Source organism: Arvicola amphibius, chromosome 8 (genome assembly GCF_903992535.2).
Source record: "Arvicola amphibius chromosome 8, mArvAmp1.2, whole genome shotgun sequence".
Taxonomy (NCBI): domain Eukaryota; kingdom Metazoa; phylum Chordata; class Mammalia; order Rodentia; family Cricetidae; genus Arvicola; species Arvicola amphibius.
Genome location: NC_052054.1, coordinates 105,574,813 through 105,646,115, shown reverse-complemented (window position 1 = coordinate 105,646,115; position 71,303 = coordinate 105,574,813). Strand labels below are relative to the sequence as shown.

Here is a 71,303-nt window from a genome sequence, read left to right as displayed (position 1 = left end):
CCCTGCATCCCGAAGTCTGGGATAACAGACTTCTGCCACTACCTCAGTTTTTGTTTTGTTGTTTTTGTTTGAAACAAAGGTTTCTCTTTGTAACAGCCCTGGCTGTCCTGGAACTCACTTTATATAGCAGGCTGGCCTCGAACTCAGAGATCCGCCTACCTCTGCCCTTCTCACCCCCCCCCCCCACCCAGTTGTATTTTTAATTAAATGTTTTGAAGCCCGTGGGTTTCTGCTTCTTTATCCTCTGCCTCCCAGGAACTACCCCTTTCTCTACCCACTACCCGCATCAGCCGCTTCACACAGGAAGAGCCTGGGCTTCTCTGCTCTAGGCTACCATAGCCTTGCTCTGCGACCCTTTCTTCCCTCACCCCCACCCTGCACAGCGCACCGTCCTCAGACCCTCCGCCCCAACGCCGTAACAGGCAGCAGCACAAATAAACAAGAGGACGGACATATATGAACCGATATGAGTCTGTGCCACTTCCCACAACCGAGCTCAGTTCCTCCTTCACTTAAGGGGGAAAAAATTCAAACTAGTAAAGGTTCGGGAGTCAGTGGGTGCATCTTGCACCAACACTTTCCTTTTCTCCAGGGAAAAAGAAAATTAAAAAAAAAACGGTCGGGGTGCCGCCTCTCCAGATCTGCAGCCAAATTTACGAGACTAGACTAGGCTGGGCAGCGGCCGGCACGAGAGGGAAACTCTAGCCCGGAGGCGGGAACTGGGCACGTCCGGCCGTAGGAGGCCCGGAGCCAGCACCTGTAAAACGGGGGGCAGGCCTAAAAGTGGCTTCTTCAAAGTCTCCCCAACCCCCGCCTCTCGCTTCTCTGAGGTTCCAGTGTCTAGCCGTGGGGGCCCGCCCTAACGAGCCTCTATTTCATTTCCTCCCCTTTCTGTCCAACCGTTTCCTTCCTTCTGCCCTGGGAGTTGTAGGCAGCTCGCGTGTCTGGGCGCACGTGCGTGTAGGTGATCATGTGCACACTGGAGCGTATGCGGTCTCGTCGCGCCAGTGTGGGGTCCGTGCGCCCCCACCCCACGTGGCCGCTGCGACCGGCTGCCGCACTTTCACCCGCCAGCCAAGGGGCCATGTGCAACACTCCGCATGTACCAGCCGGGTGCACGATCGCGAGCCCGCGGTGGTGCTTACGGGCACCCGGAGCGTGGTGACCCGTCCCGCATTTTTCCCGCTCCCGGGACCTCCCCTAGCTCGTGATGGTTCTGGCAGGGAGCGGCCCCGCCCGAACGGCCGGCTAGATGCTGCGGCTGCCAGGCGCGCCGCCCCCGCGCCGGCGCCCGGATGGGTTTTTCCATGACTGCATCCGGCCCCGGCCGCCTTTGTTCCCGCTGTCCCTGGCCTGCCCGCGCGCCGGGGTTTTTCCAGGGCTCAACTGGAGCGTGGAGGAGCCGCCTCCGAGCTCCAGCTCCGAACCCCCAGGTCCACTCTCCAAGAGCCGAGCGGATGCATAGCTTTGTACCCCCAACCCTGTCCCTGTCTCCTTAGAGCTTGTGGCCTCAGCCTCATGATTGAACACAAAGTTGGCGGTCACCATGACCCGCGCGCCTCAGTATTGCGCGACGTCGCTGGTCACGATAAAGTCCCTCGGGGAGGTGGCAAGGGCTCACAGAGGTTGGGGGGTGCACCTGCGTCCGGAATGGGAAGGGGAAGGGCAGCGTGTGACAGCCCGCAAGGAGGTTATGCCCAGCGACGGTGAAGGAATCCGCGTGCTCACAGGGCACGGCGGGGAGACCGAGGTGTGTCTGCGGCGTGGGCGCAGCTCGTGAGTGGAAAACTGAATTGGCACACTCAGGCTGGATGCAACATCTCGTGATCTCCGAGACCCTCGGTGTGTTAGGAAGAAGAGAGCTGACATGGAGCGATGGGGAGAAAGGCAGTGGACAGTAAAAGCAGACTCGGCTCATTACCTTAAGCAGGCATAAGGTCCTTGGGTCCCTACTGTACTCCGTGGGAATTTGATTCCTTGGCCCTACCCTGCCCACACTAAGGTTAATTCAGTGTGTATGCCCTGTGACCTAACCGCCCTTACTATTACCCTAGCTATGTTGGTGGATTTTTTTTTTTTTTTTTACCCTTTTTGTTTCCTAGGGAGGTTCACAGGACAGCCTCCAGGCTGGAGACCAGTGTGAGGATGGTGTCTTTGCATAAAAAAGAGCCCTGGATTAAGTGGGTGAGAGGTACAGTTCTGGGCGTAAGCCCTTCCAACAGCCTGCAGGAGGCTGCCTTCAGACGCGTCTGATTCGGGAGCCAGGACACTCAAATACAAGAAGTTCGGAGTTGTCCTGCTGTACAGGGTGGGAGGGGTGAGCCCCGCGGGTCCCGACTGGTCTCTGTACCACCCTCACTCTGTCAGGACCCCACGGGTTATTTTCTTTCGGAAACAGTAATGAGCGGGCGTGGTGGCCTTAATCCTAGCACTCAGCCGAGGCTGGAGGATCTCTGTAGGTTCAAGGCCAGACTTGGTCTACAGAGCTGTCCCAGGACAGCCAGAGGAGATACTTACTCAGGGAGTGACCCTGTCTCAAAAACAAATAAAAGGCGAACAAACAAAAACCCACAAGGGCTGGAGAGATGACTCAGAGCATTGGCTGCTCTTCCAGAGGACCCAGGTACAATTCCCAGCACCCCCATGGCATCTTACAACTTTCTGTAACTCCAGTTCCAGGGGATCGGATGCCCTCACACAGACATACATTCAGGGACAACATCTATGCACACGAAATAGAAACAAGTAAAATTAAAAAAAAAAAAAAAACAACAAAACACCAAACAGCCACCAGGGTATTATGAAAGATCACTTGGTCCAAGTTCCATCTTTCTCAGTTCTTTGGAGTGTCTGTATCTAGGGTCTCCTCCCTTCTGGATCCTTCTGTTTGCTCCCAGAGGCTAAAAACTCTCACCCACCCATCCTGGTGTGGGAAAGTCTTGTTCCCACACAGCTGGATTCCCTTCTGCCCACAGGCTAACTCCCACATCCTTTCCACTGAGGGCGGTCCCTAGCCCTGACCCTGAAGGGAACTGGAAATGAGACGTGAGCTGCCCTATGTCAGGCCCCACCACTGCACTCACCTTGTAGGAACTGGACAAGCAAGGCCTTCTTAGACACACCTAAGCAAGATCCAACCCAGTTTTCTCGTTTTCTCTACCCCATGGCATCTAGCTCCTTGCTTCCTTCAGCACCCCGCACTGAAGTGGTTTCTTCCGTTCTGCCTAGAGACTGACTGCCTTGGTTGGAAGAGGACAACACACGCTGGATTCTGATAAGGAAGTGAGCATCTCAGATTATCCGCGAGATGACGCACCTGTACCACTGGCATCCTGTTTGCTGTCCTTTGTCCTTAGTTCTGTTCTTACCTCTTATTTCCGACGAAGATTTTGTCATTCGTTGGTTTGGGGTTTGTGCTAGGGTCTCCTGGAGCCCAGGCAGCTCTTACCAGTCTCATCTCCATGAGAGATGAGAACAATGAGTCATGAGATGTTAGGCAACTTGGCTGCACAGGCCTAACCACCTGAAGTCATAGGGCCTGAGCCCGCGTCCTGAGAGCTGTCTTCTGACTACCACTGTGGTAAGCGTGCACACACACTCAGTATATAAAGAAGGTTGTTTGTTGTTGTTTTATTTTATCTTTCTTGCTTTTTTGTTTTGTTTGTTTTTCAAGAGTGGCTTTCTCTAAGTGGCTGTCCTGGAACTCGTAACTCGGTCTGTAGACCATGCTGGCCTTGAACAACTCACACACATCCACCTGCCTCTGCCACCCTAGTGTTGGGACCAACCACCTGGCTCATAAATTCCCCTCCCCCCTGAAAGAGGGTTTCTCCTGGCTGTCCTGAAACTATCTTTGTAGACCAGGCTGGCCTCAAACTCAGAGATCCGCCTGCCTCTGCCTCCCAAATGCTGTCATAAATGTTCTTAAAGCACACACATACACTGAATAAACTAGAGAAATAATAACATTTTAAAGGAAGGGTTTCTGTGTTTCCTGGCTGTCCTGGAACTCAGCCTGTAGACCACGCTGGCCTTGAACTCACAGAGATCTGCCTCCTCAGTGTTGGGATTAAAGGGGTGTGGTCAACAGTCTGGCTCATAAATGTTTTTAAAGCACACACATATACTGAATAAACTATAAACATATAAATAACTTTTTTGTATTTTTTTCAAGACACGGTTTCTTCATGTAGTTTTGGAACCTGTCCTGGAACTCTGTAGACCAGGCTGGTCTCGAACTCTGGTCTCGAACTCACAAGGATCCACCTGCTTTGGCTTCAGGAGTGTTGGGATTAAAGACATGCACCACCACCGCCTAGCCATAACTTTTTTTTTTTTTTTTTTTTTTTCGAGACAGGGTTTCCCTGTAGTTTCTAGAGCCTGTCCTGGAACTAGCTTTTGTAGACCAGACTGGCCTCGAACTCAGAGATCCACCTGCCTCTGCCTCCCGAGTGCTAGGATTAAAGGCGTGCGCCACCACCGCCCGGCTTAAATAACTTTTTTAAAAAGGAGCTAAACCTGACGTGGTTCAAGCAGCCTGGCTGCAGAGCCCATTCTCCGATCCCAAGCTTGTGAATGTGTGTACTCATGAAGACAGCAGGGCATTAATAGCCATCTCTCATGCGCAAATCAGGAGGAAGGATTCTGAAAACGGAAGTACCTTCATAATGGTGCTGTCCTACCCAGTTCCCACTCTGCAGCCATTAATTTGCTTTATGAGTTTTTATTTTAATTACAACTATCAAATCAGAAATTTATGAGATTCAAATAGTTGTTAATGGAAATCCACTCCAAGTCCCTTCAGTCATAAGATGCCATTTCTTTCTTTTTTCTTTTTGTTTTTTCCAGACAGGGTTTCCCAGCAGCTATCGAGTCAGTCCTGGAACTTGTTCTCTATACCAGGCTGGCTTCGAACTGGCAAAGATCCATCTGCCTTTTCCTTCTGAGTGCTAGGATTAAAGGCGTGCGCCACCACAGCCCTGCGCCATTTCTTTTTATATTTGTTGACCTTACCTCACTGGGGACAACATGTACATCCATGTAATGGGGATTCTTTCAACTTCAGGAAGGAATATTTCAGTTCCCCATCATCTAATATCTAATGAGGACCTTTGAGGACACCAACTCTAATCCTTTTGGTCTCTTCAGGCTTCTGTATAGTCCCCTCCCACGTGTGGGCGGGGCCTGGACTGGCTAAGAAGAATACAGCAAAGGTCCTTGTGTACCTCGTTAGACTGTAAAGCTCATTTTGCTCGGCTATCTCCATCCCTGCTGGCTTTACAAACACAAGCTGCTGGCGTGTGAAGAAAGCCCGGGGGCAAGACACTAGAACACCAGCTAGAGTCAGTGTGGCAAACACTAGGAATCCCAGCACTTGGGAAGACAAGGCAAATTCAGGAGTTCAGGGCCATCCTTGCCTACACAGTGAACTTCAGGACAGCGACGTGAGACCGACCCTGTCTTAAAACAAACGTGGTTAAAGTTCCAGCGAACACCAGACAGGAAACAGGCCCAGGGTGCAGGGTTTAGAAAAAGAAGGCTAAGAGGAGCGGAGCGTGATGGCGCAGCGCTCAGCAGGCGGAGTCAGGGAGGCGGAGTCAGGTGGCCCTCCGTGAGTCTGAAGCCAGGCTGGTCTACACCTGAGTTCCAGGACGGCCAGAGCAATGTATACCTATCTCAAAGGAACCAAGGGGGAGGTGGGCGGGGCGGCGGGGGCGTTAGGTAAAAAGAAGCCTAAAAGCTTGTACTGAGTTCTGTCTGTGCTCCCCTGAACTTAAAACTTCTCTTTCCCAGGAAAGAGAAACTTCTCTTGACCCAGGAGCTCAAGGGGAGCATTGTTTAACTATCAGACCTGGAAAATTCACATTTCTGAAGAGGAACCAGCTCTTCCTAGGAAAGGGAAAGTGTATGGATTAGCATCAAAGGATCAAACGGAAGGGAGAGCTACAGATCTATATCCACGACACCGTAAGATCTCTCCTTTCCCAGGCTTCTTCCTCTTTGGTGTTTGGTTTGGTTTGGTTTGATTATTTGTTTTGTTTCTAGAGATGGGGTTTCTCTGTGTAGCCCTGGCTGTTCTGGAATTCGCTCTGAAGACCAGGCTGGCCTCAGACTCTCAGAGATCTGCCTGCCTGTCACCGAGTGCTGAAATTAATGGCGTGCACACCACTCACAACCAGGCTCCAGTCTTCTTGGCCTGCCTGCCTGCCTGCAAGCCATGTCTTCCCCCGAGCTCCTCTCCACTGCCATTGATTCCTACATTCCAAAGACCTGTTTCCTCTTCTCTGGATTCCTAAGCAAAGCTAACTACTTCCTCCTTGATTTCCCAAATAGCTATCATAAGGCTAGCCATTTTTGCTATGTTCCTACTGAGCTCCTACTAAGTGCCGTGTCTCTGTGTGGTGTAAAGATACAGATATAACAGGGCAGTGGTGGCGCACATGCCTTTAATCCCAGCACTCGGGAGGCAGAGGCAGGCGGATCTTTGTGATTTCGAGACCAGCCTGGTCTACAAGAGCTAGTTCCAGGACAGGCTCCAAAGCTACAGAGAAACCCCGTCTCGGGAAAAAAAAAAAAAAAAAAAAAAAAAAAAAAAAAAAAAAAAAAAAAAAAAAAAAAAAAGATACAGACATAACATTGAAGAACATACTTCTTGGAGGCCAACAGTCTAGTGGTGATTCCAAAGGTAGGGCCCTATCCTCTTCACACAGGGCCCGGCCTCCTCGTCCTCATTTTTCAACAGGACACATAACAGCCATGAATGTTTTTTATGTGTTTATGAAATGAACACCTGAGGTGAGTTCCTGGCTGCCTGGGAGATCTTTGGTGTGTGCCACCACTGCCCGGTGGTGGCAGCACACTTGGGAGGCAGAGGCAGGCAGATCTCTGTTTCTCTTCGAGGCCAGCCTCACCTACAGGCTAGTACCAGGTCAGGCTCCAAAGCTACACAGAGAAACCCTGTCTCGAAAAGCCAAAAAAAAAAAAAAAAAAAAAAAGCAAAAACGTAGCCCCTCAGTCCAATACTACAAAAAAGCATATAAGCAAACACTGCTAAATTGTTGGGGTGTCTGATTTAATGATGCCCACTGGAACTCAATGTTCATGTCTAAACGGCAGCTGACTGGCTTCGTTTACCTGTGCTGAGGTGAAGGTTTGGGGGCCACTGGGACATGAGGATTGGTGTTGGCTTAAGGAGTCAAGTCTCTGAAGTGAGGCAGAGAAGAGAACATCCTGTACCAGTGACGGCAGGTCTCAGCATCTAATTTATCTGACCTTTGGAGGACTTTTGCAACAAGTTACGAAGCAAGTGACCCAAGGCACACCCACTGGGCTTTATTGCCCAGAACTGTGCTGTCTGTCCCCATTGCCTGGGCCTATCACATACACGAGTGGCTGTTTTGGTCCCAACCAGCAGGACCTCAGGAGTGCTACCCAGGTTGCAGGAGCTTGCCATTGTGCAAGGGCCTGAACTGGCTTCCCTCTATCGCCATGGGAAACAGCCCACTCACCCTCCACCGCCACCTTCTGCCCATCATAGGCAGACGTGGCCCCTGTGTTCAGGGCGGTGGTTTCTCTTCCCAAGAAAGGTGTGTAACTCTCGCCCAGCACCCTCGTCCGTGGGGTCTGGCGCCTTTCCAGGGCTGCACTGTGCTTCCTCATTGGCTGCATCTCCTTAGGTTTTTCTGCTCAGCCGCATCCCCGCACCTGGGGCCTCCACTATCTCTGCTCAGAAATTCCAGGGCTCTCAAAATCCTCCGTTGGAAAGCCTCCGCCCAGCAGCTAGGCAGGAAGAAGGCCTCCAGGCACCCCTCACATCTGACACGCTTCCAGAAATCCGGCCTGGAGTTTTGCCTTTCTCCGGAGCTTGTTTACTTGGGTTTACTGCCTCTCCCCTGGGGCTGATGGGAGCCTGCTCCCCAGGGTAGGGGAGCTGGTGCGTGTTTGTTGCTTCACCAGTTTGCCTTCCCCTTTTTTTCTGAGCAGAGTTGACGGTCTCTTTTCATTTACATTTCAGGGAAGGTATCTCAGAATGTACGCGGTGGGGGTGAGGGCGCATGACCAAGTGCCCTCCTCAGTCTAGAATCTATAATGTCCCAGATTTGGTGAAACCCCCATACACTCACTTTTCTGTTTGATTCTTGAGATGTGGTGACTGCAACTTTGACCTGGCCGCTAGACCTCTCAGACTTGGCGGCACATTCTAGAAGGACTGCTGGGGTTACACTCTGTTTCCTAGGGGCCCTTAGCGCCAGCGCAGGACACAGCTCATCCCTCCTCTCCAGGGTCAGCCCCCATTCTAGCTGATGGGGGTGATTAACAATAGCGAATGCCAAGAAGGGAGGGAAGAAAGAGAAGGAAAGAAAAAGGAGGGAAGGAGGGAGGGAGGGAGGAAGAGGAAGGGAAGGAGGGAGGGAGAGAGGGAAGAAGGGAGGGAGGGAGGGAAGGAGGGAGGAAGGGAGGGAGGGAAAGGAAAAAGAAGAGAAAGAAAAAACTTTTTTTCTCAGTGCTGGGGATTGAGCCCAGAATTTTCAGGCTTGCTAGGTGAGTACCCTGCTGAGTTACATACATGTCAGACTCTCTTTTTATCTTTTTTTCTAAATTTATCTTTTTTTAAATTTTATCTGTATGGATATTTTGCCTTAATGTATGTCGAGGTACTGATGGATACCTTGGGACTAGAGAAAGTCACCATGTGGATGCTAAGAATTAAATCCAGGTCCCTTGGAAGAGCAGCAGGTACTCCTAACCAATGAGTCATCTCTTTTTCTTTTTACTTTCTCTGTAGCTTTGGAGCCTGTCTTGGAACTCACTTTGTAGACCAGGCTGGCCTCGACCTCACGGAGATCCGCCTGCCTCTGCCTCCCGAGTCCTGGGATTAAAGGCGAGCGTCACCACCGCCCAGCTACCTTTTACTTGTATACAGAGTCGTATTAACTTAAAGGTGACCAGGCTCAGCTTGTGATCAACCAGGTTGCTTGTGATTCTCCTGCCTCAGCCCACCAAGCAGGCTGGGTTGATGGACCTCTGCCATCAGGCCCAGTTGAAAATCTTTTCTTTTTCTTTTGTGACAGGGTCTTAGTGTAGCTCTGACTAGCCTTGAGTTCTCAGTGTAGACCAGGACTGTCTCTGCCTCCTAAGCGCTAGAAGATTAAATACGTGTGCCACCATGCCCAGAAAATCTTTTGGAAAAATTATGATTAAAAAAATTAAAACTTAAAAAAAATTAAAACTTGGGGCTGGAGAGATAGCTCAGAGGTTAAGAGCATTGCCTGCTCTTCCAAAGGTCCTGAGTTCAATTCCCAGCAACCACATGGTGGCTCACAACCATCTGTAATGGGGTCTGGTGCCCTCTTCTGGCCTGCAGGCATACACACAGACAGAATATTGTATACATAATAAATAAATAAATATTTTTTAAAAAATTAAAACTTAAACAACTAACAGAATAGTCCTGCCGGGCGGTGGTGGCACACGCCTTTAATCCCAGCACTCGGGAGGCAGAGGCAGGCGGATCTCTGTGAGTTCGAGGCCAGCGTGGTCTACAAGAGCTAGTTCCAGGACAGGCTCTAAAAAAAAGCTGCAGAGAAACCCTGTCTCGAAAAAACAAAAAACAAAAAACAAAAAAAAAAAACAAAAAAAACAGAATAGTCCAGCAAACTGTAAGACACCCTCACACTCTTCGGTTCCCCTCTGCACAGGTAACTATTTTTGGTGTTGTTTTGCCAGTTTTCCTGGCATTGTTAGAATAGAAAAAGCTCCTGGTCACAAAAATAGAATCTCTGGCCAGGGACATTCCAGATGGGCTGGTTCAGTCACTGGGCCAAGGGACCACCTCTAGAAAGGCTGGCTCACCTCAAGCCAGGCTACAGCGGCAGGTGGAATAATGAATGACCTCCATAATGAGACACTGTGGTCCTTTTCCTTCCAGAATCCCGCCTCTAGAGAGGACTCGTACAGGCCACGCCCACATAGGGCTGTGGGGTAGCCTGTAGAAATTTCCCTTCTTTTCTCTGTAACTCTTTTCTAACACTTTGGCTCCTCCTCCCCCCACCCCATGCACTCCCCAGGATTTCAGGCTTCCTTACTTCCCTCCCTGCCAGGTGGTTCCTTGTCCATGTGTCTACCCTCCGTGCCTGCCTCAATGCCATAACTTTTTCCTCCTTCTCTTGTCTATTCTCCTCCCTGGGGGTTTTCTTAAAAGCTCTGATAAAATTGCCCTTGTGCTTCCTTCCATTTGGAGTCCATTCTTAAATGACCTTATTAATAGGACCAAGAACGCCAAAGTGCACCCAGGACTTCCCCTTTATCCACAGAACTACTCCCACCAAAACTAAATGGCTATGGAGTTGTGGGAGGTGCACCAGGTGGCTAGGAGGTGAGACTCCACGGCCACCATGATATCGTTCACAGATCAGTAAGCACAGCCAGACACAGAGAACAAAGACACTTGTGTCTTGTCGCTGAAGCTGTGCTTGCCCTGACCTCTTGGGCCAAAGAGCTAGTATAATGAAATTTTTATTAATTAATTAATTATGTATACAGTGTTCTGTCTGCATGTATGCCACCAGACCAGAAGAGGACATCAGGTCTCATTATAGGTGGTTGTGAGCCACCATGTGGTTGCTGGGAATTGAACTCAGGACCTCTGGAAGAGCAGGCAGTGCTCTTAACCTCTGAGCCATCTCTCCAGCCCCAGAGCTAGTATAATGAAAGGTAGGTACCAAACCCACCTTTTCCTCATGGAGATGCTACACAGGACCAGGCACACAAGTGCTGCTCAGACATACATACAAATATCCACACACATTTAATAAAAAACTAATAATAAATAAAAGAGCTTGCCAGGTGGCTCACGCCTTTAATCCCAGCACTCGGGAGGCAGAGGCAGGCGGATCTCTGTGAGTTCGAGACCAGCCTGGTCTACAAGAGCTAGTTCCAGGACAGGCTCTAAAGACACAGAGAAACCCTGTCTCGAAAAACCAAAAAAAAAAAAAAAAAAGAGCTTGCCAGGTGGTGGTGGTGCATGTCTTTAATCCCAACACTCCAGAGGCAAAGGCAGGCAGATCTCTGAGTTCAAGGCCAGACTGGTCTAAAGAGAGAGTTTCAGAACAGCCAGGGCTACACCCAAATAAATAAACAAATAAAAAATAATAAATAGATAGATAGATAGATAGATAGATAGATAGATAGATAGATAGATAGATAAACAAGTGTAATGAACTGAACATAGGGGTGCATGCCTGTGATCCCAGCACTTGGGGGGCAGATGCAGGAGAATTAGGAGATCAAAGCAGTTCCTAGGTGAACAGGGCTGCATGAGACATTATTAAAACAAAACAAAAACAAACAAACAGAAGCCCAGGAAGGAACAAACCTAATGGAAACTATGGTTCAAGTACATCTTTTTCTGTTTGGTGTTTTTGTGTGTGAGAGAGAGACAAAGAAGAAGGAGAGAGGGAGAGAGAGACAGGTTTCAGTGCCTGCAAGGCCAGAAGAGGACATTGGATACCCCGGAGCTGGAGTTAACAAAATCCTGGGCTGCCCAAAGTAGGTGCTGGGAACCGAACTTGGGTCCCCCTGGAAGACTGACCCTGCACGCTTGACTGTTAAGTCTTTTCTTCAGACCCTTTTCAAAAGACAGGACCTCCTGTAGTCCCAGGCTAGCCTCAAACTATTGTAGTTGAAGATGACTCTGAATTCCTGACTCTCCTCTGGTGAGGGGGACTGAACCCATGAACTCGTGAATGCTAAGGAAGGACTCTCTACCTAGTGAGTCACATCCCTAACGTGCATAAATTCTGATGAAACCATGTTCTGAGCCGGGCAGTGGTGGCGCACACCTTTAATCCCAGCACCTGGGAGGCAGAGGCAGGTGGATCTCCGTGAGTTCGAGGCCAGCCTGGTCTACAGCCAGGACAGGCTCAAAGCTATAGCAAAACCTTGTCTTGAAAAACCAAAGGGGGGAAAAAAAAGAAACCGTGTTCTGGTTTCAGATACAGTAATTACTAAGAGTTGGGTGAGCCCTTAATTCTGGATAGGGTTGTGGGGTTGGTGAAGTGTTTATTTGTTTGGTGGGGTTGGGGGATCTTGTCATATAGCTCAGGCTGGCCTCAGATTTGTGAACCTTCTGCCTAGTTTTCCTAGTTTCCCTGGGATTACAGGGCTTTCTTTGCTCCTTGGCCTGGCCAGGATGGAATTTAAAACATTCTGCCAGGAAGGAAAGAGCTCATCAAATAAGGTAGTACACCCCAGAATCCCAGCTGATGGAGGAGTGTCTATGTGTTACTTTCATTATTAATAAACTGCCTTGACCCTTTAAGAGACAGGAAATTAGGTAAGCGGAGTAGACAGAACAGAATTGTGGGAAGAAGGAGTTGGGCAGATGCTTCAGGCAGTCGCCATATGCAGTAGCCATGCCTCTCCTCTCCGAGATGGATGCAGGTTAAGATCTCTCCTGGTAAGCGATCTACCTTGTGGTGCTACACGGATTACTAAATATGGGTTAATCAAGATGTGAGTAAGAGGCTGAAATTAATGGGCCAGGCAGTATTTAAAAGAATACAGTTTCCGTGTAATTATTTTGGCCACCGTTCCATCTACACCCAGCCCTTGGGAGGTGGAGGCAAGAAGACCTGAAGTTCAAAGCCTACCAAGTTCAAGGCCGGCCCAGGCCTCTAGAGACCCAGTCTCAACAAATAAGCCAACCATGGGGTTCAGTGGTTCACGCCTGTAACCACCGCACTCCAGAGATAGAGGTGATCTCAGTGAGGTTAAGATCAGCTTGCTCTACATAGTGAGTCCCAGGTCAGATAGCGCTGTCTCAAGAAACAAAAACAAGACAACACAAAAAGCTGGAGAGATGGCTCAGCAGTTAAGAGCACAGTCTGCTCAATGAAAGGACCCAGGTTCGATTCCCAGCACCTATATACCAGTTTACAATCATCTGTAATTCCAGTTCCAGGGAATCTGATTCCAATTTACTTGGGTACCAGGCACAGTACATAGATACATATGAAGGCAAAACATCCATATACATTAAAAATAAAGATAAAAATATTTTTAAAGAAAATGAATTTTTAAAAGAAAAAGCTTTTTGCTTCATACTGACCATTGCTAAGGTGACAGGAACTTTTTGTGGGTGACTCCACCACCAGTATCCCCCCTTCCCTTGTAGTGACCCCAGAAGAAATGAGTCCCCAGGCTTTATCTCTTCCAGGAATACCCCCTGGGAAAACATCCATAGCGAGCACCTAGAAATACACAAACTACTTAGCTAAAGAAAGGGGCTGGAGAGGTGGCTCAGATATTAAGAATAACCTCTGTTATTCCAGAGGTCCTGAGTTCAATTCCCAGCAACCACATGGTGGCTCACAAACATCTGTAATGAGATCTCATGCCCTCTTCTGGCCTGCAGGCAAACGTGCAGCAGGCAGAACACTGTATATGTAATAATAAATAAATTTTTTAAAAAAGATAAACAAAAAGTTTAAGGGACTCTCTCACCAGAAACAGATAGCTAGGAAATCTGCTTGGAGCCAGATGTGGTAACACATTCTTGTATTCCCAGAATTCACTTCTGTAGACCCAGGATTTGGGGACAGAGGCAGGAGAACCAAGAGTTCAAGGTCAGCATGGGCTACTTGAGACCTTGTCTCAAAACAAAAATGGTCTGAGCAGGCATCAGAGGCTCACTGGAAATAAAGCAAGCTGGCTCTGGGAAGAAAGAGAAGTCTGTTGACTTGTTCTTTTCGCCCCAAGATAAGGCTTTGAACTTATTGACAGGAAGACTCCAGACCACTTCCGGGGCCAGCTGTGTTTGGACTTATGCCATCGGGGAGACTTGCTGAATATATTTAAGCTAAAGGGCAGTTACTCAGAATATGTTGCTGCTCCCATGGGGAAAACCACAGCCTGTTCCAAGGCATTCTGTGCAGGGATAGAGGGCTTCAGTCCCAAGAGTCTGGGGACAGCGAAACAGAGTAGGCACAGGGCAGTGTAGGGTCAGTAAGGGACCTATGACCTAGGGGTGAGATGGGCTTGGCTTTCAGCATTAAGATGGAGGAAAGATCCCCATGGTATAAATATGTAGTGAAACCTAAGAACACTCTTCTAAAATAATAAATTTCAACTTCGACTCTGTGAGGTCCTTCTGCAATGCCAGGACAAGAAGGCTGAAGGAGGATTGAGAGCTCAAGACTGTCATGGACTACATAGTAAGATTCTGTGTCAAAAAAGCTAAAAATAGCTGGGCGCTGGTGGCGCACACCTTTAATCTCAGCACTCAGAAGGCAGAGGAAGGCGGATCTCTGAGTTCAAGGCCAGCCTGTTCTACAGAGCAAGTTCCAGGATAGCCAGGGCTACACAGAGAAACCCTGTTTAAGAGAGAGAGAGAGAGAGAGAGAGAGAGAGAGAGAGAGAGAGAGAGAGAGAGGAAGAAGAAGGAGGAGGAGGAGGAGGAGGTAGTACTGGATGCTTGTGAGGATGCCCAGAAATGGGGAAGAAGTCCAATTCTGTTGGCTGCTTTGTTTTTTTTTTTAATAGGAATACATATGTGTTCATTGTTTTTTGACATATTTATTCATGTACATGTGTGCTCTGTCTTCAGACATAGAATAAATAAGAAGCAGTCAGATCTATTATAGATGGCTGTGAGCCACTATGTAGTTGCTGGGAATTGAACTCGACCTCTGGAAAGGCAGTCCATGCTCTTAACCAGTGAGCCATCTCTCTAGGCCCCTCTTTGTTTGTTATTTGAGATTAGGTTGTATCCCAGTCTGGCCTCAAACTTGGTAGAGCTGAAGCTGGCTTTGAACTCCTGATCTTCCTGCCTCTACCTGCCTGTGCTACCACGCCCAGCAAAGAGTCCTCTCAAATGTGGTTGCTGGGAGGAGGCATCTTGGCAGGACTTAGCACAACCTCACAAGAATGCAGGTCTGCACATGTCGTTCCTCCATGTTACCAAGGCTGTGGACCAGCGTTCAAGGGAGCAAGCACCAGGATATTTACTGAGACACTTCTTCTTTCTGTAGGAAAAGGGGAGGGGGCAGTTGGGAAACCACCTGTGTCCGCAAACTACAGGACAAAATGAACTCTAGTGGCTGCTGGAGGTGCTCTGTTCTGCCTCGAGCGTGAACAAACAGGATCTTCATGTCTCAGCATGGGTAATTGCAAACACCCAGGTTTGTTAAAGAACAGGTTGGAGAAGGGCGGACAGTGTGGTTCTGTTCATGTAGAGTTTCAAAACAAAACTATGAAGTGTATAGGATGGATGGAGAGGTGGTTTGGGGGTTAAGAACACCTGGCACCCATGCAGAGGACCCACACTCAGGCCTCAGCTCTCATGCTGGATGACTCACAACTACCTGTAGCTCCAGCTCCAGAGCAGCATCTCTCCTCTCCTCTCTCTCTCTCTCTCTCCCTCCCTCCCTCCCTCCCTCCCTCCCTCCCTCCCTCCCTCCCTCCCTCCCTCCTGCTTTTTTGAGATATAATCTCTCTATGTAACTCTGGCTGGCCTTGAATTTACTATGTTGACCAAGCTGGCCCAGAACTCATAGAAATCTGCCTGTCTCTACCTCCCAAGCGCTGAGATTAAAGCATTCACCACTATACCTGCTTCTCTGTCTCTTTAAATTAATAAAGTGGCCAGGTGGTGGTGGCACACACCTTTAATCCCAGCACTCAGTTAGGCGGGACAATGAGACTAAGGACTCAGATGAAAAAAGGCAGAGTCTAGAGAGGTGAGCCAGACAGAAGCAAGATGAGAGAGGACAGGTAAAGCCATGAGCTATGTGGCAATACATACATTAATAAAAAAGGGGTTAATTTTTCTTTTCTTTTTCTTTTTTATTTTTATTATTATTATTTTTTGGTATTATTATTTTTTTGGAGCCTGTCCTAGAACTCGCTCTATAGACCAGGTTAGTCTTAAACTCACAGAGATCCACCTGCCTTTTTCTCCCTAGTGCTAGGCTGCCCAGCAATAATAGGTTAATTTTAATGTCAGAGCTAGTTAGCAATAAGCCTGAGCTATTGACAGAGCATTTATATCCATATATAAGCCTCTGTGTATTTATTTGGGAATGGGCAGTCGTGACAGGATAACATCCATTTACCATAAAATTTTAAAAATAATTAAAAAAATAAAATAAACTTTCCAATAGACATGTGTTTGTAATATACAGAAAAGGAACAGCAATGTACTGTAGGGCTGAATAACACTGACATCAGAATAGTGCTCACCTCTGTGAAACGACGGAAAAAAGCATCCAGGGCTCTAGCTAGTCTACAAAGCTTTATTTGTTTGTTGTATGTATGTATGTATGTTTGTATGCATGCAATATGTGTACAGGTACTCCTGAAGTCCAAAAGAGAACTTGAGATCTTTTGGAGCTGGAGTTACAGGTGATTGTGAGCCACCAGACGTGAGTGCTGGGATCTGAACTCAGGTCCTCTGAAAGAGCACTCTTAACCACTGAACCATCTCTCTAGATCCTCTTTCTCTAATTTTTAAGGGCTGTTGTGGTAGCCATGTATGGTTGCAATCCCAGTTTTCAAAGGGTGGTGCAAGAGAATCACCATGAGTTCAAAGCCAGTCTGTGTTACGGAGCAAGACTTCAATAAAGGTAAGACTCTCTCTCAGACAGGCAGATACATAAGTCAAGCATGCTTGTAATCTTTTTTGTTGTTGTTATCGTTTTTGTTTTTTGTTTTTTCAAGTCAGGGTTTCTCACTGTGGCTTTGGAGCCTGTCCTGGAACTCAATTTGCAGACCAGGCTGGCCTTGAACTAACAGAAATCCACCTACCTCTCTGCCTCTTGAGTGCTGGGATGAAAGGCATGCACCACCACCACCCGCTGCATGTTTATAATCTTAGCACTTGGGAGGTAGAGGTAGGAAGGTCAAGAGATCAATGTCATCCTTGATATTCTTAATAGAAAATTTAGGTCGGCCTGGACTACATGAGATTTGTCCTCAAACAAAACAGAAAAGGAAACAGCTCTTTGGAAGTAAAGGCAGGAGGATTGGGAATTCAAGGATAGCCTCTTCTAAAAAGAGTTCTAGGCCACCCTGGGCTACATGAGACCCTTATCATATGAAAGAAAGAAAAATTTAAAAGGCAGGGAGATGGTTCGGCAGCTAACAGACACCATGCCACCCTGGCAATCTGAGTTCGAGCCTTGAAAACCACGTAAAGGAGCAAACTGACTTCTGCAAGTTGTCTTCTGACCTCCACCTGTGTGTCTGCACACACATAAACACACACAGTCCAATAATAGACGGAAAAATACAAGCATCCATTGACTCCTAGTGGTGCAGGCTGGTTCAGGACCATAACTAGAGAGCTGTGGGAAGAGGGATGTACTCAGAAGACGTGCTGCTTGCTGCTTGGAAAAGAAAGAAAGAAAGAGAGAGAGAGAGAGAGAGAGAGAGAGAGAGAGAGAGAGAGGCAAAAAGGGAGTCAAGGGCATTAGAGACCAGAAATAGTTACTCTGTTTATCAGAGCACCTGTATAGGTGGTGGAGGCTGCCGATAAGAAAGTACTATGTTTATATAAGTGTGTCTGCCTCTGTGTGTGCACATGTGCTTGCATGGGCTTATTTATGACCACATGAATGTTGGTTAGCTTTCTGTTAACATAAACTAGTGTCATCTGAGAGAAGAGAGTGCAGTACTTTGAGTGTAATTGGCCCCATACTCCCATAAACCCATAATCTCATAGGGAATGACACTATGAGGAGGCGTGGCTTTGCTGGAGTGGGTGTGGCCTTGTTGGAGGAAGTGGAGTGCGGGCTTTGAGGTTTCCTATGCTCAGGATATTACTGAGTGTCTGTCTCAGTCAACTTCCTGTTATCTTTGAGCCAAGATGTAGCCAGCACATCTGCCTGCACACCCGCCATGCTCCCCACCATGATGATAATGGATCCTCTGAAACTGTGAGCCATCACTTCAATTAAGTGTTTTCTTTAGCCAGGTGGTACCCACCTTTAATCCCAGCACTTGGGAAGCAGAGGCAGGCGGTTCTCTGTGAGTCCAAGGCCAGCCTGGGCTACAGAGCAAGTTCCAGGACAGCTAGGGCTATTACATAGAAAAACTGTGTCTCAAAAAACAAACAAAAAAATATTTTCTTTGTAAGAGTTGCTGTCGTTCATGGTGCTCTTCGCAGCAATAAAAATCTTAGCTAAGGCAGGGAACCTCAGTTGAGAAAATGCCTCCATAAGATCCAGCTTCATGCAAGCCTGTAGGGCATTTTCTTAATTAGTGATTGATGGGGGAGCGCCCAGCCCCTTGTAGGAGGTGCCATCCCTGGGCTGGTGGGTCCTGGATTCTACAAGAAAGCAGGCTGAGCAAGCCATATGGAGCAGACGAGTAAGCAGTTCCTCTCCATGGCCTCTGCATCAGCTCCTGCCTCCAATTTCCTGGCCCGTATGAGTTCCTGTCCTGTCCTCCTTGGAAAAGAAACAGGGATGTGGAAGTGTGAGTCCAATAAACCGTTTTCCCCATGTTGGTTTGGCCATGCTGTTTGACTACAGAGGAGCCCCAGGTGACAGGCTATGGGAAGGAAGGAAAACTGGGGGATGGGGAAGGCAAGGCCACAGCTGGGATTGAGGGCTTGCAGGGCCTGTGTGACACAGAGCAAAGAATTTTAGGCCTGGGGGAAGATGGTTCTTTCCTTCCCAGATCTAGAAACTGACAGGAATGAAGTCCAGGGTCTGGGGAGATACCAAACCTGTTCAGGACTTGGTAATTTGCATGCAATTGGCTCCCATAAACTCAGGGAGTAGCACTATTAGGAGGTGTGGCTTTGTTGGAGCGGGAAGTGTGTCACTGTGGGGACAGTCAGTATCTCGGTCAACTTCCTGTTGCCTGCAAGACGTAACATCAGGTCTGCCTGCATGCTGCCATGCTCCCTGCCAAGATAATGGACTGAGCCTCTGAGACTGTAAGGGAGCCACGCCAATTAAATGTTTTCCTTATAAGAGTTGCCCTTCCCAGCACTCGGGAGGCAGAGGCAGGCAGATCTCTGAGTTCGAGGCCAGCCTGGTCTACAAGAGCTAGCTCTAGAAACTACAGGGAAACCCTGTCTCGAAAAACCAAAAAAAAAAAAAAAAAAAAAAAAAATTGCCCTGGCCGGACAATGGTGGCACACGCCTTTAATCCCAGCACTTGGGAGGCAGAGGCAGGCAGATCTTTGTGAGTTCGAGGCCAGCCTGGTCTACAAGAGCTAGCTCCAGGACAGACTCCAAAGCTACAGAGAAACTCAATCTTGAAAAAAACCAACCAACAAACAAACAAATAAATAAATAAGATTAAAAGCCAGGCTGTGGTGGTGCACACCTTTTGTTATGGTTTAAGTAAAATGCTGTAGTTCCTTGAGTGGCAGCAGGGGGCAGCGGGCCAGGAGGCCACGCCGCAGGTCCCCGAGCCGCAGCAGGCAACAGGTCCTGAGACCACAGGTGGATCACAAAGGCAGCTGGGTCCCTAGCAGGGAACCCCCCAGAGTGGCCCACAGGCCATGAGGGCCAGCGGGTCCTAGGCATGGAGCTGAGCCATATGGTGGGTGAGAGACTGAGACGGGTAGGCAGGCCATGCAGAGGAAGTGGGTATTTATTTAGTGGGTTATGGAGGGGTAAGGGAAAAGGGGAGATGGAGGAGGAGCAGAGAGGCAGGGAGAGTGGGGTAGAGGAGAGGAGCCAGGGCAGCAGCTACCTCTTTGGGAGAGAGAGAGAGAGAGAGAGAGAGAGAGAGAGAGAGAGAGAGAGAGAGAGAGAGAGAGAGAGAGAAAGAGAGAGAGAGAGAAAGTTCAGGCCAAAGCAGATCTGCCTGCCTTGGGGGAGCAGGAGGCTTGTCTCTTAAAGGAACAGGACAGACCATTACACCTTTAATCTCAGCAGAGGCAGGTGGATCTCTGAGTTCAAGGCCAGCGTGGTCTATAGAGCAAGTCCCAGGACAGCCTTCAAAGCTACAGAGAGGGCTGGAGAGATGGCTCAGAGGCTAAGAGCATTGTCTGCTCTTCCAATAAGCCCTGAGTTCAATTCCCAGCAACCACATGGTGGCTCACAACCATCTGTAATGGGGTCTGGTGCCCTCTTCTGGCCTGAAGGCATACACACAGAATATTGTATACGTAACAAATAAATAAATAAATAAATAAATAAATAAATAAATAAAGTTTTTTAAAAAAGCTACAGAGAAACCTTGCCTCAAAAAGTTTTAAAAAAATGTTGCTGTGGTCATGGTCTCTCTTCACAACAATAAAAACCCTGACTAAGACAAGGACTATGTGATATGGGACTGGGTTCTGAGAAGGGGAAGACAGAGCAGGTCTCACTCCACCTGGACAGCCTTTAATTACTGTTCAACAAAGATGTACTTACCCACTGCTTATAAAATTAAAGGAGTTGCCGGGCAATGGTGGCACATGCCTTTAATCCCAGCAATCGGGAGGCAGAGGCAGGTGGATCTCTGTGAGTTCGAGACCAGCCTGGTCTACAAGAGCTAGTTCCTCCAAAGCTACGGAGAAACCCTGTCTTGAAAAAACAACAAAGAAAAATAATTAAAGGAGTCAAGTATAGCAGCATCCATTTAAATACCAGTACTCAGTAGGCTGAGGCAGGAAAATTATTCTGAGTTCAAGTTCAAGACTAACCTGGATTACATATTTACATATCCTTTTTCTGTTTGTTTGTTTTTCGAGATAGGGTTTCCCTGTAGTTTCTAGAGCCTGTCCTGGAACTAGCTCTTGTAGACCAGGCTGGCCTCGAACTCAGAGATCCGCCTGCCTCTGCCTCCCGAGTGCTGGGATTAAAGGCATGTGCTACCACCGCCCGGCCCTGTTTTTTTTTTTTTTTTTTTTTTTTTTTTAGGCTAGGAAGATAGCTCAGTCAGTAAGGGATTCTGATAAAAGAACAGGACTTGATTTGGGCCCTAACACCCTAATAAATAGCTGAGTGTGGTGGCTCACATTTGTAATCCCTCCTCTGTGGTGGCAGAGGAAGAAAAGATCTCTGGGGTTCACTGGGCAACCACTCTAGCTGAGTCAGCAAACCCCAGGTTCTAGATCAGTGGTTCTCAACCTTCCTGATGCCTGTTCCCCTTTAATACCGTTCCTTGAGTTATGGTGACCCTCAACCATAAAATTATTTCATTGCAACTTCATAACTATAATTTTGCTACTGTTATAAATTGTACAGTTATGAATAAAATATGCAGAATATCTGATATGTGACCCTGTGAAAAGGTCATTTGACCCCCCACAGGTAAAGAGCCACTGCCCTAGTGAGAAACCCTGTCTCAAAAATTAAGGCCTCTGAGGAAAAGACTGACCTCTGCTGTGCACACACATGCACACAAACACACAATTTTTAAAATTATTCCTTGGGGATGTACCTCAGCTGGTGGAACACTTGTGTGGTAGCTATTCTTGATTGTCTACTTGACTACATCTGGAATTAACTAAAACTCAAAAACGGAGCACAAACTATGAGGGATTTTTGCTTAATTTGAAGTAGGAAGATCCACTTCTAATCCGGATACTTGAGGTAGGAAGACACACTTTTAATCCAGATCTTTTTTTGACCTGGGAAAACCCACCTCTAACTTGAGCCACATGTTCTGCTAAAGCCTATATAAGGACATGGAAGACAGAACGGAAGCGTTGGCTCTTTGCCTGCTTGCTCTCTTCTCACTAGCAAGTCCATTCCTTCACTGACATTAGAGCCTACTGTACAGGATTCCAGTGGATACTGAAGACCGGCTGAGACGTCCAGCCTCATGAGCTGAGGTTTGGACTTTCCAATGACAGCCAGCCATTGTTGGATTAGCTGGACCACAGCCTATAAATCCCCTCTCTCTCTCTCTCTGTCTCTCTCTCTCTCTGTCTCTCTCTCTCTGTCTCTCTCTCTCTGTCTCTCTGTCTCTCTCTCTCTCTGTCTCTCTCTCTCTGTCTCTCTCTCTCTGTCTCTCTGTCTCTCTCTCTGTCTCTCTCTCTCTGTTCTGTAAATTCTGTTACTGTAGAGAGCCCTAACTAATACAACATGTCTCATAGTGGTACATACTTGTATATCCCAGCATTCAGGAAGTAGAGGACCCCAGGTGGCACATGCCTTTAATCTGAGCACTTGGGAGACAGAGCCAGGTGGATCTTGTGAGTTCCTGGCCAGCCTGGTCTACAGAGCGAGTTCTAGGACAGGCTCCAAAGCTACAAATAAACCCTGTTTCGGGGGTGGGTGACAGGGAGTTCACTCTTAGAAAGGCTCGGGGCTACACTGGGATCCCAAACACCCAGGATACTCAGGTAGTCTCCGGCCGGCTAGTAAAGACTTTCTGTTGGTTTAAACCCATGTCTGAGGGCAGTCTCTTCTCGGGTGAATACCCCACAACACAGCTCCAGATGCTGGAACTCTGGAGCTCACTGCGGGCTTTGCATGAGGCAGAGCATCTATCTCTTCCAGGCAGCTCAGCGGATCTCTCTCTTCCAAGCAGCCTGGTTGATTCTCACTACTTATATGAGCTTCGTGGAGGAGGGGCTTGTGCATTTGATCACGTTCAGGGGCTCCTGAGTTGTTCACTTCTGATTCTTCCCTTGGAACCCCTGAGTCTTAAACTAGCTTGGGAGGAAATTTACACACCCCGTTAAGCCATCTTTCTAGCCCATAGTAATGTGGTGGTGGTTGTTGTTTCCATAGCAATGGTGTTAGGGGAACTCAGTGGGCTTGGAGGACACAGAGAATCACTCAGCCTTCTGGACCCCAGAGCAGCACTACAAGTGTGTGATTCTGCAGAGGACTCAAATAGAGGACAATGGTGTGCCCACGGCTGTAGTCCCTCTTCCTGCCATATGAGCTTAATTCATGGGAACTCAGAAAGGGTCCAAGGCAACTGTTTTCTTCCTTACGGAGTCTGACTCCAGGCAAACAGGGAACACTACAAAAAGCTTGTCCCAGTAATGGGGAGAGGGGGAAAAAGTTCCCTAAATCAGAGGGGCCTGGATAAGGTCTCACAACAGGTTAAAGTATATCTTTGGGATATCTGGGCTTGAACTGCCCAGACAAGGGTTAAGCAGGGTGCGGCCACTGCAGAGAAAGCAGGGGTAGAATTTCCCCGGGTAAGGGCATCTCTGAGAGATGTATGGAAGATGGGGTGCAGATGCTAGGCCAGGAGGCCTGGCAGGGTTTCTGCAGATGAGGGGTTACCTTGTGGAGAGTATGCCAGGCCACACCCCACCCCCACCAGGGTATCTCAGCATTCATGTTTTCAATAAAACTTACAGTGGACTATTGTTTGGAGCTAAGGGACTGCTGCACCTGATCCCAAGAAACAAGGCTGAAAAAGCAAAAAGAGAGGCCCAGTGTTGTGGGGATTTTCCTGTAATCCCAGTACTTAGGCAGAAGTAAGAAGGTCATCTCAAGTTTAAAACCAACCTACTCTATGCAGGGAGTTCCAGACTAGCCAAGCCTGCATAGCAAGATGCTGTCTGGGACTGGTAAAGATGGTAAAAGCCAAGCCAAATGGACTAAGTTGGATCCCCAAGACCCACACAGTGGGAAGAAAGAAAATATCCCCAACAGGTTGTCCTCTGACCTCCTTATCTACATATCACATTCACACACAAAAAATATTAAGACTTTTTTTGTTTGTTTGTTTGTTTTTTGAGACAGAGTTTCTCTGTAGCCTGTCCTGGAACTAGCTCTTGTAGACCAGGCTGGCCTCGAACTCACAGAGATCCTCCTACCTCTGCCTCCCAAGTGCTAGGATTAAAGATGTGCGCCACCACTGCCCAGCCTTTTTTATTTTATTTTGAGATAGGGTTTCTCTGGGGAGACTGACGGTTCTTGAACTTGCTCTGTAGACCAGGTTGGCCTCAAACTCAGAAATCCCCTGAGTTCTGGGAATAAAAGACGTGCATTACCATTTCCCAGGTTAGACAAATTTTTTTTAGAAAACAAACAAACAAAAAAAAACAAAAAAAAAAAGAGAACAAAGAAAAGAAAAAGAAACCCAAGTAAAAGAACCACACAACCACACAAAAATCAAAGGAAAGAAGGCGCTTGAGAGACAGCTCAGTAGTGGTTCCTGCTCTTCCTGAGAACCCAGGCTCAGTTCCCACCACCCACGTCAGGCAGCATACAACTGACTCCAGCTCCAAAGGATCCTACACCCTCTCCTGGTCTTCTCAGGTACCTGCACCCTTGTAGCTTACATTCACACAAAACTCACAAACATACAAATTAAAAAACAAACAAACGGGACCAAGGAGAGAGATGGCTCAGCTGTTAATAACACTGGATGCAGCCGCCTTTAATCCCAGCACTCGGGAGGCAGAGTCAGGTGGATTTCTGTGAGTTCGAGGCCAGCTTGGTCTACAGAGCAAGTTCCAGGTCAGCCAGGGCTATTTCACAGAGAAACCCTGTCTGGAAAAACAAAAACAAAAGAACAGTGGATGTTCTTTCATAGGGCCCAGGTTCAATTCCCAGCATCTACATGGCATCTTACAACATGAAACTCTAGTTCTAGGTAATCTGACACCCTCACACAGACATGCACGCAGGCAAAACCCCAATGCACATAAAATAAAATTCAAAACAAACAAGCCATCCAGGTAAGGTGGCACATGCCTTTAGTTCCAATGCTTGGAAGAACTTGCTGTGTAGATCAGGCTGGCCTGGAACTCACTGTCTCCCGAGTGCTACCACACCCTCTCAGCATGCTTTCTCTGGTACTGTATTAGCTACTTCTTTTTTTTTTAATTTATTTATTTATTATTTATACAACATTCTGCTGTGATGTATGCCCGCACTCCAGAGGAGGGCACCAGATCTCAGTACAGATGGCTGTGAGCCACCATGTGGTTGCTGAGAATTGAACTCAGGACCTCTGGAATAGCAGCCAGTGCTCTTAACCTCTGAGCCATCTCTCCAGCCCTGTATTAGCTACTTCTACTTCTTTGCTGCTGTAATAAAGTACCATGGCCAAGATAATTTATAGAAGGAAGGATTTGAAGCTGGGCGGTGATGGCGCATGCACGCCTTTAATCCTAGCGCTGGGGAGGCAGAGGCAGGCAGATCTCTGTGAGTTGGAGACCAGCCTGGTCTACAAGAACTAGTTCCAGGTCAGGCTCCAAAGCAACATGGAGAAACCTTGTTTCGAAAACCATAAAAAATAAATAAATAAAAAATAAAAATAAATAAATAAAAAAGAGGAGGAGGAAGGGTTTGTTTAGGCTTATGGTTCCAGAGGGACAAGAGTCCATCACGGTGGGGAAACATGATGGCATGGTGACTGGAAATGGAAACTGAGAGCTCTCATCCTCAACCAACTGGGGCCAAGTGTTCAAATATCTGAGTTAATAGATGGGGATATAAGAGGCAGGTGGATCTCTGTGAGCTCAAGGCCAGCCTGGTCTACAAGAGCTAGTTCCAGGACAGGCTCCAAAGCTACACAGAGAAACCCAGGCTTGAAAAACAAAACAACAGGGCTGGAGAGATGGCTCAGCGGTTAAGAGGACTGACTCTTCTTCCAGAGGTTCTGAGTTCAATTCCCAGCAACCACGTAGTGGCTCACAACCATCTATAATGAGATCTGGTGCCCTCTTCAGGGGTGCAGGTGCACATGCAGGCAGAGTATTGTATTCGTAATAATAAATAAATAAATCTTAAAAAAAAAAAAAAGAAAAGAGAAACAAAACAAAAATAGATAGGGGCTATATCCCCAGACCCCCACAGGTATTGTGGATGTCTTCACTTTTTCTCTAACATTCCCCCCTCCACCCTGCTCATCTGCCATATGGTTAATGGCCCTTCATGTTAACCTTAATCTTTCCTTCTCTCCCTTAGGCAGTTACAGGCTGTAAATGCCTGTCTAACTTGGGGCTTTTCTTTTAAACCCTAAAGAAATTGTTCCTAGGTTTTGTTTTATTTATTTTTTTTTAAAAATGAGCTAGCCTTTAATCCCAACACTCTGGAGGCAGAGGCATGTGAATCTCTGAGTTCCAGGCCAGCCTGCTCTACAAAGCTGGTTCAGGATGGTCAGGACTGTTTCACAGAGAAACCCTGTCTCGAAAATCAAAATAGCCGGGCGGCGGTGGCGCACGCCTTTAATCCCAGCACTCGGGAGGCAGAGGCAGGCGGATCTCTGTGAGTTCGAGACCAGCCTGGTCTACAAGAGCTAGCTCCAGGATAGGCTCCAAAGCTACAGAGAAACCCTGTCTCGAAAAACCAAAAAAAAAAAAAAAAAAAAAAAAAAAAAAAGAAAATCAAAATAAATAAATATAAATAATTAGGGCAGAATCAGGGAATAAATGCCAAGTACAGTGAGTTTAAGTGTTAACAGCATCGAGGGAAAAGATTTCCCCCAACACAAGTGTTGCGACTCTGAGGGGAAAGGTATCCTGGCAGTCAGGAGCCAAGGAATACCACAAAGTCACCCTGAACAACAAACCTCACAGAAGAGATTTATTGGGAGAGACACAAGAGAGTGGCTGCCTCTGCTTAGGGAAAAGCAGCAAAGAACTGAGTAGGAGGCAGGCTTATGCAGGGTCTCTTGAGGAAGGAGTTTTCCAGGATGGATATTTCCAGCCTGGGGATTGGTGGGGTTTCAAGTCCTGCCCCTTGGGGCAGGCTCAGGGATTGGTGGGTTTTCAAGCTCAGGAGGAGAGCTAGGACATTTTACTCTACACTGAGGGTTTCAAGAGAGCTCCTATGCCTTCCAGTCCAGAGCTGGTCGCAGAGGTTCCGCACAGTAAAGGCTGTTATGGGAGGGGGAAGGAAAGGGGGCAATTGGAACCCTCAGTCAGGGTCAGCTAGTCTAGGTCTGCTCTTGTGGCTCTCTGAGGACAAAGCCGTACACAGTGAAACCCTGTCTTTTTTTTTTTTTTTAAATTTATTTATTATGTATACAGTGTTCTGCCTGCATGTATGCTTGCGGACCAGAAGAAGGCACCAGATCTCATTATAGATGGTTGTGAGCCACCATGTGGCTGCTGGGAATTGAAATTAATACCTCTGGAACAGCAGTCAGTGCTCTAACCTCTGAGCCATCTCTCCAGCCCAAGACCCTGTCTTTTAAAAAAGGGAGGGTGGGCCAGGCGGTGGTGGTCCACCTCCTAGCACTTGGGAGGCAGAGATAGATGGATCTCTGTGAGTTTGAGGCCAACCTGGTCTACAGAGTGAGTTCCAAGCCAGCCAGAGCTTGCATACTGAAACCCTTCCTCAAAAAGTCAAAATAAAATGAGGATTGAGTGTGTATCTCAATTAGCAGAGTTCTAGTTTTGCACACACAGATTCCTGGGTTTGATGCCAAACACCACATAAAAACAGAGAAAGTAATGTACACGGACGAGACAAATAGCCAGACAGGCAGAACAACGGAGAGAGACCTTAAAACAAACAAGTAAAACCAAAATTGCCCGCTAAGCATTCACCCAGTGTATTCGGTGGTAGCATAGTAAAATTTTAGAGCAAAGGTCAGGGGTATTATTCGTTACTGACTGTGGGTATTTCAAAAGAACAATCTTTGGCTAACACTCAGAAGTGACAGAAATAGACTATTGTGTAAGGCCCCGATTAAAATGGAAAAGCTGAAGGTTTCCCAAAAGGAAACAAGAGGAGGCAAGGAGTCTAGACTGACCACTCAGAAGTGTGTGTGCACGCGCACGAGGCCGAGCATCGGTGGGTGGGGGCTTTGCATGGACAATGTCCATGTCTGGGTGTGCTAAGTGGGCTCTTTAGTAACCCAGCTGCTCGTGATGTGTGACTAGGAGGTTTTTCCCCATGGACAAGTGCACAGTCAGGGACTACATCCGGCAGCTGCCTCCCGTGACTCTGTCTGTGCCCAAACAGAGAATGTCATCCCCGATGCATTGCCAGGCAACGCAGTGTGTCTGGGCGTGTCCCCTGATGCTCTTTCCAGTTCAGCAGTCCATGCACTGCCTGCTCTGCCGGTGTCCCTAGCTGCCGATGTCCTCGTGAGATAGCACGCTCTCTCAGTCACTCCTCCCGTTCTCTCTTTTCTCTGTACTAAGAATGGAAGCCAAGGTCTTGTGCAGGCTAGGCAAGTACACTACCACAGAACCACGCCCCCAGCCTGTGAGACAGCTCGTGTCTCCTAGTCTTAGGATGCAGGGCTTGGATTTGGTCACACTGCTACCTCTGGAGGCTGTCAGTAGAACTGGAAGTTTCCATTTGACCTCCAGCGAGCCCTCCCTGAACTTGAGAGTTGAACTGTGGAGAACCCTAGTCAGTCTCTGCCTGCAACTGACTTTAGAGCGAAGAACTTATCCTCACAGGGACATCTGCGTGAGGGAGGGCAGGTCCAACTCTTCTTTTGAATTTGCCTGAGGAGGTTATTCTTTGCTTCGACACTATAGGTGATTCTTGTCCTGATTTTAGTAGTTTGAAAACTTTGGACAATGAAAGCGCCATCTGAAATCTCCGAGTTTTGTTCTCTGTTGATTTGTTGTTGTTTATTTGTGTATACCTTTATTTAATAAGTATGTTTGCTTGTGGTGCACAAGGAAACCAGAAGAGGGCGTCGTATCCCCTGGAACTGGAGTTAGATAATTGTGTGCTGTCATGTGGGTGCTAAGATTCGAACCTGGGTGCCCCAGGAGGAGCAGCAAGTGCTCTTAATCACTGAACCACCTCTCTAGACCAAAATTTTGATAGCCAGTTTGGAGCCAGAATGGGCCACACGAGATCCTGTCTCAAATAAATAATTTGGGGGTACAGTTCAGTGTTGGCGAATCTGTCGTCGGTTCGATATTCAGCGATGAGAAAAAAACTGGCTTCCAGCAAGATGGCTCAGCCAATTAAGGGATAAAGATGCTTACTTACCATCACGCCTGCCCACGTGTAAGTTCGATCCCTGGAACTGACAAGGTGGAAGGAGAGAAAAGCGCGCTGTGGCACTCACCTATCCCCCTTAAGTAAAATATATTTTTTTAAAAAAATATTTTTTCTCAACTTTAACGGTCAGATATGAAAACGGGTTCAGATAATGGGACCGGTTCTGGGTTTCGGGCATCTCCCCGGGCTGTGCTTCGGGCTGGATCCCTCCTGGTCCCTCCTAGCAGGGCGGGCGCTGTGGGGAAATTCCAGCCAGGAGCTCCTCCACCGCGGAGAGACCTCATTTCCAAGGGAGGAAACCAGCTCCGGGGCGGCCACCAGCGCCGCCTTCTTCCAGACCAGGCGGCCTGAGCTGCAGCCACGCCCTGGCTCCCAGGATAAATTTAGCTCTTCTATTCCGGTCTCTGCCTTGCCCTCGCCCTGGAGCCAACCAGTGGAAGTAGAAAGAAATGGAACAGGGAAGAGATCACAAACTGAAACCCCCATCATCTCCCCATGCTTCCAAGCCCGACTTCATCGCGTACACTACACTCTACTCACTCCAGGCGGACATTTGCAGGAAGTCAGTCATTAACAAAATGCAATGGGAGTCAGGCCCCTTCACTGTACGGGGGAAATCCAAAGAAGAAAAGCACGAAGTTTCACATCTAGAATTCCGGCACTGGGGAGACTTAAGTCGGAAGGAAGGACGGTGGCAAGGACATGGCCAGCCTGGCTTCCACAGGGAGAACGTCTCAGAAAATGAAAACCAAAGTGGGTGTGGTACCACGCACGCCTGGGAGAGCACAGAACTGCCTCCTACACTCAGTGTTTCCTAGGGACCTGCCTCTGCCAGGTCCAATGCGGAACTCAGCCCACACCTCTCCAGGCCTGCCTAGGCGGTTTCTATTAAATGTCGTCATTGCCCCTACTCCTCTTCCCCATCTCTCACTGAAGATTGGACCTAGAGCCTAAAGTAAGCTAGGCAAGCTATATCCCCAGTCCGGATCCAGAATACGTTATGATAAATCACTTCTCACCTGAGATCCCCCCCATCTAAAAGCAGAGCTTCTAAAAAGCCATTTAACTGTTGGACTGTGGATGAAGCTCAATGGTTTGCATGAGGCCTTAAGTTTGGACTCCTTTTCTTTCTCTCTTCCTTTCTTTTCTTTTCTTCTTTTTTTTTTTTTTTTAAACAAGGTTTCTCTGTATAGCCAGGGCTGTCCTGGAACTTGCTTGGTAGACCAGTCTGGGCTGGCCTTGAACCTGGGATCAGCTCGCCTCTACCTCCTGAGGGCTGGGATTAAATGTCTGCACCACCCCACCCTGCAGGACAATTCCTTTTCAATAGAATGGTTGGTGGGTGTCAAAAAGAAGGGGTGGTAGAGGAGGAGAGAGGAGGAAAATACAGTTAAAAAAGAAGGAAGCCACTCCTAAGTAGATAAGAGTAATTTACAAAAGTCAACATTGATGAATAAAATAAATTGAGCTGGGCGGTGGTGGCACACGCCTTTAATCCCAGCACTCTGTGAGGTTCATTACCATTGGTTTGAATGTAGAGTTGACCTAAGAAGAGGGTATGGGGGGGGGAGAAAAAGGGGAGGGGAGAAGGTGAGGGAGAGGAGAGAGGGAGGGAGAGAGAGAGAGAGAGAGAGAGAGAGAGGAGAGACAGAGACAGAGACAGACAGAGACAGAGACAGAGACAGACAGAGACAGAGACAGACAGACACCGGGAGTGGGCGGAGCTTCTCTTAAAGGGGCCTAGGCTACTCCTTGGGTTCATCCTGTCAGGTGACAGGGCAGGTCTCGTAATCCTAACAGTTCTAACATTTTCTTGGTGAATTTATAGTAACAAAACAAAAAATCTACATGGAAGAACTTCAAAAATACTTTGGAGGAGGGGCTGGAGAGATGAATCAGTGATTAAGAGCACTTATTGTTCATGCTGAGGACCCAGGTTCAATTCCCAGCACCCACATGGATGCCTACATTGTAAGGAAGTCCCAAGACCAAGTTCTCAGCATGAGAAGATTTATTTGCTCCAGGGGGACAAAGGGCAGGAAATAACAAGGATAGAAGATAGAAGATGAGGGAGATAGAGAGGGGAAGTGAGGGGGGGGGGGAAGGGATTTTTGTCCTGGAGGGGGGCACAAAGGATTGCTTCTGGAGAGAGGAGACAACCTGGCACATAGGAAAATAGTGGTTTATAAAAGTAGAAGAAGAACCCCATGTTAGGGTGAGGTGTTTAATTTTAAGGGCATGTTAATTAGGTGAGCCAAAGCGGGCTTCTGATGGCTGGACTTCAATGAGAACTGGACCTTGGTAGGCAGCCTCAGGAGGAGGAAGTGGCCAGATAAGGGAATAGACCTTGGGGGTTAGCTTTAGGAATGTAATCTTTTTTTTTTTTTAAAGATTTTTTAAAATTTATTATGTGTGCAGTGTTCTGCCTGCATGTATGCCTGCACTGCGGGCCAGAAGAGGGCACCGGAACACATTATAGAGATGGTTGTGAGCCACCATGTGGTTGCTGGGAATAGAACTCAGGACCTCTGGAAAAGCAGCCAGTGCTCTTAACCTGCGAGCTATCTCTCCAGCCTAGGAATGTAATCTAAACTTTCTTCTAGTTAAACCACAGGGAATGGGAGAGAAGGGCAAGGCCTGCCAGAGCCATGTTCACCATGCTGGAGCTGGCTAGAGTCCCGTCATACAACTGTTGGTAACTACAGTTTCAGGGAATCTAATGCTCTAACTTCCTTAGGCACAAATGTGGTGCACATGTGTGTAGACAAAACACATAAAAATAAATAAACCTGGCTGGATGTTGGTGGTGCAGGCCTTTAATTCCAGCACTCAGGAGGCAGAGGCAGGCACATCTCTGTGAGTTCGAGGTGAGCCTGGTCTACAGACCAAGTTCCAGGACAAGATCCAAAAACAAACAAATAAATAAATAAATCTAGAAATTTAAAATAAAGAAATACATTGGTGGAAGCATCAGGTAGGTATTTGGCCCTCTCTCTTATCTTCATCTCTCCTCTCCTCCCCATGGTCCTTAAATATGATTGGACTGGAGAGATGGCTCAGCTGTTAAAAACATCAGCTGTTTTTCCAGAGGACCTGGGTTTGGTCACTGTTTGGTTGGAAAAAAGACCCCAGCCCCCGACACCCCTATATCCAAGGAGTCTGGGATGTTTGGGTGGAAGCATCACCCCAGCCCCTGACATCCATTCCAAGCCCCCTCCCCGGGAGTTGTCTTGGTCCTGACTCCACCTCCGGGAAAGCCCACCAAGTGGTGGTCCTTCCCCAGGGAGGATCAGGACCACTCCCACAGACGATTTAGGCTGCCCCCCCCCCCCCGCCAGAACATGTGGTCCGGGTTTTGCATGTTCTCCCCTCCTTGCTATCCCGAGGCACTGCATTAATTGTGGGCATCTTTTGTTCGGTCTAATTTGGTCTGATTGGAATTATTTGCGTCGGTGGAGATGCTCGTCTTAAGAAATATTCCTAACATTCACGACCATCTGTAATTCAAGTTCTGGGGATCTGACAAGGAATTCAAACCTTTTGATCTCTCCTACCTTATAATACTTTTATAAAATGTTTTAAGCTCCTCCCAGGTAAAATGTTTGCTTACATAAAGGACTTTTGAATTCCTTGTTGAATTCACTTTTTTGGTTTGTTTTTTTTTGTTTTTTTTTTTCAAAACAGGGTTACTCAGTAGCTTTGGAGCCTATATTAGAACTAGTTCTTGTATACCAGGCTGGCCTCTAACTCACAGAGATTCTCCTGCCTCTGCTGCCAGAGTGCTACCACCACCTGGCTTGTTTTTGTTTTGTTTTGTTGTTTTGGGGGTTTCTTGTTTGTTCTTTTGGGGGTGGGTGGGTGGGTAGGAGGTTGTTTTGTTGCTTTTCAAGACAGGGTTTCTCTGTGTAGCCCTGGCTGTCCTGGAGCTTACTCTGTAGACCAGGCTGGCTTACAAATTAAATTCTCCTAGCCTTTGCCTCACAAATGCTGGGATTAAAGACGTGTGCCACCACTGCAAAGCTCTTTCTCTGTTCTATATACCTTTCTTCTTACTATGTGGCTTGCTGTGTAGCTGGGTGGCTGGATCTTAACGTCTTCTCTCCTTCTTGTTCCTCCTCTTCTCTTCTACGTATTCTCTCTGCCTGCCAGCCCCTCCTATCCTTTCTCCTGCCCAGCTATTGGCCTTTCAGCTCTTTATTAGGCCAGTCAGGTGTTTTAGATATAGGCAAAGCAACACATCTTCACAGAGTTAAACTAATGCAACATAAAAGAATACAACACATCTTTGCATCACTAGACAAATATTCCACAGCATAAACACATGTGACACATCTTAAAACAATATTCCCCAACATGTGTGCAACTGCTTGCTGGCCCTCTGCAAACACCTGATTTGACTTTGCTTTAGTAGGAAAGAGCAGGTCCTTGCGAACGTTCTCCTTGCTTTTAACAAGGCTACACACCCTCAGCAGGCCTCTGGAAAACTCCCCTCCTGTCTTTTTCCAACGTCCCTTTCACAACCTTTGCACTTTCTTCCTAACAGTCCTTACTTGAGGAACCGCCCTCTGTTGGTTAATGCTGCAAGTAATTTTCTGCTCCTCAGAGAGGTCTTAGGGTAAGTCAGGGGGTGTACTGTAGGCACTCCACTCTGTGCGACTCATTAATCCTCAGGCCACCCGTCTATTATGGAGGAGGAAACAAAGGAAGTTAATTGGTTTGTCTAAATGGATCATAATCACTGTGGGGAGGAGGGGCTAAGGCAGGAGGTTGAGAACCTACAAAGTTTCCCTGCTGGGTGTGGTGGCACACATGCCCTTAATGGCTGTACTTGGGAGGCAGAGACTGACAAATCTTTGTGAGTTTGAGGCTGGTCTGGTCTACCAAGTGAATTCCAGGTCAGTCAGGGCTACAAAGTGAGACCAGCCTCAAAATGAAAGTGTTTTATTTACTTATTTATTTATTTATTTATTTATTTTTTTGTCTTATTGTTTGGTATTGTTTTGTTTTTCCAGAGAGGGCCTCACTATCTAGCTCTGGCTGGTCTGGAACTCACTCTGTAGACCAGGCTGGCCTCAAACTCATAGATATCTGCCTGCCTCTGTTTCCTGAGTACTGGGATTAAAGGCATGTTCCATTATTCCTGGTTATGAAAAATTTTAAAAGAAAAGGCAACAACAACAACAACAAAACAGTTTTCCTAAGTCCAGGCAGGTCACAGTTAAGCCTGAACCTTGTCCCTAAGTCCATGCGTGCTATGCCCATGTAATGTCCACTTCACAGCACTCACAGAGACTCCTAATTTTGGACTGTCTCCTTTCCAGAGTGGGCTTGTTGACTTCACTGCTCTGGCCCTCCAGATGGTTTCTGGTAAGGCGCCTTCCGGGACAGCTCTGTCTGCTATAACCCCCTCTCATGTACTCAGCCCCACCTCTTTCTAGCTGGGTGGTCCGAGGGAAGGTCTTTGAAACTATCTGGAATGGCACAGAAAGAGAATTTAACTTCCTCGGGCTTTGCTAAATGGAAGAACAAACATAAACGGCCACTGTTAGCACATGTCAGGTGCGAGTGCGCATGTGTGTTCTCCAGTCCGACTGATGAACAGGCATCAGATTATTAAGGGCTTTATCAAATTTCAGCCAAGCTTTTTCTTAGACCTCAGAATTTTCACAGACTCTAGGCTGTATGTAGCCTGTGTTGGCTTCAAACACTTGTCAATCCTCCATTCTCACCCTCTAAAGTGCTAGAATCATAAGTTTGTACCAACACACACACACATATAGTTCAGGGTGACTTTGAATTGATTATGTCTTTGAGATGGTTTGGAACTCTTTTTTTTTTTTTTGTTTTTCGAGACAGGGTTTCCCTGTAGTTTCTAGAGCCTGTCCTGGAACTAGCTCTTGTAGACCAGGCTGGCCTCGAACTCAGAGATCCGCCTGCCTCTGCCTCCCGAGTGCTGGGATTAAAGGCGTGCGCCACCACCGCCTGGCGGCATAGATGTTTTAATCCTATCTGAGTAGGAAAATTAAGAGTTCCAAACCTGGCCGGGCGGTGGTGGCGCACGCCTTTAATCCCAGCACTCGGGAGGCAGAGGCAGGTGGATCTCTGAGTTCGAGGCCATCCTGGTCTACAAGAGCTAGTTCCAGGACAGGCTCCAAAAGCTACAGAGAAACCCTGTCTCGAAAAACAAACAAACAAACAAACAAACAAAAGAAGAATGCCTGCAGGATTGCAGGATGCAAAGCTGTTTTGTTTTGTGTCTGGGAACTAAACACTGGTACTCATGATTGTCCAGCAAGCTCTTTTTGGTTTTGGTCTTTTGAGACAGGATTTCCCTGTGTAATAGTCCTGGCTGCTCTAGAACTCACTCTGTAGACCAGGCTGGCCTCGACCTCACTGAGATTCACCTGCCTCTGCCTACCGAGTGCTGGGATTATAGGCTTGCGCCACCACCGCCTGGCTGTGCAGCAAGCTCTTAACTACTGAGTCATTTCTCCAGCCCCAGGCCCAGCTGGGAGTCCAGCCCGGGACCCCGTACATGCTGACCAGGTACTCTACCCACTGAACTACACTACCATGTTCTACTGTGTTACTGTGTGAAGATCCAACCCAGATCCTCATGCATGCTGAGCTCTAAATCTCAACTGCTGTGCTTCGCCACAAGACCTGACAATTTTAAAATCTAAAATCTACATCAGCACATTTGAGTTTCACATGAGACTTGCACCTGTCCTGTTCTTTTGCAGCTCTATCGATCCAAGGACATCTTTTTTTTAATGATTCATTTGTTTGTTTGTTTATTTTTGTTTTTTCTCTGTGTATCTTTGGCTGTCCTAGAACTTGCTTTGTAGACTAGGCTTGCCTTGAATTTACAGAGATCCGCCTGTCTCTGCCTCCCAAGTGTAGATGGTTGTGAGCCACCATGTGGTTGCTGGGAATTGAACTCAGGTCCTCTGGAAGAGCAGCCAGTGCTCTTAACCTCTGAGCCATCTCTCCAGCCCATTACCACAATTTTTGAACCAAATTTGAAGCAAACATTATTAATTTACCAGGATGGTGGACACTGGCAAGGTAAGGTTCATACTTAAGATACCCAGAAAATGACCTCCCATTTTATTAGCCCAGTGCATATAAAGGCTAACCCCAGCACTCGGGAGGCAGAGGCAGGTGGATCTCAGTGAGTTCAAGGCCATCCTGGTCTATAAGAGCTAGTTCCAAGACAGGACTGTTACACAGAAAAACCCTGTCTGCGGGGGGTGGGAGAGGGAAGAGGCAAACCCCACAAAGCTACCTATTTACCATCCTCATCCAATCTGGGACAAGTATACATCCTGACATACTTTCTGCCTACCTGCTGTTATGGTTTAGATAAAAAAACTATGCGGTTTCTCCTGATGGCCAGCCACAGGCGCGGGGGGAGGGGGCAACAGAGTCCCATCTGGGCCTCTGTGGGTCCCAGGTGAGAGGCAGCGGCAGCCAGTCCTATGAAGAGCAGGTGAAAGACAGAGACAGACACCATGCATAGTGTTTGAATATAGCTTATTAGTAAAAAGGAAGGGGGTGGGGGGAGAAGGTGAGCAAGAAAGGGAGGGAGAGGGAGTAGGGAGGAGAGGAGAGGAGGCAATAGCTACATCTTGGGGGGGGGGGCAAGAAAACAGAAGTTACCTCTTGTGAGAGAGAGGAAAAGAAGATCACAGGATGGAGGAGGCGGGATATCTGCTTCTCTAGGAGGAAGGGGAGGAGTTGGGAGAAGTTGGGGCTTGTCTCTTAAAGGGACATGGAACATAGGTGACAGACCAGGGCAGCAGATTGTAACACCTGCTTCCCACTTAGGTGTGATCAAGCATATCCTGTGAAGTTGGGGCAACCAACCTTGTTTACCAAAGTGAAAACCCTAGGCTTGTTCTCTTACAGGAACAACAGCCCCCCAGCATTCCAGGAAGCTATCTGTCCTTGGGCAAGCCTGGCTTACAGGTTTGAGGCAGTTCTGCTTTACAGCTTCTTAAGCAGAGTCATTTAAACCTAAAACAGCTTTAGCCGAACAATCAAGAGCAGTCTTACCTTATGTAATTGCTACTAAGTGCAAAATCCAGCCTTGGGTCAAATTTTACCTGAAGTTGTTCAACTAGAAGGGAGAAGAGGACAGTGCTAATGATCATTCTGGGGAGGGACAAGAACGCTGAGAGCCCAGAGCAGCTGAAGGGTGGGAAGTGTAAAATCTGGGTGAGGAGGTAAATGAAGACTTTCACTATTTTTCTACTTTTTTAATCTTTTTTTTCTTCCTTTCTTTCTCTGTTTTTCTATTGAGCAAGATCTCAATTCTGTAGTCCAGGCTGGCTTTGAACTCTCAGCCATCCCTCTGCCTCAGTCTCACAAAGGCTGGAATTACAGGAGCAAGCCATCGTAGCCTACTTGCACTGTATCTATTATTTATTTTTGTATATGTGTGGGTCGTGTATTTGGAGGCTCATGTGTGCACACTGATGTCAGGTGTTTGCTGGGGTTTTTGTTTGTTTGTTTCTGAGACATGGGAGGGTTTCTCTGCGGAGCTCCAGCTATCCTGGAATTCACTCTGTAGACCAGGCTGACCTTAAACTCACGCCTGCCTCTCTCTCCCAAGTGCTGAGATTAAAGGTATGTACCACCACTGCCCAGCTATGCATCTTTTTTTTTTTTTTTTTGAGACAAGCTTGATCTCACTGGCTGCCCAGCGAGCTCTAAGGATTAGTAGTGTCCACATGCCACTTCCTACCACTTGCCTTCTGCCCCCAGCTGTGTTAGAAATATGTATCTTCAATGCCCAGTAGGTTTTTTTTTGGGGGGGGGGTGGAGGAACAGGGTTCAAGACAGGGTTTCTCTGTAGCTTTGGAATCTCTGTAGCTTTGGAACCCGTCCTGGAACTAGCTCTTGTAGATTAGGCTGGCCTCGAACTCACAGAGATTTGCCTGCCTCTGCCTCCCCGCCCCAACTGCTCGGCTGACAGGGTTTCCTGGAACTCTGGAACTCACTCTGTAAATGAGGGTAGCCTCAAACTCAGAGATCCGCTGGCCCCTGGGACAGTTTTGGATTGCAGAGACTCAAGGTCAGACTTAAAGTGAAATGACCCAGGATATCTAGGCGAAGAGCCCAGCCAGCCACCTTTGAATGCTTTTGTCACCCAAGGGCCTGGAGGCATAGGGGAGAGCACCCATCCATGAAGACTCAGGCAGGCTTCCTTCCAGCCAGGGCAAAGTGTCCAGGTCAGCTAGGCTAGTCCTCGGTCTTGCTCTGTCTGCTCCACGGAACCACATCGTGCACAGTAGGGTTGGCCTACCCTAAACTGCTAAGATCCCAGGACTGAAGCCTGCCCTCCAGGCCACACTTTCAGAGCGTTTAACTCAGTGTTAACTGGGTAAAAAAATGTCAAGGCCCTTGTTAAAATGCAAACTGTGGTTCAGTGGGATTGGAGAGGGGGCAGAGACTATGTTACTTTTTAAAAAAAGAAAGTGTCTTACGTGCGTGTGCGCTCACATGTATGTGTGTGTGCATGCAGAACACACATGCGGAAGTTAAGCGGACAATCTCAGATATTGCCTCTTGCCTTATACCTTGTTTAAAGCAAAGTGCCTTGGGGGGCTGGAGAGATGGCTCAGTGGTTAAGAGCATTGACTGCTCTTCTAGAGGCCTTGGGTTTGAGTCGCAACACCCACACAGTAGCTCACAACTGTCTGCAATGCCTAGTTCTAAGGGGCTTGACACTGTCTTCTGATCTGTTTGGACATCTATCAAGTATGTGGTGCACATATATACATGCACACAAAACACGCATACACATAAAATAATAAAGCGGGTACCTCCCGCTTGTCATGTTCTGTGTACTCCAGGCCTGGTGATCCTCCAGCTCCTGGGAATTTTCCTGCCTCTGCTTCCCATCTTGCTATAGAGTGTTGGGCTTACCGGCCTGTCTAGCAATTGTACTTAGCTTCTCCGTGGTTCCAGGGATCTGAATCCAGGCTTGGCTAAGGTATCTGTACTCACTGAGCCATCTCCCCTGACCCACAGAGAGGCCATTTCTAACTAGCTGTTGGTGGAAAACCGGGACTCAGAGACCTCACTAGGCAGTTTGTGCCTAGAATATGCAATTTAGAGCTCATAATCTGTTCCTTCAAATTGACCCGTCAATGGCCATCAAAATGTGGCTACCTGGTAGGCCAGTGTCACCCAGACTTGTAATCCTATCATACACGAGGAAGAAGCAGAAGCATTTAAAGTTCTAGGCCAGCTAGACTTGGGCTATGTGGTAAAATCCAGTCTCAAAAAATATTTACAAAACAAGGCCTGGGGGAAGGAGAGCTGTTCTAGTCAAGTGTTGGGTCAGCACGAATTAGGACCCGAGTTCGAATCTCCAGCACCCATGAGAAAGCACATGCCTGTGTTCCTACCGCTGGGGAGGCAGAGACAGGAGAGTCTTGGCCAGTCAGTCGAGCTGAGAAAGGTAAACCTCAGGATCAGCGAGGGATCCTATCTCAAAAGTTAAGATGACAGAGGAACCTGACACTGACCTCTGACCTCCACAGGCACCAGTCATACCCAAAACACATACATATACATGTATCCGCATGCTTTCTCTTCTCCATCTCTCTCTCTCTCCTCTCTCATCCTCTCTCTCTCCTCATCATCGTCGTCTCTCTACTCTCCTCTCATCTACGCATCTCTCTCTCTCTCTCTCGTCTCTCTCTCTCATCCTCTCTCTCTCTCTCTCTCGGCAGGGAAACGTTCTTACTGCTAAGTACAGGACCCGAATTTAGTTTTCAGGACTACATGATGGAACAGAAGGAGAGAGTTAACTCTTGCAAGTTGTCCTCTGAGTGCCCTATGCTAGAGGCATGGAACTGCCGGCGAGCAGAAGCATGTACACACACACACACACACACACACACACACACACAGTTTAAGCCTGTCAGTGGGAGGCGGAGGCAGGTGGATCTCTAAGCCAACCTGATCTGGAGAGCAAGTGTAAGTTCCAGGACAGCCAGGCTTATACAGAGAAACCCTATCTTGGGGGAAAAAATGTTTTGCAAAAACAACAATGAAATATAACCAACAAAATGTAGCTGCCAGGGAAAACTGGCCCACCCAATCCCTTAAACTCCTCTAGTCACTACAGCTAAGAGGGACAGGGCGTGGTCAAGGGCTCACTAGTTGCTGATGTAAACCTCCTCTACCCCCCACCTTCAGAGTGAGCCTTTTCATCCAAGCCAGGAACTGTAGAGGGGTCCTGGCGGAGTAGACCGCCCAGAACGCCCTGCCAGCCCTCCCTCCCCTCCCCGCTAAAGAAGTGCCACAGCTGCTAGACAAGCCTGAATTTCCCAACCTGCCCATAAAACCAGTTTCCCCAGGTCCTTGCAATACAGTTTCTATTCATTGGGTATGCCTCCCCCATCTAGTTGAGCTACAATCTGCCTTAAAAAAAAAAAACCCAACAACAAAAATTCTCTTTGTTAAGGGAGCCCTCCTTTCTCCTGTACTGGGATAAGGAAGACAAACTTAACATTAGATATGGCATAAAGATAAATGTTAATAAACAAAAATATCATTAAGTCAGGGCTGGGAATTAGCATGGTTGTAAGCACTTACCTAGCACACATAAAGTCCCCATGTTTGATCCCTAGCACCAGATAAATCAGGTCCTGTGGTGAAGGCCTGTGATCCCAGCACTTAGAGGCAGGAGGGTCAGAATTTTAAAATCAGCCTCCAACACACAGTGAGTTCAAGGCCAGTGTCAGCTACAAGACACTCTGTCTCAGCTGGACGTGGTGGCACACACCTTTGATCCCAGCACTCCGGAAACAGAGGCAGGTGGATCTCTGTAAATCTGGGGCCAGACTGGTTTAAAAAGTGAGTTCCAGGACAGCCAGAGTTATAGGTAAAGATGGGCAGATCCCTGCCAGCCTGGTCTATGTAGCAAGTTCCAGCTCAAACAGAGCTATATATAGTGAGATCCTGGTTTCTTGTTTGTTTGTGGGGGAGGATTCAAACAACTTATTTATTAAGACCTGCAATGTGATACAGATTACAGACTGAGTCCCAGTGGAGTGGGGTGGGGTAGGAAGGCTTTCTTCAATCCCTATATCAAAGCTGCTGATATTCTGTAAGGAGGGGACACAATGCCCCCCCTTTTTTTTTTGAGACAGGGTTTCTCTGTGTGGTAGTCCAGGCTGTCCTGGAACCAGCTCTTGTTAGACCAGGCTGGCAACGAACGAACTCTCACAGAGATCTGCCTGCCTCTGCCTCCCGAGGGCTGGGATTAAAGGCCTGTGCCACCACCGCCTGGCCACAGAGACAATTTTAGGACATTCTCCTAACTTCCCAGAATGAACTTTCTGCTTCCAGATAGTAAATTCCTGCAGCTGGCCATCATAGTTTACCCACGGAATCAAAGCGTGCCACAGTCTGCATGTGCAACAAGAGTCTCTAAGGCCGGGTGGCGGTGGCGCACGCCTTTAATCCCAGCACTCGGGAGGCAGAGGCAGGCGGATCTTTGTGAGTTCGAGACCAGCCTGGTCTACAAGAGCTAGTTCCAGGACAGGCTCCAAAGCTACAGAGAAACCCTGTCTCGAAAAACCAAAAAAAAAAAAAAAAAAAAAAAAAAAAAAGAGTCTCTAAGGTGGCCATGTCTTTTGGGGGCTGCCCGGCTGTACTTATTTTTATTTTTCCACTTATTTAGTTTGTTGATTCTTGTGTGTGTTGCTTATTTGTTTGTTTATTCTTGTGTGTGTTGCTTATTTGTTTGTTGATTCTTGTGTGTGTTGCTTATTTGTTTGTTGATTCTTGTGTGTGTTGCTTATTTGTTTGTTGATTCTTGTGTGTGTTGCTTATTTGTTTGTTGATTCTTGTGTGTGTTGCTTATTTGTTTGTTGATTCTTGTGTGTGTTGCTTATTTGTTTGTTGATTCTTGTGTGTGTTGCTACAGCATACCCATGAAGTCAGTGACTAAACCTCTTCTTCCACCACATGGAACTCAAGATTGGTGGCAATTGTGCCCATCTCCTTAGGCCTCCCTCCCTCTCTCTCTCTCTCTCTCTCTCTCTCTCTCCTCCCCCTCTCCCCTCTCCCTCTCTGAACATGTTATATAGACCATAGACCCAGCTGACTTTGAACTCATCACAATCTGCCAGCTTCTGCCTCCTGAGTGCTTGGACACTGGAGTGCCTTACTACAGTACCCTATTTTGAATCAAGCCGTCACCACATATGCCTGGCTGGCCTGGAGCTCAGAGACCCGACTCTGCTTCCCGAATGTTTGGCAGAAGTCACCATACCAGCTAATTTTATCTTTTAAAGATTTGCCATTTATGTACACGGGTGTTTTGCCTGTGTATGTATGATACACCACTTTCTCCCTAGTGCTCATGGAGATTGAACATAAGGGCAGTCTTGGATCCCCTGAAATAACAGATGGTTGTGAGTCGCCCTGTGGGTACTGGGAATTTAACTCGGGTCCTCTGCATAGCAACAGGTGCTCTTAACCACCGAGACATCTTTGTTTTTTTTTTTTTTTCCTTTTTAGATCATTTCTGTAACAAAGGGTTGATTGAACCCGAACTCCTGACCCTCTTGCTTGCACTGCCAGAAAGAACGCGTACAGGTTTTATGGTTAATACACTTTAAAAAAAAATGGCTTGTCAGCCCTTCAATGAAATGTCTCTTTTCCCTCAAAGGCACTCCGAATCTGAAGCACCTTGCAAAGGGCTGGATTAATTTGGTAACCGTGATGCCATTGCTTCGTCCACGGAAAACTCCCACAGCTCGGTGAAGGCACGTTAGGGTTAAACTACCATCTTGGAAATTAGGGGAGACAACGAGGGGAAGAGAATTAGGAAAGGGAGATCATGGGCTGCCCGGCGGGCGAACGCGTCCCTACAGGCAGGAAAGCGCTCCCAGTCGAGCCATTAGGGCGCGCGCGAGAAGATGGATGGTTCCCAGCCTGCCAGCGCGCTCCGCGCCTGCGCCCTGCGCCCCCATGCGTCCCGCGAGGCCGTTAGAACAGGAAAGGAGGTGAGAGGAAGGGAAGGGAGCGGAGGGAGGGACCAAGCTCGCGGTTCCGGCGAGCCCGGCTCCCGCGCCGCGAATCCGCTCCAGGTCGCTGACGACCTGAAGCCGCTCCACAGACCTCGGCCGCGTTCCGTGCTTTCCCGTTAGCCCTTTGTGTCCCAGCGCGCCACTGGGAACGCGGGAACGCGCGCTGAGATGGGCGCCTGCGCAAAGGAGAGCACGCCCCAAACGGGCGCCTGCGCAGAGGGAGGGGGCATGGCGCCCGCACGCCTGCGCAGAACAGGCGCGCCCCGCCCGAGGTTGAGAATGGGCGCCCCTCTTCTCTCTGCTCCGCCCCTGCCCGCCATTTCGTGCTCCGGCGTCTTTCCTGGGCCGATGTGCGCGGCCTCCGTGTGATGGACGCCCGGAAGCCGGTATAACGAAGTCCGTAGTGCTGAGGCTGCGCGGGCTGCAGGTTCTGCCGCTGCGCGCGGCGCCCGAAAACGGGGGAAAGTGGGCACCTGTGTCGCCTCCGGGATGGGCCTGCGGGCCAGCCTCTGCGTGCACGGCCTGGTGTGTGCGGAACCCTGGCGCGTGCCCTCCCCGTGTGTCCGAGTACAGTAGCCTGCACTCTACTCATCTGCACACACTGTCGTCTTTGCCCTCTTCGGAGTGTAGGAACTCATGGGTTTCTACTTACGTGTGCGTTAGTTTGGAGGACGTGTTCGACCTAAGTGTGTTTACACCTTCTGGCTATTGATATCTTGAGTGTGGAGCTGTTTGCGAGGCTCGGGGAGCTGACTAGTCTCACCAAGACAAACCCTGCCTCTGTATTCTGTGTCTAGGAAAACCTCCCATTTGTAGCACAGAAGCTATCGTTTCTAACGAGTTTATATGCAAAACCTAACCACCTGTCTCCCATATCCCGTGCGAGTCCATTTAATTATTTGAGACAGGGTCTCTACATAACCCTGACTGGCCTCTAATTCAGAGACCACCTGCCTGTGTCTTTCAAGTGCAGGAATCAAGGGTGTGTGTTGCCACTCCCGTCTTACATTATATTTAAGTTTCTCCTTTGGGCAAAACTTTTTGCACAGGGGACATACAGTGACATGGAGAGTGGCCCGTGGGTAAATAGGCAAATAAAGGTGTCCTAATGTCCCTGTGAAGGAGGTGGGCTCCCTTATAAGGTCAAAAAGTGTCCTTGAGGAGGAGGATGTAATTGAGACCAGTGTTGCCAGGCCTCACCCTGTCATCCAGGCTGGAAAGAATCTACGGGAGTCCCCACAGAGGGAACAGTAATGGAGAAAAGCCTCTAGGGGTCAACGGAGATTGAGTTTATCCCAGACCAGCATCCCTCTGGAGGAGCAATAGCTCTGGAGGAGCAATAGCTCTGGGCTTCTGGAGATGCGGCATACCTCTGGTTTTCTCTGTAGTCTGTTCTGAACTACAGCCCCATGCTACTTTTAGGGAGCCATGTTCTCTTTGGAAAATAAGCTCATAGGTAGCTCTGTGATCCTCTTGTCTCCACTTCCCAAGTGCTGACTTACGCCACACCCAGGAAATAGTCCAAAATATACCTAACAATAGCTAAGCATAAGAAGAGAACTGGAAGCTGGGCGGTGGTGGCACACCCCTTTAATCCCAGAACTCTGGAGGCAAAGGCAGGCGGATCTTTGTGAGCTCGAGGCCAGCCTGGTCTACAAGGGTTAGTTCCAGACAGGCTCCAAAACTACAGAGAAACCCTTTCTTGACAAACAAAACAACAACAAAGCAAACAGTTCCTGAATTTGAGGGTGGTATGGTGGGTGCCTGTAGTCTTGGCTATCCTGGAGACTGATGGACCCTGTGAGCCCAGGACTTGAGACCTGCTGGAGCCACATAACAAGAATTTTGTTTCCTAGATGGGCATGGAAACATGTCTCTTTAATTCTAACTCTTGAGAAGCAGAGGTAGGTAGATCTTTGTAAGTTCCAGGACAGCTGAAGCAATGTAGAAAAATCCTGTATCAAAAAAAAAAAAATCTGGGGGTTGGAGAGATGGCTCAGAGGTTAAGAGCACTGCCTGCTCTTCCAAAGGTCCTGAGTTCAATTCCCAGCAACCACGTGGTGGCTCACAGCCATCTGTAATAGGGTCTGGTGCCCTCTTCTGGCATGCAGGCATACACACAGACAGAATATTGTATACGTAATAAATAAATATTTTTTAAAAATCTGTTTTCCTCTCAAGTGCATAACTGGGGCCTGGAGGGATGGCTCAGCCGTTAAAGGCTGGGCTCACAACCAATCAAATGCATAACTGGTTTGGTTTGGCTGTTCTGGAACTCAATGTGTAGACCAGGCTAGCCTTGAACTCAAGAGATCTGCCTGCTTCTGCCACCCCAGTAGGGGGTTTAAAGGTGTGTGCTACCATGCCTGTCTGTCTTTTCACACAACTTGTAATTGAGAACCTTCACAAATATCCCCAGTATATCCTGGAGCTCCTGTGTGACTAGATCCCAGGGATGATGGAGCCACTGTAAGCTGTGTCAGTCACTTCATCTGAAATGCAGTCTCCTTATTTTAGATTGTTTTATGTTCATAGGCATGCCTAGTGCTTGTGGAGGCTTGAAGAAGGCATCAGATCCCTTGGAACTGGAGTTACAGGTGCTGGGTATCCCAATCTGGGACCTCTAGTTGGCTGTGGTCCCCATGTCACTCAGGCATGGCATCAAGTAGGTTTTGCTACTGTTTTAATCTACGGGGGGTGGGGGTGGGCACAGGCTGGGCCCCAGAAAGCCAAGCATGAGGCCTGACTCATGAGTCCAGTGGGAAGGTCAGTTGAGACGACACACACCTTTAATCTCAGCACTTGGGAGACAGGCAGGTGGATCTTGGTGAGCTTGAGTTCATCCTGGTCTACATGGTATTTCAAAAAATTAAAAAGGCCATATAGTAAATAAACAAAAGACTGCATAGTATTTCAAAGTAAAAGACAAATGGGAAGTAGGTTAGGTGGTCTCATTCTCCCTCCCTGCCTCAGGTCACAAAATTAGGGTTCATGCTTTCCTTAAAAGCCTAGGTTAAGTTACCTTCTATGGGCCCGTACAGCAGTGAAGGCCTCCCCAGTTCCCCCAGCTGCTGCCTGGGACTGGGATCCATGCCCAGGAAATCCCTGACAGGAGTTTCTCTGGCCCCTAAAAGTGAACCACAGAGACCTAGAAGGTGCCACCATGGCAGCTTCTAACTTCCACATGTAAAGAAGAAAGGTCCCTGCCATGAGACTGTTTACTGAAAAATGAATGCCGCCTTGTGCCTGCAGACTTCCTGAGGGTTCTGCAGCCTTGTTTTGAGAGAAAGAGAGAGAGAGAGAGAGAGAGAGAGAGAGAGAGAGAGAGAGAGAGAGAGAGAATAATTTAATGGAAAACTCCGGAAGGAAGGCAGCCTGACGGAGACTGGCCTCACCCACCAGAAGGCAGCTTATGAAGTGTTTCTCTGTGCTGTAGCTAGGAGTGTGTGCACCAGTGAAAACCCTGAGAAATAAACCATTGCTCTGGGCTCTGCCTCTGGAGGCTGCAGTGATTGGATGGAAGGTTTCCTCAGGGGACAATCTTCCATGTCACCCTTCGGATAACTGACCTGGGGTGGCTGCTGGAGGATCCTTGGCCCTTGGACCAGACATCTTATTTCCAAGCAGTTTGCCATGCATGGGAACTGGGGGAGGTTTTCCGAGGGTGGCTCTACAAAAGAAGCAACTGGAAGACCACCAGGCTGGCTTCTGTTCCTGCCTCCTGGCCTTGCAGAGGCTGGGCTGACCTCCCTTCACAGGCATTTGGGTGACTCCTCCTTGGTCCAGCCTCCTTAGCCGGGAGGGAGTAGTCAACCCACTGCCCAGAGCTGCTAGCCAAGGACACAAACATTTCCTTTTGTGGTGCCTTGGAGAGCCAGGGCTGCGCCCAGGGGCCTGAGAAGGACTATTAGCAGCACCCTGGATGGTTGTAGTGACCTTGGCTCACAGGAACAGTGACCCTGCCCATCAGGCCCTATCTGCAGATAAAGGCCCAGCCTTTCTTTTTTGTTTCTTTGAGCCCTCACAGGTGGCCCCAGGAGGAAGTGATCCCTGCTTGGCTGTGACTCCAACTTCTCCCTATGTTGGTGGGAGTGTTCTGAGGCTGTAGGTCAGCCAGACATCATGGGGGGCGGGGGAAACCTAGGAATGGGCTGCCAGGCCCCCTTGCCCTTTCAGCCCAGGACAGAACCCTCCTTTTCAAAAGCCTTGGGTGCTATTTTTGGCCACTGAGGGGATACAGGGTGACTCTTGAGCGAGCAGACCTGGGATAGGAAGTTGGGGGCTGCCTCAGTGGAAAATGTGGTTGTTTCTGTTCCAGGTCTGCTGCAACTTCAGCCTTCAACTGTGTTACACCAAAGTCCAAGGCTGGCAGGACTGCCGTCCTACAGGAAGGGACTGCCCACTGCAGGCTCCCTGTACCCGCTCTGGGTACAGGAGAGTGGGCGCCCAGGCACCCTGCCACTCTAATCTTGCTCATCTTGAGATCTGCCATCTCAGGTCCTGGTATTTACTGTGTCCTCCCCCACTGGCTGCTCAAAGCCAGTGTCTCACTGGTCAGTATAGCATTTAGATCAGACTGGCCTTGAACTCACAAAAGTCCACCTGCCCCACCTTCCATCCCCAGTGCTGGGACTAAAGTCTTGCTCAACCTCGCCTGGCCTTTAAGATTTTTATCATTTGACAGTGGTGGGGCACATCTTTAATCCCAGCACTTGGGAGGCAGAGGCAGGAGGGACAGCCTGTAGGTATTGGGAATTGAAACCTGGTCCTCTGGAAGAACAGCCAGTGCTCGTAACTGCTGAGCCATCTCTCCAACCCCAAGAAACCCTGTATTGAAAAATAAAAACAAACAAAAAAAAAACCCTGTTTATTTATTTGAGACTGGGTCCCATGTACCCCAGCCTAGCCTGGCCTCATATTTATTGTATAGTTTTTTTGTTTTTTTTTTATTTTTTATTTTTTTTTTTTTTTGGTTTTTCGAGACAGGGTTTCTCTGTGGCTTTGGAGCCTGTCCTGGAACTAGCTCTTGTAGACCAGGCTGGTCTCGAACTCACAGAGATCCGCCTGCCTCAGCCTCCCGAGTGCTGGGATTAAAGGCGTGCGCCACCACCGCCCGGCTATTTATTGTATAGTTGAGGCTGAGTTTGAACTTAGGATCCTCTTGTGTCTACCTCTCAAGAGCTGAGATTACAGATGTTTCAGGTGTTTGACACCACGCCTAATGTTGTGTTGGGCTTCAGGCGTATAGACTGTTGTATGCTAGGCAAGCAAGCACTCTGTTGGTTGGGCTACGTCTCCAGCCTGATATTATTACTGGTTGGGCTTAGGACATGTGGGGGGCTCTGTCTTTGGTAGAAAATCCATGACCTTGAACATGCTAGGCCGTCAATTCCAGTGTCAAGAAGGGAGCAGTATCCCCAGTCCTGCCCCAAGCCCTTTGAAAGCAGAGCTTTTAGGAGCAGCTCCTCTCCTGAGCATCTCCACCTGGTTTGATCTGAGGGAGTATCGTTTGAAACTGCAGCAGAAACACGATCCAGGTCCAGGAAGCCTTTGCAGTCCATCCTGTCAGGCTGGTACCTAATCCAGGCTCTGGCTGGCCCTCCCCACCAACACCCCAGGGATTCCCATCCCTTCTGCTTCCCCTAGACACTTCTGCTTCTCACACTGAGAAGTCACCTACTGCATGAGCTTTCCCTGGGCTTTGTCCAGCTAGTTTTATCCAAATCTGTGAGAATGGACAAGACCAGCAGTTTGGAAACCTCACATTTGTGGGGCCCTGTGTTAGATCTCAAATTGGGGTGCCTATTTTACATACAAAAGTGGACCTGGCCTCCAGGTTCCCCCAGTACGTCTCAGTAACTGTGAGTTCAAGGCCAGCCTGGTCTACAAGAGCTGGTTCCAGGACACAAGAGGCTGTGATATATCTTCTAAGCAAGGGTCAAGCTTCAAGACCAAAAGCAAAGTTGTCAGTATGTCCTGAGCAACACAGAAGTGAAGTGGGGGAACTCTGTCCTGTGCTCCCCACAGCCTGCCCCATGAGGCTTCATTCTCAGTACTGCATTGTGGTTGTCTTGGCCATAGGTACAGCTACAACTTTAACTGACAGTCTCTTTAATTTTTTTGCTTTCCTTGTAAGACATTACTTTTAGTGTATATGTATTTATTTTATTTTATTTTGTGTGCATTGGTGTTTGGTCTTCATGTGTGTCTGTATGTGGGAGTTAGATCCATTGGAATTTGGATTACAGATTGTTGTAAGAAGCTGCTTGTTCATTTCCTGGCCACCCAGACTCCCGAAATAAATCACTGCTTGGCCTATTAGCTCTAACTTCTTATTGGCTAGCTTTTACATCTTAATTTAACCCATTTCCATTATTTTATTTATTTATTACGAGTTTCGTGGCTTACCGGCAAGGTTCCATAGTGTCTGTCTCTGTCGGTGGCTCTATGGCTTCTCCCAACTCTGCCTTCTTCCTCCCAGCATTCAGTTTAGTTTTCCCGCCTAGCTAAGTTCTGCCCTGCTATAGGTCCAAAGCAGTTTTTTATTCATTAATGGTAATCACAACATACAGAGGAGAATCCCACATCAACAGACAATTGTGAACTGCCATGTGGGTGTTGGGAATTTAACCAGGGTCATCTGAAAGAGTGGTCAATGCTCTTAATCACTGAGTAGTCTCTCCAGCCCCATGTATATGTATTTTTAAAATTTACTTATTCTTATTTTTATATACATTGGTGTTTTGCCATGTGTGTTGGGTCCCCTGGAACTGGAGTTACAGACAGCTGTTAGCTGCCATGTGGTTGCTGGGAATTGAACCCAAGTCTTCTGGAAGAACAGTCAGTACTCTTAACCACTGGACCATATCTCCAGCCCCCGTGTATATGTATTTTTGAGTTTATGTGCACCATGTGTGTACAGGTGCTCTCAAAGGTCAGAGGGCATAGGAGACCCTAAAACTGGAGTTATAGGAGGTTTTGAATCACTTCTATAGGAACAAGAAACTGAACCTAGGTCTTCTACGAGATCAGTAAGTGCTCTCTGAACCACCTCTCCAGCCCTTGTTCATTTATGTGGCCCTTGCTGGCCTGTAACTTACTAGGGAGACTAAACTGGCCTTGAACTCGGTGCTCACAGGATTAAAGGAGTAGCCCAGGTTGACCTCAGACTTAATTGTTATATGGTGGGAGGATGGCTGTGAACCAGGACACTCCTGCCTCCTCCATCTCCTTGGTGCTGGAATTCTCGGTATTTGGTAGCATACCCTGTGAACATTCAGTCTCAACTAAAGCTGTCTTTGAGGGCTCAGGCTGTCTGGGTCATCTCAGAGGCCCAGAATGAGAAATGAGCAGCCCCAGGCTTTTCTGTGTGGATGCTTTAAAGGTGCTAAGACTCTAGTTGAGGGCAAAGAAAGCCAGGATATGCTCTTCCTTAACCTCCTCAGCAAGCAAGGCCTAGCTTAAGGGTTCTTCCCACCTCCTAAACTGTGACCCTAATTGGATAATCATTAGGTACCTGACCTTGGTTGTTGGAGGCCCCTTAGGGTACCAGGGCTCTCAGAGCAGTGATTGTCCTCCAACCTAGTTGCAGGGGTGTGGTGTAGCTGTGAACACATGGCTCCAGGTCAGTGTTGACTGACTCCTGAAAGCTAGGAAAGGAACAACCCCCACCAGTGATTGGGAGCCATCACACCTGGCCTGGGACTCTTGTTTCCCCTGCAGTTAGGAGTTCAATTCTTATGTCTCACTCTTGCTCAGAGCTTGTAGTTCAGACCCTAAAGCTTTCTTGAAGAGACTCAAGAGCCCCACAGGATAACTTGAATTTGCCGGCCAAGGACGGGGGACAGTCTTCCTGGGAGGGACTTGTGACCTCTGGCCAGAGAAGCTGAACTTCCCTGGAAAACCAGCAAACCTCAGTCCAAGCCTGGTGGGAGCCTCAGGCAGGGTCCTGGTGGCGGGTGTGGAGATGGGGGCATAGGGAGAGCAGAACATCACCAACTGAAACCTACAAGTCAGTCCAGGGCAGTGAAGAAGGCTTTGAAGAGAGGCCCCATGAGGACAGCATTCCTGGTCTCTAAGCTCCCACCAATGCCCCTTTGGACCAAAGTCTGCCCTGGGGGAGGATGACTGGTTCAATCCAGTTCTGCAAACACACCAACTCAACCCCCACACTGATGGCCACCTGTGTTACCTAAAGCAGAGCCCACACCTAGATTATAGGTGTCACTTCCATACCCTGGTCCCTCTGCTGTCTTTCTAGCTGTCACATCTTTCCCCGGCTTCTGTGCTCAGGGAACTAACTACATGCAGTTCAGAGGACTACATGTTTCTTTCCTGACTCCCCAACATCTGCGCTCCCAAGAGGCAGGCCACCTGGATTCTGAAAAGGCCCCAAGTGAACTCCCAAGGTCGAGTTCAGGCTCTGGTCTGTCCTAGCTGTCTGGGTGACCTCAGGCGCTCACTGCGCTGAGGGGTCCCAGGTTTGATAGTGTGTAGCTTTTCCCCTTCTGAAAGAGCTGTCGCGTGGACTGAGCTGGGCTGGGTGGGACCATCAAGTTGAGAGCCTGGGTGTGAAATGCAAATATGCTTCGTATGTAAATCAGTGAGTTCCTTTCGACAAGGTCCAGCCACACCCACATGTCCAAACAAGTGCCCAATGACCGACTTGATACCAGAGTTTCCTTGGACAGTAGTGGGCTGGGCACCTGGAGAGGCACTGACCTTCAGGGAGCAGGTCTACTTTTTGAATTCAGGAAGATTCCCTGCTGACTGAAGTTCACATGGTCCCATGTCATCCTATAGACTGCCATCCTGGCAGTCTCCCAGAGCCTGAGAGAAATGCTTTTAGTCTGGGGTGGAGCTAGCTGGCACCTTCACTAATGGGAACAGGCAGGGTAGTTAAAGGCTAGGTCAACAGCCCGTGTCTCCCCCCCCCCCCCCGGAAATATCCTGGAGTAGTAGGGACCTAAACGTAGGACTCTGTGTCAAAGATGCCAGACAGGGTGACACCAGCACCACGGCGGCCTGGCTGGCAAGCAGCTGGGCCACTAAGGCCCTGGGGAGCCCCAGATGTCTTCTCTTTCAGTTCACTGCTTCCTAAAGGGTTAGTAGGAAGACCAAGGGTGGGGCTGGGGGCTGAGGAGGAGCAAGGGGCTCCCCTGGGGTTTACTGTGGTGCAGCCAGGGATGCCATCTGCTCCCCCTCCCCCCACTCTCCCACCCCTGCTTTAGAGGCAAACTGGGCCCGAGGAGGGCCTCCCAAGTGACAGCCAACACCACTTTTGTTCCGTGCTTGCAGAGGTAGCGCCTTACCAAGCTGATTGAGGAAGAGATGGCTTCAGGGCTCCTGTGCAGAGGAACCTCAGCAGAAATCTGGGAGTGTGTATGAGCAGGTGGATCAGCTCCATGGCAGATGGGAGGAAGGAGGGACCCGAGCTCCCTCTGCCTGTTAGAAGGAACCCAAGACATTTCATCTATCACTCCTGGGTCTATGCCTGCAGTCTTCAGAACCCCAGTGGAGACGGCCGTTTGTAATAGACCCCTCCCGGCAGGGCTCCTGCCCTCCACCATCCCCACTTGAAGGGCAACTGACTCCAACCCCCAGACCGTCTGCCCGTGGTCAGTCTGCAGCCATCCAGATCCCTCTTTTGTTGAGTAATATGAGGTACCACCCTCGGTCTCAGCACCTTTCCTCAGCCACCCTCCTGAAGGGGACATCCAGCCGCAACACAATCTCTACTTCTTGCTCTCCATTTTTGGAATACCTGGGCCTTTTGTCTTTTCTTTTTTATGGTGTTTGGAACGGAACCCAGAACCTTGTACGTGCTAGGCAAGCCCTCTACAGATCTTTAGACTTGAGTTCCTCTCCCTCTCCCTCTCCCTCCCTCCCTCCCTCCCTCCCTCCCTCCCTCCCCCCTCCCTCTCTCTCTCTCTGTGCATTGGTGCTTTGCCTGTATGTATGTCTCTATGAGGGTGTTGGATCTCCTGGAACTAGAACTACACACAGTTGTGAGCTGCCATGTGGGTGCTGGGGATTGAACCTGGGTCCCCTGGAAGAGCAGCCAGTGCTCTTAACCACTGAGCCATCCATCCATCTCATCAGCCTTTGTTTTTTTTGTTTTTTTGTGTCGGTTTTATTTTGTGTGTGTGTGTGTGGTTTGTTTGTTTGTTTTGTTTTTCAAGACAGGTTTTCTCTGTGTAACAGCCCTAGCTGTCCTGGAACTTGCTCAGTAGACCAGGCTGGACTCAAATTCACATAGATCCACCTATTTCTGCCTCCCTTTTAATCCGCTGGGATTAAAGGTGTGCACCACCACTGCCTGGCCCAGCCCTGGTTTCTTGAGACAGGGTCTCGTGTGTTCTAAGCTGACCTCATACTCACTCTGTAGCTGAGGATGCCTTTAAATTTAGGATTTTCCTGCCACCACTTCCTGAGTTCTGAGATGGTAGGCCTGTTCTACCATGCCCAGGTTGATGTGCTAGAGGATCAAACCCAGACCCAGTGAGCTTTATACCCAGGTCTCTACCCTTTTTCTTGAGACAGGAGCTAGTGGTTCCTCTACCCATCTTAGTGGCAGTACAAGGCCAAAGAGCCAGAGTTGAGCCCCGAGCTTCATGGGGCTTTAGGAAGCCAGGGGACCCACTCTCAGGTCTCAGTGAGTTACTCTTCCTGAGCAGCTGGTAGACACATGTGGAAGTGCTTGGTGCATGTTCTTCCTGATGCCATGGACCCTAAGGAAGTCAGCTTCCCTAGCTCTAGTCCACCCTAGGTATCTTTGTTCAGAATCAAGTGTCCTAAGGGTGGGGGCTGGCAACATATAGGCTCCTGTTTCTACATACCCCATCCCACTCCCCTGGCTGAAGGGGACAGAGGGCTCCCCCAGGTGGCCACATATGCCAAGGATAGAAGCTGGAGAGAACTTCACTCCCCTGGGTACCTCTCAGAACAAGTGTTTCGGTTTGGATATTAGGAAATCAAGTCTGTGTCTTTGGTGTATGCATGAAGTAGATAAGGCAGCAGCTCAGGCTGTTCATTATTCACAGACCAGGGAAGCTGCTGCCAGTGCCTCGTATGTGGCCATGGTCACAAGACACAGACATGGGGTGGAAATAGAGTCCAGTGAGTCCAGTGAGAAGCTAAATACTCCAGAATGGCCATACTCAACCTAAGGTTTTCATCCTTCATTTTTATTTCCTGTTTCGTATATCTATATATCTACATCTTTTGGATATATTAGACCCAGAGCCTTGCACATAGGCAAGCATACTCACAGATATCCACCTGCCTCTACTTCCCAAGTGCTGGGACTAAAGGTGTGTGCCACTCCTGCCACACACACACACACACAGACACACACACACACACAGACAGACAGACAGACAGACAACATACACACACACACACACACACACACACACACAAACCAGGCCTTGAATTTGCAATACTCCTGCCTCAGATTTCCAAGTAGCTAGGATTACTAGCCTGCACCACCAGGCTAGGCTCTTTCTTTTCTTTTTCTAAAAATAGGGTCTCATGCTGTGGCCTAGGCTGCCCTGGCCTGGAATTCACTTTATAGCCCAGGCTGGCCTTGGATTCAAGATTCTACTACCCCAGCCTCCCAAGTGCTGAGACTATAGCATCTGCCAGGACACCTGGCTCAACCTCCAGGAGGGATGTGCTCGGATTTCCCCCCATCTAGCAATTGAAGCAACAGACTAAAAGCAGTTGAATTCCTTGACTGAATCACACCGCTCTCAGAACCTCCTCCCTTACCTTCATGGCAGCCTACAGTCAACCACAGGAAGACAGAATAACAGAAGACTGGGCAAATGTCTAAACTCATAACTAAGGACATGGGACTTGAATGGGAGCATGCCCAGCAGGTGGTCAGGAAGAGCAGACTGTAAACAATGACAGGCCAGTCACACCAACACAGTAACCACATTCTGAATGAGGGAAAGGGAGATACCAGTCTCCCGCCAGCCAGCACCAGCAGGATGTGCGCAAGATTTTGGACTTCGGAGTCAGCCCTTCTAGACCCCAGACACCTAGAACCAGTGACAGTTGGATCTGTTCCAGTGACAGGCTTGCAGACTGAGCCTCAGCGTTCTCAGACCCGGGTGGGTTCCTGGTAACAGTCTCACAGGCTGGGGACAGACACATGAATGCAGGCTGGATCACACATAGCTCCACCCACATGAACATCTTCGGAAGGCAGAATCTGCTGCTGCCATCTGTTCTGTGCAGACACAGTTGAACACTTGGCCTCCTGAGCACGGGGAGCAGTTCACAACTAACAAGTACATACGGGCATGAGCATGTGCACGCGCGCTCACACACACTCACGGCAAAAGGGATCTCTGTGAGAAGGAGCTGAAAAGCTCTGCTCCTCCAAGTTCCTGGAGGGCCACAGCTCTGGGATCCCCCTCCTCTTGAGTTATAGTTTGCAATGGGTAGCCTCCTACCTAGCTCCGAAGCTCTCTTCTGCCACCTCCTTCTGAAGATTGCTAAAGCCTGGAATGCTCGTGATGACCACCAGGGGGCGGGTGAGCACTGGAAAATTCGTTCAACCCAGCCTCCTGTCAAAAACCTTACTGTACCAGACCATTTCTAAATATGCACTAATCTCAAATTTGTAACAGGCGCTGGGACCCAGAAGGAAGGCGGAAGAGGGGACCGGCCGGGAAAAGATGGCTCGGAGACCGAAGGAAGCATACACCTACAGATTAGAGGAATTGACAGATTTGTGGACTGATTTTTTCCCCCTAAGACAGGATTTCTCTGTGTAACTTTGAAGCCTGTCCTGGTACTCACTCTGTAGCCCAAGCTGGTCTTGAATTCACAGAGATCCCACCTGCATCTGCCTCCCGAGTGCTGGGATTAAAGGCGTGTGCTACCAGTGCCTGGCGAATTTTTGGTTTTCCAACAGTCTTCTGTAGTCAGTCAATGCTGGCTTCAAGGATGGTCCTGAACTCCTTCCTAGTCTTCCTGTCTCTACCTCCTAAATTCTGGGATCACAGGAGTGCCCCCCCAGAACGCAGCTCTAGAGCGTTTTATCAGAGAATGAACAAGATCTAGTCTTGCCGGGCAATGGTGGTGCACGCCTTTAATCCCAGCACACAGGAGGCAGAGGCAGGTGAATCTCTGTGAGTTCAAGGCCAGCCTGGTCTACAAGAGCTAGTTCCAGGATAGGCTCCAAAGCTACAGAGAAACCCTGTCTTGAGAACAAAAAACAAACAAACAAACAAACAAAAAATCTAGTCTCACTTTATCCTGACTACAGCGTGGATCAGGCAGTGGCGGAGGACTGTTCCCACAACAATCACGGTGGTACCTGAGAGAAGACAGGTTTGAGAAGCTTAGGGAGGCAAATTACAGGGCCTGAGGTGTGTTTCTGCCAGAGCCTGGAGTAGGGGAAGAAGAGGGCTGGGCATGGGCTAGGGGCAAGAAGCATGCAGCCTCCAGGCCTGTCCTCAGGTTACCTGGGAGAGGAGCCAAACACCCTCAGGGCTAAAGTAGCCCCATTTCCTCTGCCCCACCTAACCCAGACAGCTTGAAAATGGTGTGAGAACAGGAATCCCAACTCTTGACTTCTTTCTGTTGGGGTTGAGGGCTCAAGGCTTCATGGGACTTGGCTGAGGATTTACTGACTTCTCTGATAAGGCCTGGCACCCTCTCCCTCTGGGATGGGTCAGGCTCTGAGGCCCAGACTGGGTGGCTGCTGGGCTCTGGCTCCTAGCATGCACTGGGCTCTGATAACGTACTTCATTCTTGAATACATGCAGGCTTTCTTTCACAGAGCTTCCTCCTCAGGATCCCACTTAATTTTCCCAGCAGCCTGGAACACAAGCCCGCATTATCTGTCTCACAGGGGCGGGAGGGGACACACATCCTTAAGAGGCTTGCCTGCGGTCACTTGGGCACACACATCTTATGCATAGGGTAGCCCTCCCTTGGGGTTTACAAATTCCTTTTTTTATACAAATATTTACACACATACTCCCACCAGAGACCGTGTGGCGTTCAGAGGACAATTTCTGAGAGTCAGTTGTCTCATTTCACTGTGGGATCTAACAAGTTGGGCAGTCTCCCTGCCTTCCTCAAGGATTTTTGTTCGAGTACCTCCCCTACTGACCTCCACCCCTGCACCGTGAGGCCCTCGGTGGCCAGCTGCGGAGGAACGACCTGTCTCTAGTGGATTATGATACCTGCGCAAGGCTGGAATCTAGAGGACTTGGTCAGTCACCAGCCCTGCAAGGAACCCCAACCCGAATTCAGCATGAGTTTCCTACGGAGGGTGGGGGATGGGAAGGAGTACTTGGAGACAGGGGAACGAGCAGGATGGGGCCCCGGGCCTCTTGAAGGGTGGGGTGGAGTGCGACGTGCCTGGGCAGACGAAGTGGGGACAAAGAGGGCCCCAGCACACCTGGCGGCCCGCAGCCCGCGCCCGCCAACCCAGATTCAAAGTAGAGCGGAGGCTGTGATTGGTGGCCCGGCCCCGAGCCCCACCCCCCTTACCTCTTAAAGCATCTGGGAAAGGGGAACCTTGTTGAGAAAGGTCCCCCAGCACGTTTTTAACTATCGTGCTGCTGTGGCCTGGCTAGTTATGAGCCCAGTTCGTGCCATCTCATGCATCAAACCTGGACAGGCTTCTGGGATAGAGCCCCATCCCTGTTCTTGGAGCTGCAAGATTTCCCTGTCTTGACTTTCGGACTGTGGTCTCCTCCACTTCCTCGTCCTCCCCTGGCCCCCACACCTTAAGTGATTCCTGTTCTCTGGCCCTTCTCCTAATCCAATCACCACCCTCGGGACAGCTCCCTGGGATCTGGCCCTTTTTCACACGTGCCCCCTTGCACTAAAGTGGACGTCAAGCCTCCCCAAGGGGGCGGTGCCTGGGGCCCCCTACACAAGCCCCGATGCCTCCCTCGCACAGCTGGGCAGAGGACGGGGGAGCTCAGTGCATTGCTCTCCAGGCTCCGCAGGGAGGCAGACCCAACGCCTGGGCAGACGCCCTCATGGGTGCAGATGGCTGCCTGCCGAGCAGGTCTGCACAGGGGCTGGGCAGTTGGGGGGGGGAATTGCTGGGGGCTCAGAATTTGGCCTCGAGGGGCGGGGCTGGGGCTGAGGCCGCAACCAATCGTGGCTCGGCCCGGACTCCCTTACCAGCCGCCAATCACCGCTCGGTCAGCCCCTCCCGCCCTCCGCGTCCTTTGTTCCCGCTGGCCCGGTGGCCGCCTCGGGTCTTCGGCCCTACGACTTCCGCCCGCGCGGACCAGGCCATGTGCACGCGTGTGCAGGGCCCGCTAGGGGGCGTCCTGGCATCGCCGTCAGACGGCCAGCTCGTGGCCTTGCACACTCAGCCTCATCTGCCCCGAGTGGCTCTGGAGGGTCGGGACAAAGCGCTCCGGAGGAGGACTTTGGCTTGGGGTGGTGGGCACGGCACGGAGGAGCACGGGACCTGGGCAGAGGTCCAGCTCTGGCTCCACCTTTCCTTCCTCGTCCTCCCAACGGCGCTGTCTGTGCTGCGGGGTTTCCCCTGATAAACAGCTTTCATATCCACTTGCCTGCCATCTCATGGCCGACTGTGGGGTGTATCCTGTGACAGTCCTGGAAGTCGCAGGTGCCTCGATCCCCTTTTGTTCAAGAGTCTGGGGCATCCCTAACAGGCAGCCCTTCAGGTACCCTGACATAGGGGTCCCAACTCATGGCAGGGCCCACCCAAAGTGGCAGCTCTTAGGGTTGCCAAACCTCAACCCCAACTCACTCACCAACACAGTCCTGGCAGGCCTTTCTTAGTTCTCCGAGACTGAGCAGAGTTGCTCTCACTGGCTGAATTGGAGCCACAGTTTTCCTCATCTGCAAAATGAGATCAATTACAGTGTTGTCAACTTCGTTCTTTTTGTTTGTTTTGCTTTGTTTTGTTTTTTGGAGATAGGGTTTCTCTGTGTAGCTCTGGCTGTTATGGAACTGGCTCAGTAACCAGGCTGGACTCAAACTCAGAGATCTGCCTGCATCTGCCTCCCAACTGCTGGGATAAAATGTGCCTGCCTCTCCATCTACTTCCAAGTAGGTCACATTTGGGCTCCTGTCCTCTGCTGAACAGCTCCTGTTCATCCAGCCCCAGCACCTGAGCAAAATTACTTTTGTTGACCCCTTTACCAGGGGTCTAGGGTCTAGCCGGGTGACCTCATTCTGTGCCCTTACAACAGTGTTGGACAGTGAAGACAGTCAAAGACACCTGAGTCAGGGCAGCAGACCTGCTCTGTAAACAGGTGTAAGGGTGGGTGCGGTGCGGCCTGCTTCTTGCCCATGCCCACCTTGTGATTTGGCTTTGGTTCCTGGCCCTCTCTGGTGGTGTCCCAGATGGATTGATATCACCAAACTGGAGGAGAACTTAAGACTAAGAATGCCAGGGGCTACCTCCCCTCCCTCTCAAGAATTTCCCAGGGCTCTAGCATCTAAATCACCTGGAGGGGGCACTGGAGGAGTCCATGGGAAGCATTTCAGGGAGGGTGGAGAGACTGACAAGAGGCCAGCTGCTGTTTGTACACAGTGGGCGATGAGTGAAGGGGTGGGGGAAGGGACGGGGTGACTGCCGGCGTAGCTGGGGCCTCTGCCAGCTCAAGAGGCTGTCAGGGCATGACTGTTCCTCTGCTGGCCCCCCTGCTCTGGCCTCCACTCTTGCCCAGTGCGTAAATTTGCCCAGAACAGAGTGCTAGAAGCCTTAAGGAGCTTTTGAGAGCAAAATGGACAACCTTGACAGGAAGGGAGAGGTTCCCAGAAGAAAGGCCCAGAAAAGTCTTCTGTCAGAGCCTTGACTAGGAGCAAAGGGGCAGAATCAGAGCTGGGGAGATCAGGAGACTCCTGCTAACACCTAAGCTGACAGTAATGCCAGGAAGGTCCCAGGGTGACTGTTGGTGAGAACATAGATAAACAAGCAAAGGAAGGCCAGAGGGGCCTGGGAAATGAGGAATAGGAATTTGTCAATGGCTGCCCACACATGGATAGTCCTGGAAGGCACTGTCTTGGAGCCCTGCTCTGAGCCAGTGTTCAGGGTCTGCCTGTCTTGGTGGTCTCATGCCCACAGCCACTGCCATGTGTGCTGGAGGGCACAGCAGACAGGCTGAGTGTACCATGAGCATGCGCTCCTGCAGCCAATGCATGTGCACAAGTGCATTCCTGCTGTCACACATGCTGGCTTGGCAAAGCCCTTTGGAGCTAGGAGCTGCTGGTGCCAGGAGGGGCAACTGGCAACTCCCTATGAGCCCCCTTCACCACTGCCTGTTCCCTTGGCTCCTGAAGCTCTGAGCCAGCACCTGCTCCAGTAGAGAGGCAGGCAGCATGCAGTATTCCAGGGGTTCAGGCTTCTGTTCTCATCCCTAAGAAGCCAAAGTTGAGCTTTGTGGGGAGCAGGAGCGAGGATACCCCACTGGGAGGAACAGGAATCCTAGAAGAGCGGAGCACATTGAGTGTAGACAGGGGCAGAAGGGAGCCCAGGGATGGCGGGGTGCGCGCGGGGGCGTGTGTGTGTGTGTGTGTGTGTGTGTGTGAGAGAGAGAGAGAGAGAGAGAGAGAGAGAGAGAGAGAGAGAGAGAGAGAGAGAGGGATAGCTGGGCAAAGGCTTGCGGGCAATGAGTGGGGTGGGGAATTAAGGCAGGAGAAAGAGAAGGGCAGGAGAATGCTTGCCTAGCATGCACAAAGTCCTGTGCTGGATTCCAGCACCACATCAACTGTCCTTGGTGGTACATGCCTGTCATCTCAGCATCAAGAAGCAAAGAAGAAGGTTAGGAATTCAAGCTACATATTAAGTTTTGGGGCCAGCTTGGGCTACATGACACCCAAATAAATACATAAATAGAAAGAGGGGTTCGTAGAGGAGGAGGAGGAGGACAGGGAAGAGGAGGTAACATGAAGTTAGACAAATGAGGGGCCTTGAAAAACTCCACGAGTGGGCAGTTTACCCTGGAGTCAGTAGGAGCCGTTAAAGGGCCCGGAGAGCGAATGGGAAGGGCGATAGGTTGACGAGAGCCGCGGTGCAATGACAAGAGTTGATTTGCTGTGTCCTCAGTTTGTGGGGCGGTTTGGATAGGGTAACAGGACACTGTCGTTGGCGTGGACACCTTTGCTTACTCCGCTTCCTAGGCTGGGGAACAGCGATGAGCACACCCTGGCTCCAAGTGGTGGAGGGAGGGCCCTGGTCTGAGCAAGTGTGTAGGGTCAAGAATGAGGGCGACAGAGCAGGAGCCGGCCACCTTAAGAACCTCCCAGTTGGGCGGGGCTGGGAGCCCACATTCTATTAGCTCAGAAAAACCACACTCTACTTCCCCCCTATGCAGGCGTGGGCAGACATGGCCCCTCTTTGTTGAGTTAGAATGGATGTATATGCAGAGACCCCTTCCCTGGGCTCATTTCTTTGAGTAGGGCCCTTCAAGGGCACTGGGCCCTAGGTTGGAGACAAAGAAGAGGCCGGTCTGGTGCCACCCGGTGAGAGCACCAGGCTGGCCCAGGCCCAGGGCGTTTCTCAGGCCAACCTCCCAAGTCCACAGAGGAAGCATTGATGGCCTAAGAGTCACCCAGAGGCTGTTGCAGCTGGCATGGAATGATCAGCCCTGGGCCTTGGATGATCCCCCAGGCTATAGGTGGGAAGGGTGCATGGGCCTTGGATGATCCCCCAGGCTATAGGTGGGAAGGTTGCAGGACGTAGGTGTATTTACCTGGGGTCAGCACTAACCTCCTGGCGGTTCAGAATTTAGGGGTTTGTGTATAGCAGGGTACCGGATAGGAATGTGAATCTTAGTGGCATATGCCTGTATTTATTTATTTAATGTGCATTGGTGTTTTGCCTACAGGAATGCCTGTGTGAGGGTGGCAGACACCCTTGAACTAGAGTTACAGACAGCTGTGAGCTGCCACTTGGGTGCTAGGAATCGGTCCTCTAGAAGAGCAGTCAGTGCTCTTGACCACTGAGTAATCTCTCCAGTCCCATGCCTGTCATTCTTGCACAGGAAGCTGAGGCAGGAGGATTGAGAATTTGAGGTCATCCTGAGCTACTTAGAGAGTAGCCCTGTCTCAAAAAGCAAACAAAGTTCAAATAATGAGGAGAATGAAGCCCTCTTCCTTAGAGCCCTGCTTACATCCCCAAAATGGAGATTCCATACTGCCCACCTCTGAACCTGACCCCCAAGATCATAGTCCTCCAGCTTTCTGTTCTCTATGCACTGATCCCAGGGGCCCCTACTTCCCTGCTCCACTTGCCTGCGGTTCCAGGCCTTTTCTGTCCCTCAAGTCTCAGCTCAGGCTGGCTTCCCCTGAGGGGATATTCTGGGTTCTTGCAGGTAGCCTTAGGACCCATGGCCTCCAATAGCATTATGAAGCTGCATGGCAGCTGTGCATAGTGAGGCAAGGGCTCTGGGGCAAGGTGGGTGATAGGCCACTAGCTTTCTCCTTCTTTCTTTCTTTTAAATTTTAGTTTTTAAATTTTAAATTTATTTATTTATTTTTTTAAGACAGGGTTTCTTTGTGTAGCTTTTGGAGCCTGTCCTAAAACTTACTCTATAGACCAGTCTGGCCTCGAACTCAGAGACCCACCTGCCCCTGCCTCCCATGTGGTGGGATTAAAAGGCATGTGCCACCACACCCAACTTCCTCCCTTTTCCCACAAGACCCTGAAAGAACTTGAGAATGTCATGAACAATGTCAGCTCTCCCTGTCTCCCTCCACTGCCTGTCCTGCAACCTCCCCAGCAAGCCCTGGAAGTTCTAGTCATGCCCAGCTCAGGACCAGCCCAAGTGGACAGATGTGGGCATGGACACTTAAACTTAAAGAGATGTGTACTCACACAGATAGACCATGCATATAACACATGCACACTCAGACAAGAACAGGTGCAGATGCATATACAAACAATAGCAGGGCGGTGGTGGTGCACGCCTTTAATCTCAGTACTCGGGAGGCAGAGGCAGGTGTATTTCTGTGAGTTCGAGGTCAGCCTAGTCTACAGAGTGAGTTTCAGGACAGCCAGGGCTACACAGTAAAACCCTGCCTCAAAAAACAAAAGATCATATATAAGCAGTAAATACATTGCACACACTGCATGCGTACATGGTTGAATACAGATGGAGGCATGCTCTTGCCTATCATACACACCACAGAGGAATCCCCACATCTATCCCAGACACACGCAGGGACTCACTGCAGAGGACCCAGCCAACCCTTCCTTGCTGAAAAGGTACGGCCAGGCCACTTCAGCCCTAAACTGCCACTTCCTCCCTCCAAGAGCACTCCAATCGGCAGAGGGCGCTCAAGTCCCCTTCCTACCAGGCCCAGCCACAGCTGGGAGAGCACGTGGTTGCCACCTGCCCTCCCAAGCCAGTTCCCCTTTGTTCCCCAGGTCCCAGGAGGAGGCAACCATGCCTGAATACTGCCTAGCCAGAGTTGTCCGGGCTCTGCTCCGTAACTCTGCTTAGCTCAGTTCAGGAAATGAACCTGGGGGATGAGTGAAAGAGACCCAGAAACAGGATAGCAGCCACCACCCACTACATATTTCCCAGCAGGACCACATAGCCCCAGAAGTTTGGGAGCTGCTCTCTGTTTAAGGTTGAGCAAACTGTTCTTGTCTTTCAGGTGCCCTTGAGGGCCATGAGGCACCCTGGCCTGGGTCCCCAGTAGATGGAAGTTGGGGCTGTCTTTCATGCACTTCCTGTGAGTTGACTCCTTCTCTGGTGAAGGATTTGGGGCAGGTGTGGAACCCAGCAGAAACTCACAACATGGGGCCACTAAACCCCAGTGTAATGCCACATCTGTGATGTCACCAGTCAGCCAGTATCAGACAGGGTCTGGACAGTCACTGACTTTGGCCAACTGATTTGTTTCTTTGGGGCTTCACTTTCTAGCCTTGGGAGGGCCCAGTCCTCCAAACACCCCGTGTTCAAAGTTCCTCTTCCCCCTCCCACCAGGGGACCCCACATCCCCTTGCAGCTGTCTTGTCCCAATCAAGACCTTTGTAGTCCAGGATGGCATGTCAATCACAGAGAGAGTTCCGTTTCTCGCAAGTTCCTTCTGCTTCTCCAAGACCGAACTGTGAGGTGGCCAGGTCTGTTGAGGGGAGTTGCTAGCTTCCCATTAGCCCCTTGCCCACTGGTCAGCTGTGTGTGGGATTCAGCAGGGTAGGGCAGCTGCCAGCTGCTGTCTTTATTAGTTGCCCGGCCCCTCTCCAAGTGAATTAGCTGGTCCTCAGGGAACACAGGATGAAGGCCTGCAGGCTCCTGGCACTGCCAGTGATTCATTCACCACAGCCTCTGCCAGAGGCCAGTCACGTCCCCACCGCTAGCCCACTGGCCTGTCTGGCACTAGGCAGCAGATGCTGGTGCCCAGAACAGCTCTAGCCACCATCTACCTGCCCCCAGCAGTCTGTCAGTCAAGTTACTTGCCTCCATCTGCCAGTCCCTCCCACATGCCCATCACACTCACATCTGCCTGGCCCAACCTGCAGCTTCCATCCCTTGGCCCCTTCAGTCTTTTGGCATTTGGAGGGGCCAAGGAAGGCTGTCTATGTTCCTCCTTCCTTCTGGATCTTCCTGCCCTGGGACCCATTAACTGACTTTGATGAAAACCAGGGCTGCTCCTGGGACCTGGCTCTGGTCCTGCCATCCTCCAGCAAGGTAACTTCTTAATTCCTGATGCTAAACACTCAGGAGCTCACCGTACACCCGAAAGCAACCCCCTTCCTCGTTTCCTTCCTTCCTTTTCTTTTTTCCTTTCTTTTGTTTTTTTAAAAAAGGTTCTTTTTTTAAAAAAAAATCTGTATATGCATTGCCTGTGTGTATGTCTATGTGAGGGTCTCAGGTCACCTGGAACTGGAGTTACAGTTGTGAGCTGCCATGTGGGTGCTGGGAACTACACCCAAGTCCTCTGGAAGAACAGCCAGTGCCCTTAACCCCTGAGCCATCTCTCCAGCTCCCAGCTCCCTTTCCTTTCGGTTTTGTTTTTTTTTTGTTTTTTTGTTTTTTTTGTTTTTTTTTTGAGACAGGGTTTCTCTGTGTAGCTTTGGAGCCCTACCTGGAACTTGCACTATAGACCAGGCTGACCCCGAACTCACAGAGATCTGCCTGTCTCTGCCTCCCAAGTGTTGGGATTAAAGATGTGCGCAACCACCACCCGGCCTCCCAGCCCTCACTTTTATTTACTTGGTAGAAGGCAAGTGCTCGGTTAGAAGGGGCTGATGAAAGCGTAAATGAATGAATGAATGAATGAATGTCCTCAGCAGTTGGCATCCCTTCATCAGTTCATACAATTACTTCGTAACATTTTCAGCTAGAAGGCTGGCCCCTGCACCCAAAGAGTGGAAAGCACCTACTTTGAGTCTGCAGACCTGAATTCTAAACATGGGCCCTTGTCCAAAAGCTGTTGGACTGGATCCCCTTCCCCAGCTGGCTCTGGGGTACCTTTCTGATGCAGGGGTCAGGACATGGAGATACCACCCCAGTAGAAGCAGGGTTCTTTGGGGGGTGGGGGAGGCTACACATGTGTGCAATTTCCCCTGCATTGTTCTATAATCCTTGATGTGTTGTTCTGTAATTGGTCTCAAATGGCTCCTCCGTAATACACAGCATCTGTAGCTCTGCTTAGTTTACCAGTGTTTCCTTCCTGTTCTGGTCCCACCTTTGCAGAGAGGGCAGGAGAGGGCTAGAGAAGTGGCTCAGCGGGGTGGGGTGGGGGGTGGGGGGGGGAGAGTGCTTTCGGTGGTAGGTACCGCTGTGAGGGACCGGGTTTGAATCTCAGCAGATGCATAAAAGGCTGGGTGTGGCCTCTCACAGCCTGTAACTCCAGCCTTAGTGAGAGACTTTGTCTCAAGGGAGGGAGGTGGAGGGAGAGAAGAGTAGGATGTGTCCTCTTTTGGCCCCCGCATGTGCACACACACACACACATACACACACACATACACAACTCTACACACATATACACACACACACTCTACACACACACATACACACTCTACACACACATACACACACATACACACTCTACACACACATACTCTACACACACATACACACTCTACACACATACACACACACACTCTACACACACATACACACTCTACACACATACACACACACACTCTACACACACACACTCTACACACATACACACACACACTCTACACACACATACACACTCTACACACATACACACACACACTCTACACACACACATACACACTCTACACACACACACTCTACACACACACACACACACTCTACACACACACACACACTCTACACACACATACACACATACACACTTTACACACGCATACTCTACACACACATACACACATACACTCTACACACACATACACACTCTACACACATATACACACACACACTCTACACACACACATACACACTCTACACACACACTCTACACACACACACTTTACACACACATACACACTCTACACACACACTCTACACACACACACTTTACACACACACATACACACTCTACACACACACATACACACTCTACACACACACTCTACATACACACACACTCTACACACACATACACACTCTACACACACACACACTCTACACACACACATATACACTCTACACACACACTCTACACACACACACACACACACACACACCAGCATCCTGCTATTGAGTTGCACTCTCAGCCCTTTCTCTCCTTTTCATTCTGAGAGACTTTAAATATCTTCAGTTACCCAGGCTAGCAGCCTGGAACTTACTCTGTAGCTAGAGCAGAACTTTGCCTTCTAATCTTTCTGCTTCCACCTCCCAAGCAGCTGGATTCTGAGATTACACAAGGGTACCACTAGGCACGGACTTAACTTTTATTTTTTTTTGAAAACTTCCGGGTTCAAGTGGTTCTCCTATCTCCTAGGGGCTACAGGCATATACCATTGATCTTTTCTTGTCGTTCTTCTTGCACTTCTTGTCGCGGGGGCTCGCTTGCTGCGGATGATTCGGCGGTTCGGAGGAGGGCGGCTCGGGGAGAGCAGAAGACTCCATACTCCGCTCCTCCTCTCCTCCTAACCTCCCTCCTCCTCCTCCTCTTACTTTTCAAAATAACTATGTGTGTATATAGGCAGACTCCCTGTCCCGGGCCTCACTCACACAGTAGGGACGTGAGAGAGCTGGCCTGAAGGATCACACTGTGAACAGAGGGTACACCAGGGACTGAGCTGTGACTAAGTCATTGGAGGGGGCTTCCAAGAGGACGTATCCTTCACAAAGTGACCTCAGAGATGAGGCACTGCTCTGAGCTGCACCGTTCATCTCTGGGGCTCAAGGGTCCGGGGTTTCTGATAAATTGAGCTTAAATGTTCCTCTGTGCCCCTTCTCTGAGGATCCAGATATTTTGGTGCCAGAGGCTTCTGGGCCTCCATGCCCTGCCCCGACTTTGCAGCTTCCCAATTCCTAGTAACCCTTGTTACCTCTCTTTAGCTCCTTCTCTTGCTTCACCCTACTAAAGGGACAAAGTCATGCACCTCCCTGGTTCTCCAAATGCTGACCAAACAGCTGACTGTGGGTAACTTTGAGGCTCTCAGAATAAAGAGTAAAGGGTCTGGAGAGATGGCTCAGCTGTTAAGAGCACTGCCTGCTCTTCCATAGGTTCTGAGTTCAAGTCCCAACAACCATGGCTCACAATCATCTGTAATGAGAGCTGGTGCCCTCTTCTGGCCTACAAGCTGGCAAAACACTGTATAATAAACAAAAAATAAATAAGTAAATAAAATTTTTATTTACTTTAGAGCAAAAAGAAAGTCCAACTGTGGTGGCACATGCCTTTAATGCTAGCACTGGAGGCAGAGATTAGAGTATCTCTGTGAGTTCGAGGCCAGCCTGGTCTACAGAGTGAGTTCCAGGACAGCTAAGGCTACACAGAGTAACCCTGTCTTGAAAAATCGAAACCAAAAAAAAAAAAAAAAAGTAAAAAGTAAATTTGTTGGTGGATACCTTTAATCCCAGCACCACTCAGGAGGCAGAGGCAAGGGGACCTCTGTGAGTTCCTAGACACCAACCTGGTCTATGTAGGGAGAATGTGTTATAAGAGGCCTCGGAGTGTGACTTAGGCTGTGTGCTCTGGATTATGTGCCTGTCTGACAATGCACAGCTGCAGCTCAGACTGTGGTGGGAACCAGAAGGCAGCCTGCTCCAGAGACGAGAGCACCCGTGTGCCTACCCTGTCTGAGCTTTCTGGGCTCACAGTGGCCCTGCTCCTCACCTCTAGATGATGACACTCTTGCTCTCGGTGTCTGTCTGGGCAAATTTCTTCAATTACAGGGAGCCCAGAGGTGAGCAAGTCAGGGTTAGGGTCCCCAACTCTATTTCCCAGGGTTATGGGTTGTTACACTTGGCTGTCCTCCCATCTTCCTGGCTAGTGACTTGGCCACTCCAGGCTTCATCTCCAGCAGGCAGACTCCGAGGCACTTCATACATGCAGCAAAGCCGGCTGTGTACACAGAAAGATGGAAATTTGCTGGGCGGTGGTGGTGCATGCCTTCTTTCCTGGCAATTGCGAGGCAGAGGTAGGTGGATCTCTGTGAGTTTGATGCCAGCCTGGTCTACACAGTGAGTTACAGGAGAGCCAAGGCTATACTGAGAAACCCTGTCTCAAAAAACAAACAAACAAACAAACAATCCCCCCAGAAAGATGTAAATTTGAGAACAGAAGTGGGGCTAGTACCTGTGAGTACACACAGGAAGCATTCCTAGAAAGTGTGTTTTGGTTAGGAGTTTGGGGAGAAAGCTCAGGAGGCCGACATGTCCAGCGTCTGGTGAGGCCTGGCTCAGGGCCCAGAGATGATTAACGACTCTGAGGAGGGGACCTAGGCAGGGCTAAGAAGCACCAGGGCAGAGCAAAATGACCTCAGAGTTACTAGTACCAACCACAGGGCCACAGTTTCTTGAAAAGCCATAGACATAGGCTGGGTGTTGCGGAGCATGCCTGTAACCCCAATACTTGGAAGGCAGAGGCAGGATTGCCATGAGTTCAAGACCAGCCTGGCTAACAGAATGAGACCCTATCTCAACAAAACAAAACAAAACAAAACAAAACAAACAAAACCCCAAAATAAACCAGAAACAAAAGAAGCAACAGTCCTGAGGTTTGAATGTGAAGAAGGGTCATTGTCAATGAGCCATTCATTGTAGTCCTTAAGTTACCCAGATGTGACCCAGATGTGACCCAGATGTGACAAGGCACCCAGAGAAGCCAGGTGTTCTCCATGATGTTCTGTAGAGCAGTTTTGCTCCCTCCCACCTTGTCTGTGCTCATGTTCACCTGGGCCCAGCTGGTGTACCCACCTTCAGGGGCTCAGCAGCACACAAAGGCTGTAGGCTTCAAGGGCAGCTGGGCTTCAAAGTAGTGTGTGTGTGTGTGTGTGTGTGTGTGTGTGTGTCTTTTCTGTATTGCACTGGGAATGTATGAGCCTAACCAGGGTCTACATCCTACTCCGGGGAGCCTATTCTAGAAGCAAAGGATACTGGGCTAAGTAATAGGTTACCGTTTGTTTAGTTCAGGAGTGAGTGAGGCCTCCAGTGGCCGTGGCGAGCTGCACGTGTGCAGGTCAGAAGACAGCTTTCAGGAGTCTGTTTTCTTCTTCCACCGTGGGTTACAGGAATTGAACCCGGGTCATTGTACTTGCACTTTTGCTCGCTGAGGCATTTTGCCAGCTTTTATGTATTTATGTATGTATGTATTTGTTTGTTTGTTTATTTATTTTCAGTGAGGTTTTATATATTCCATGTCAGCTGTGAAACTGAACTTGATATGGAGCCAAAGATGATGGCCTTGAAGTGCTTATCCTCCGGCCTCTGCCTCCAGCTTCACGTTCTCTGAAGGGGTTGCCTAGGTCTTGCCATGGAATATTCAGATTGGTAGCCCCAGAAAATGGCTAGGGAGACAGTCGGATGCCTACGTACTTCAAGCTTCTGTGGCTTATTGGCAGTTCAAGGATTATTTTTCAAAGTCGGGGATCCTTCACTGGTTCAGGCTTCATTATGTGGGTAGATTAGCTGGCTTCAAACTCTCAGAAGTCCTTCTTCTGCCTATGCCCTCTGAGCCAGCACAGCTGGATCCAGGGACATTGCTTTTGCCTGATGAAGAGCCAAACATCATCTATTTGGTATAAATGAATGTATGGGGGAAAGAAAGGGGGTGATCGAGGAGTGGATTTTTTTTTTTTGATGTGTTCTCACTCTAGACTGACCTGGAATGCACTATGTAGTCTAGTCTGGCCTCAAAATTTTGACAACCCTTGTGCCTCAGTCTCCCAAGTGCTGGGATTACAGGCATGAGCCAACATGCCTGGTTCCTGATTTTCTAGTCACTCTTAAATAATGAAGTTTATGGAAAGTCCCCCAGAGGGTAAGAGAATTGTAACAAGGAAGTGGGGGCTAGGGACAAAGCTCTGTGATGGAATGCTTACTTAGCATGCAGCAACTCTGGGCTGAGGACACACATGCGCACACGCGTATACCGACGTCTGTGGGGGTGGGGAGAAAAGGGAACTAGAGAGAAGATGGGGTAGGACAGAAGGAAAAAAGGGTTACGAGTCCCAAACTGCATGCACTCAGGCAGGGGAATGTTGGGAAGGTCACTGAGAATGGGACAGCCAGTTTGGGGTGCTAGGTGGCTGAAGGGCATGGGATGACCCATCTTCACCCCTGCCAGTGCCCACTGACAGCCACTTTTCTTGTCTCTGACATGGGAACACCTCCCCAGATTGGTGTGAAGCCAGAATGTTATAATCTGTGAGGAACTCCCTAGGTATGAAGGGCTCCAGTTTGGTTAATGACCACTTTCATTAACTTGGGCTAGACTCTAAATTTATAAAAAGACTTAAAGGACAACGAAGAGAAAAAACCTTAGAGAGTTTTCCTGAGGAAGGTGGGGTAGGATATGTGTGTGTAGGGGGGGTAAGATCTGCCAACCTTGGGATGTCCCAGGGCCTTGAGCTGCACCTCAAGGCTGGGTTTCTCACATTTCTAAAATGCAATTAATTGGTCCTAAGACCCAGAGCATCTCTGAAGAAAAAAGAGAAAGGGCTGGCTTCAGTATGGCTCAGACTTTTGTTTGTTTGGTTGTTCTGAGACAGGCTCTCTCTACCTACTCCTGGCTGTCCTGGAGCTCGCTGTGTAGATCAGAATGGCCTTGAACTCAAAGAGCCCCCTGCACCTGCCCTCTAAGTGCTGATATTAAAGGGGGAGCCACAATACAGAGAGCAACTTTACTCTAGAGAACTTGTGGTATATGCTTCCCACTGTTTCCTGATGCCATGGAATATCCTAAGGGAACATCTGTGCACATTTGTTTTTTAGTAAGCTTACTTTTCAATTCTCTTTCCTTTTTGAGACAGAAGGTGATAGCCCAG

General features: G+C 49.2%; 1 long non-coding RNA gene across 2 annotated transcripts; it reads left to right on the top strand.

Annotated features, from left to right (window-relative positions):
* The first annotated feature begins 43,171 nt into the window (after positions 1-43,171).
* LOC119821114 lies at positions 43,172-55,918 on the top strand. Of its 2 annotated transcripts, none has more exons than XR_005286579.1 (3): positions 43,172-43,423; positions 45,434-45,563; positions 55,540-55,918. It is a non-coding gene; the product is annotated as an uncharacterized LOC119821114 (long non-coding RNA). The 2 variants fall into 2 exon arrangements; XR_005286580.1 differs by lacking the exon at positions 55,540-55,918 and adding an exon at positions 47,217-47,349.
* The last annotated feature ends 15,385 nt before the right edge of the window (positions 55,919-71,303 follow it).